At 40.2% G+C, this 71,917-nt stretch overlaps 4 protein-coding genes across 4 annotated transcripts in view; all 4 read left to right on the forward strand.

Annotated features, from left to right (window-relative positions):
- Window positions 1–3,305: 3,305 nt before the first annotated feature.
- LOC139309968 (vomeronasal type-2 receptor 26-like) lies at window positions 3,306–15,738 on the forward strand. The gene is made up of 6 exons (XM_070934149.1): window positions 3,306–3,526; window positions 4,547–4,838; window positions 6,758–7,534; window positions 11,085–11,297; window positions 13,424–13,550; window positions 14,828–15,738. Exons 1-6 carry the CDS (start codon window positions 3,306–3,308, stop codon window positions 15,736–15,738), a joined length of 2,541 nt encoding a protein of 846 aa, XP_070790250.1.
- Window positions 15,739–21,232: 5,494 nt separating this feature from the next.
- Window positions 21,233–35,447, forward strand: LOC139309969 (vomeronasal type-2 receptor 26-like). Its single transcript, XM_070934150.1, has 6 exons — window positions 21,233–21,453; window positions 22,823–23,114; window positions 25,706–26,482; window positions 30,279–30,491; window positions 33,169–33,295; window positions 34,537–35,447. Exons 1-6 carry the CDS (start codon window positions 21,233–21,235, stop codon window positions 35,445–35,447), a joined length of 2,541 nt encoding a protein of 846 aa, XP_070790251.1.
- Window positions 35,448–40,942: 5,495 nt separating this feature from the next.
- LOC139309970 (vomeronasal type-2 receptor 26-like) lies at window positions 40,943–55,000 on the forward strand. The gene is made up of 6 exons (XM_070934151.1): window positions 40,943–41,163; window positions 42,521–42,812; window positions 45,432–46,208; window positions 49,275–49,487; window positions 52,691–52,817; window positions 54,090–55,000. The coding sequence occupies exons 1-6, from the start codon at window positions 40,943–40,945 to the stop codon at window positions 54,998–55,000; spliced, it is 2,541 nt and encodes an 846-aa protein (XP_070790252.1).
- A 10,772-nt stretch (window positions 55,001–65,772) lies between these two features.
- The window catches only part of LOC139309971 (vomeronasal type-2 receptor 26-like), a 14,700-nt gene continuing 8,555 nt past the window's right edge, over window positions 65,773–71,917 (forward strand). Inside the window, exons 1-3 of the mRNA XM_070934152.1 lie at window positions 65,773–66,504; window positions 69,583–69,795; window positions 71,887–71,917. The exon at window positions 71,887–71,917 is cut by the window's right edge and continues 96 nt beyond it. Of these exons, the coding sequence (XP_070790253.1) occupies window positions 65,773–66,504; window positions 69,583–69,795; window positions 71,887–71,917 (976 nt within the window). The remainder of the gene's footprint in view (window positions 66,505–69,582; window positions 69,796–71,886) is intronic.

Consider the following 71,917-nt stretch of genomic DNA (forward strand, 5'->3'; position numbering starts at 1 on the left):
AAAAGGATGCAAATTACCAGCTGTCTGCAAGGAATATAAACCCTTCCATTCCCCATCATCCAGTCAGAGCTGAAGAAGCTTCTTAGATGAAAAGTGAAACGTCTTCAAAGAATAAACAAAAAAGTCCAGTTGCCTCCTGAAAAAACATCTTTGGGACAGCCATGACCTGGATAATTGAGAATCCTTATAACTATAAACATGGTGGTTATTTGAAGAAGCAAAGAACAATGAAGAGATCCTTCTGTCCTTCATAGCTTGGGCACAGGAATCACTTATCCCTTCATTCTGCTCAGATGTTGCAGCTCTTCCTGCTGATCTTATAGCATGGAAAGTAGGCTAAAGAACCTCATACACAAACCTTTGTAATTTTGTAGGTGGCCAACACGGGGGAAATCTGGGAGAAGAGGTCATTCTTAGTCCCTTCAAGAACAATGAAGAGGTCCTTCTGTCCTTCACAACTGTAGTTGGGAACCTTGACCTCCCCAGATCTAAGCAGGTCCAGCCCAGCATCCCAAGCCATTCTGGGTTTCAAATAATTGTCATGAAAGTTGTAACTCAGGTCAGGTGTACATTGGGGAGGAACTGGAGATTGTGGTCAATCTCTTGGATGGCAACTAGAAATGAGAAGACTTTCCCATTGCAGATGGAGGCTCTCCTAGTAAAGTCTAATATAAACTAAATTAGAAAAAGAAAACAGAAAACGGAGAAATATTTTAAACTCTCTGAAGTTACATTTTGACTTTCTATCCTATCTAATCATTAAAACCATAAATTGCTGGTTCATTTTTGAGGAGATTTTACAGAAAAAGTCCATAAGTGTATTGCAGTTACCAATAAATCTAGATTTTGCCCTTTCATGATTGAAAGAAGTCAGTTTGTTCATCTCAGCAAGTTCTGTTAATTTCAACGATCATTCCTGCATGTTGGGTATTGCTGAATCTTACAACTCTGTCCTATAGTAATCTTGCCATAGTAATCATATATTGAAATAATCTTCCATGGAATTTTTGTGTTTACCCCTCAATTCTCAAAGAAAATATTCTGGCTTCAATTGAATATTTATCATTAAAATTCAATGTATGATTTGAATCCAATTTTTAAAGCTTTTTTTTTACATGTCTATCAAGGATAATATGTTTCTTCATGTTATTTATAATTCCAAATCTACAAAGTTTCCCAATAAAGAGCACCTGAAATCATCCCTGGGAATCTCTTTTAATTGAGCAAACTTTCTTTGTGTTGTCACCGTCTCATCCCCTCCAAGGTTCCTGAGACACTGAGAGATTTAATTGCTGGGTTATAATTCACAAGTTAGCATATGTTTTGTGTGTGTGTGTTTGGGGGAAAAGGGGATGGAAAGTAGAACATTGGTATGGTTGACAAAATTGAGAAACTTTCCTTGAAACATCATCCTTTCCCACATTTTCACCAGAGAATCAAAATGACTCTCATGTTCCTCAGGTATTAAGTACTCACTCATTTTCTTCCTTTATTAGATTTGTGTCCCATTTTTTTCAGGAGCTCAAGATAGTGGACAAAGTCCTCATTCCTGTTTTCCCTCCGGCCAATCACTATTTCAGATAAAAGGTTGAATAAATGTGACAATGTTGCCTACAGATTTTCCATGGTGGACTTGAACTTTGGACTTTGATCCAGCTTTGTGAAATCAACTGCTGGGTGGGGCTCCTCTGGAAATGATTATTCCCTTTCCCTCAATCCTCTCTCTACAAGACTAATCAGTCACCTTTTCAATTTATCCTCACGCCAGTGTCAAAAACGACTCTAAAGAGAAGGGAGAAAGGCAGAAGGACCCTCCCTCTGCCATAGGTGCCATGTTACTCATAGCTAAGCTTTTGCAATGAGACACGGAGTCCTGATCAGCTGCTGTTTGAGAACTAAGGGAAAAGCTCAGTCTGAAGTTCTTCCCACAATTTCCTCTTCCTGAACCTCTGGTTTCCTTTCTGGGTTCAGCTACTAATGTCAATTATAGTGGGATGGCTGCTATGTTCTCGGGATCCCTCCTGGTACTACAACTCTGAAGTGGTGATGTTGTATGTGGTTCCTTCCTCCAGGTTGTTTGTTGTGATGCTTAGCCAAAATTTCCCACAAAGCCCAACCAGAATGATAGTCCTTCTCCCTGCTCCCAGGGTATTGCTAACTGACTCTTTCATGGTAGTGAATTGTTATTCCAAGGAATCTTTTGAATCTGTAAAGAGGAAATGTCTTTTTTAAGACTAGGACTTATCTTGATTTGATTGATGAGCTCTTTTTCTTGGTTTTTTGGGCTGCTACTGCACACTGTTGACTCATATTTAAGTGATTGTCCACTAGGACTGCAAAATCTTTGTAGTTACTGGCATTAAACCAAGTTTCACATAATCTATACCTATACAGTTATTTTTTTTATCTTGCCTTACTTTTATCTATGTTGAATTTTATTTTGTTAAATAGGGCCCAAGTCTGTCAAGAACCTTTTGGATCTTGAGCTGGTCTTCTGGGGTGTTGGCTATTCCTGCCAGCTTAGTGTCATGTGCAAATTTGATGAGTTTCCCTTCAATTCCCTTGTGTAGATTGTTTATGGAGATATTAAAGAGTATTGGGTCTAAAATGGAATCTTGGGGTACCCCACTGCTTACTTCCCTCCATGTGGATATATTTCTGTTGAGTACGATTTGTCACCAATCACAAACCCATATCATCAGCATATAATAGTCACCAACACCAAAGATGGAGGATGAGCTTGTCCAGTGGTATCTGTTAGTATTGAAAACATGGAAGAGAAGTTACCATGTATCTCCTCAGACATCAGGTGCTTTTCAACTGGGATTTAACTTTCTTCCTCCAGTGTTAATTTCCAAATATGTCCCAGTTGGAAGAGACAGAAGCACTGAAGAATAGTGTCCCCATGGATGTGTTTGATCTTTCACAAATATTTTTTCTCCAGCCCCAAAGAAGATCAGGATTCCCAGAGGAGAAGTTGCTTCTCACTGTAATTATCTTCATCCCAGACTTTGGAACCTCTTTTTCTATTTCTCCAGTGACTGCCTTTGATGTAAACATCACAGTGAAACAAAATGGAAGGAATCTTGCATTGGAAAAGGATAAAACCCTCTAGATATGTTGAGTGTTTTGCATAAGATTTAGGACAGGATGTGCTTTAAATGTATATTTCTCTCTTTTCCATGTCAAGCTTGGTTTGTTTCTATCTGAATTAGAAAAGCCACTGGCATTTCCATCTTATGAAAGTGCACTGAATTTTTCTAACTCATTGTTTAGAAATACTGGCTGATTCATCACGAGCAGGAATGGACTTCCTGCTTTTGTTTATGATGCTGCTGCTTGTATTCACCCAGCGAAATTCTGGGAGGCTTAGAACCAAATGCCCCCCAACTTTGAAGCAACAAGACAGAGGAAATCCATGGAACTATTATGGGCCAGGAGACCACATCATTAGTGTGGTTGAAACTGCAACAAAACCTTTGCTTGAAACATTGCAGTTCAACGGGGCTCGTTATATTTCTTCTCTGTAAGTCATTCAGTGCAATGGAGTTGCATTTTCCTCCATTTGCATTTCTAACACTCTTCTTCCTTTCTTCCTATTTCACTAAATTGTAGAAGATGTGTAAATTTTTGAATTTGATTTATCCTCTTTTGCCTTACCTGAAATAGACTGTAAAATGGAAAGATAGGGCAGATGAAACACTAAGAGCACTTGAGGACGAAGGACACAGAAGTCCAGATCATCTTCTCCTCCCCTTTCAGTCCTGAGTTCAACTCTTGAATAGTGATGTTTATTTCATGTAATCATTGAAAGTGTTGTAGTTGCCTGCCAGTCCATGTTAAATGCTGCTCTTTATAGGAATAACGGGATGTGGTGGCTCAGTGGCTAAGATGCTGAGCTTGTCGAGGTTCGGTGGTTCGAATCCCTAGTGCCGCGTAATGGATGAGCTCCCATTACTTGTCCCAACTTCTGCCAACCTAGCAGTTCAAAAGCACGTAAAAAATGCAAGTAGAAAAAAGAGGGACCATCTTTGGTGGGAAGGTAAAAGCGTTCTGTGCTCCGTGTTTAATCATGCTGGCCACATGACCATGGAGACGTCTTTGGACAGAGTGGGGAACAACTAGTACATATGTGTGAGGGGAACCTTTACCTTTACCTTTTATAGGAATAAGAATGATTTGTTTTCATAATTACTTTGCTGGCTGACTTATTCCTCCCTCATGTTACTTCTTTACAATATATTTATACAGTATATTATATCTACTTTAATGATTAAATGATTCTGAATCCTGATTGTTTAAAAAATAAAAATAAGTGCTCCTACAAATAATGATGTATTTGTGACTAGTAACCCTGATGGACGACTACCTCTATCCCATCTTCCCAATGCCAATAAAACTTAAATGATGATGGGTGACAATGACCTGTTTCTGTTTTAGGATCAATATTCCTTTAATACTCAATAGGCTTGTGGAGACAAAGAATAAATGAATAAATACATATTTTATATATATTGATGATAATAACATGGAAATATTTGTACAGGATTAAAGATACTAATCTCCAAGAAATGCTACCCTTCATTCTTGCCATTCAAGTGGTCAACAAAAATACCCAACTCCTGCAAAACTTCACACTTGGCTACAACATCCATGACAACTATTTGAGCACTCTCCACACTTCAGATGCCTTAATGGACATGCTCTCTACTGGAGAAGCCAATGTTCCTAACTATAGCTGTGGAGCAAGGGACAACCTGCTGGCTGTTATTGATGGAGCTTTCAGGGAAGTCTCCTTGCAGATGTCTACATTAGTAGGAACCTACAAAGTCCCTCAGGTTTGTGTGTGTGTGTGTGTTTCTCAATCTGGTAAAGTGAACGGGGTTGGTGATCAATAGACCTAGCCATAAGTAATCAAAGCAGCCATATCCACTCATTGTCAAAAGTCTCCATTGTTTTGGAGGCTTTTGCTGCATACTTGTGAAGGTGAAGAAAGCCTCCTTGGAGACAGAGCCTTCTTTCTTTGATGCACTTTCTGATGCACCCAACCTCCTACTTGCATCTGCTCATTGGCTGGAATGTCAGATATCCCATTCTGATCCTGATGCTGGGTCTGACTGGTACTTGGGTCAGGCTCTGCTCCCATTGAAAAGACTGTATAGCAGGAAGACACTTGATCATAGGTGCATAGCATAGATTAACTCTAAGGTCAACAATACCCCAATCAAAAAACTGCCAAAGAGCCAAGAGTAAACAGCCCAACCAAAGAATCTCTAAGACCAAGCCCACCAACACTGACAGGCAAGCATCCAGAATATAAATTGACAGCAAAAAGCACTCCTTACTAGCACTGATGATGTTATCTATTTTGGGTAATGAAATGCCTGCAAGCTACTCAGAGAGCACCAAGGGTCCCTCACCAAAGAAGCTACTTGAATAAGCAGTGAAAAGTTTCAAATCAAAAATGAAGTCCAATTGCCATCACTTAACTTCCAGCCAACTCTACAGGATGACTGAGAATATTCATTGAGCTATGTAGTAGGTCCCTTTATTGGAATGAAATAGTTTGCTTGAAATATACACATGTGACTGATTGCATTAAATTGTAGAGTATTACCGAAATATTATTTGCATTTTTATTCTTATTCTTTTTAACTTAATTTTTATCCTGTATTCCACATTTACGTGCAGTCTTCTTAATGTTCTGTGTTTAAGGGTTTAGAATAGAACAGAATAGAATTTTTTATTGGCCAAGTGTGATTGGACACACAAGGAATTTGGCTTGGTGCATATGCTCTCAATGTACATAAAAGAAAAGACGTTCATCAAAAATTATAAGGTACAACACTTAATGATAGTCATAGGGTACAAATAAGCAATCAGGAAACAATATCAATATAAATCATAAGGATACAAGCAACAAAGTTACAATCATACAGTCATAAGTGGAAGGAGATGGGTGGTGGGAACGGTGGGAAGATTAATAGTAGTACAGACTTGTAAATAGTTTGACAGTGTTGAGGGAATTATTTGTTTAGCAGAGTGATGGCGTTCAGGAAAAAACTGTTCTTGTGTCTAGTTGTTCTGGTGTGCAGTGCTCTATAGTGTCGTTTTAAGGGTAGGAGTTGAAACAGTTTAGGTCCAGGATGTGAGGGGTCTGTAAATATTTTCACAGCCCTCTTTTTGACTCGTGCAGTATACAGGTCCTCAGTGGAAGGCAGGTTGGTAGTAATTGTTTATATCAGGGGTGTTAAACTCAAGACCCAAGGGCCAGATTCGGCCCATGGGGTGGTTAGATCTGGCCCGTGGGGCCACCCTGGAAACAGTGAAGGACTGGCCCACAGTGCCTCTGCCAGTGAAAACAGAGCTTCCGTGGGATACTGGCGACACTCCCAAGCTCCGTTTTCAATGGCAGAGGGTTGCAGGAGGTCGTTGCCACCGAAATGGAGCCCGGAAACCCGTTTTCGCTGGCAGAGCACTGGGACCACCACAGAAGCCCCCAACACAAGTGACGTCGAGCTGGACACACCCACCCTGGCCATGTCCCCTGCCCCCCCCAAGGTCAAACACAAACCTGATGCATCCCTCAATGAAATCAAGTTTGACACCCCTGGTTTATATCTTAATATGGCCTAATAGTTAATCAAGAATAAACTACTCTAATATTTTCATGAGAACCAAGTTGGACTTCTTAAGAGCTAATACTTTGGATGATCTGACTGTAAATATAACACAGAATTCTTAATTGCTTTTTCAGATCACTTGTAGATTTGTTTCAGAGGCTCTGAGTGATAAAACTCAATTCCCTTATTTCTTCCGGATGGCCCCCAAAAATGGGGTCCAGTACCCAGCAATTGTCCAACTGCTCCTCCATTTCAGATGGACCTTGATTGGTCTCTTTGCTTCCGATACAGAGCAAGGAGAAAATTTCATGAGGACCTTTACCCCTACCCTTGTCAGGAATGGAATTTGTGTTGTTATATCACAACAATTGTCTATGACTACACTTGCAGCACCACTTAAGAATGCCATCTCTAAGTGGAGGCAAGTCAATGTCTTTGTTTTCTTTACAGACTATAGTAGCATGATGGATGGAATTCACCAAGTCCATTTTACACTTAAAGGTTTGTCACAACCCATTGAAGGCAAAGTCTGGATCATCACACTCTTTGGAGACTTGCCAATGAAAAGTCACAGACTTTATGAATATGTCCATAGTATTTGGAACTTTGTTATTCAGGAAAGAGAGTATGAAGATTCCTTCGAACCATTTATATTTGTGGAACCCTTGCATAAGTGTTTTCACTGTTCTTTTTCAAAGCACGTCTTTTCTGTCAAAGGCCGGAGAAGATGCATCCAGAAAGCACCACTGGAGACCCAAGATAAAAGCAACAGGTTAAAAATTGACCACCGTGCTTACAGTGTCATTAAGACTCTGGCCCATGCCTTGAATGCTGCGTATTCCTCCAGATCCAAGAGGAGAAGGAAGGAGGGTGAAGAGAAGTTGGGCCTTCCAAAGATGCAGCCATGGCAGGTATGGGATCCTGACAAGGATTCATGAAACTTAGTTTCTTTAGAGAAGAAATCCAAAGGGAAATTAGGGGGAACTTTCTGCACCTCCTTGTGTGGCCAACAGGCAATGGTTGGCAATCTGTTCACTTTGTGAGTAATGTTTCTAAGACTGGACACCATGACAGATATAATTTGATATTAAATACTGCTAATTTTAAAAAAGGGTGCATTCATTTTGAAATCAATTAATGTATATATGGGTTTATGATTAGTATCTTAGCATTTTACATTCAGGAATTTTAGGGAGGCCCTGAGATCATCTAGTCCAACCTCTCCTCTCTGCGGGAATTTTAGCTGAAGCTTCTTTAAGTGATGGCTGCTCGTTTTTGCATTAAGATAATCAGTGAAAGCGAGTCTGAACTTCTCTGGTTCACATTTTAGCTATAAAACTGCTCTTCCTTTCACGGTATGTTCCCTTCGTTTCAGTCAGAATCTCTTCTTTTGCAACTGAATTAATCTTTTATGTCCATCATCTGGACTTAACAGTGAACAGATCTAAAGTTTCTTTGTAATATAAAGTAGTGGCCAAAATTGTGGAAACGTTTTGGGAAAACCTTTTTTTTTTTTTTTTCTTTTGAGTTTCAAGATAATCCTATTCCACTGTTGGAATGGCCTGGGAATAGCCCAGAACTTAACCCAACTGAAAATCTATGGAGCCGACTAAAGAAACTTGTTAGTCAGAAGCGACCCAGCAATAAAATCCAGTTAATAGAAGCAATCATTCGATCTTGGTTTCACATTATAACAGCTGCAGAACTAAAAGACTTGGTTCACTCCATGGGAAGATGTTGTAAGGCTGTAATTCATGCTAAAGGTTACCCAACTAAATATTAACTGATGTGATAATTTTTGTATATCTCGCTTTTTCTATGGTGATAATTTTTGCATATCGCATTTTTTCTGTTTCACTTTCCTTCTTTATACTGTAACACCTATTCTAACAGCAAATCCTTCCTAAAAGTTATTACATTACATTCTTGATTGAATTATCTTTCCATTGATATATAATTTTATGGTACTGCTCCAAAATAAAGTGGTGTTATTAGCTAGTTTTAGAAAATACACTTTTTTCCAAAAGGTTTCCACAATTTTGGCCACTACTGTATTTCAGTTTTGTGCTGTAAGGGAGGACTGTATCCTTCCTTCTCCAACTAAGATATTGTGTTACTTGGAAAACATGCTCCCAGATTGTTTAGCTGCCATAGACCAACATGACTCTTCCACTTGTTGCCTTTCTGAAGGCTAAGAGCAACCTTCCTAAGCCAATCTGGTTTTTATACAAAGTCTTCTCCAAGAGTAGTGCCTCCAAAGTGACCTGATACTTGAGCTGGGGTCACTGCAAATCAGAAGGTTCCTGAGATCCTTATGGATGCATTTGACTCCTTTCCATGAGCATCACACTGATAACTGACATTTGGTTTTTAATCAACTATCATTTTCTCAAACATTCTTATCAAGTTTGGTTATCTCTCATCCTTCTTCCCCTGAATCATTACTGATAATATCACGAAATTAATTATATATTATCATGAAGTTATTAAAATATTACTACTGCCAACTTATTATAATCAATGCCCAGTACACTGTATATACACATAAAGGTAAAATTTCCTCCTGTCCAGTCGTGTCTGACTCCAGAAGGTGGTCCACATCTCTTAGCCAAGGGAGCAAGCATTGTCCACAGACATTTTCATGGTCATGTGGCCAGTATAACTATAAGCTGGGACACATGGAATGTTGTTACCTTCCCACTGAAGTGGTACCTATTTGCCTACTCGCATTTGCATGCTTTCAAACTGCTAGGTGGGTAGGAGCTGAGGCAAGTGACAGGAACTCACCCTGTTGTGTGGTGCTCAGGTCTTGAACCCAGGCTGTCAGCTTTCCAGCTGATAAATTCAGTATATTTAATGCTGAGCCACTCCACACCCATGTACACATATACCCAGTGGTGGGATTCAGCCGGTTCTCTCCAGATCGGGCAAACCAGTAGCGGCAACTGCAGGAGGCTCCGCCCACCCACCCGGATGTAATGCGCGAGCACTGTGCACGCACAGAAGGCCATGCACATGTGCAGAGGTGGCACATGCGAGTGAAGCAAGTGCGTGCGTGCTCACATTTGTGAACCGGTAGGGAAGGTAAGTGAATCCCACTTTTGCATATACCTATACCTATACAAATATATACAGTTACAGTATACTATACCAGAGGTGGGTTTCAGCAGGTTTTGACCAGTTCTAGAGAACTGGTCGTGGAAATTTTGAGTAGTTCAGAGAACCGGTAGTAAAAATTCTGTCTGGCCCCACCCCCATCTATTCTCTGCCTCCCAGCTGATGGGGAGGAAATGGAGATTTTGCAGTAACCTCCCCCTGGAGCGGGGTGGGAATTGAGATTTTACAGTATCCTTCCCCTGCCATGCCCACCAAGCCTTGGAACATTGTACATCTTAAGAAGGTTCTTGGTTGATACCTAGGATGCTGGCAGCAACCCGTATCAACCAATCACACCAGTCAATGATATTTGTGATGCATTTTTGAATGTTCAGTTGACTGAGTTTCATGTTTAACGAATAAAGTATACAATAAATAATAATAATAAAAATAAAAAGAATAAAAAGAATAACAGAGTAGGAAGGAAACTTGGAGATCTTCTAGTCCAACCAGTTTTGGTCAGGCAGAAAATGTTACACCATTTCAGACAAATGGTTGTCCAATCTCTTTTTAAAAACCTCCAGTATTGGAGCATTCACAACTTCTGGCGGCAAGTTGTTCCACTGATAAATTGTTCTGTCAGGAAACTCCTCCTTAGTTCTAGGTTGGCTCTCTCCTTGATTATTTTCCATCCATTGCTTTTTGTCCTGCCTTCAGGTGCTTTGGAGAATAGCCCTCTTCTTTATGGCAGCCCCTTAGATATTGGGATACTGCTATCATGACACTCCAGTCCTTCTTTTCACTAGACTAGGGATACCAATTCCTGCAACCATTCTTCACATTAGCCTCCGGTCCCCTAATCATCTTTGTTGCTCTTCTCTGCACTCTTTCTAGCATCTCAACATCTGTTTTATATTGTAGTGACCAAAACTGGATGTAATATTCCAAATTATAGAATAATAGATGACCAAGTTCTAACTGGTCATCTATTCTTCATTGGTCATCTATTCTTCAGAAGAGCAACCAGGATGATTAGGGGACTGGAAACTAAAACATATGAAGAACCTATGAAGGCATGGCTAGTCTAGTGAAGAGAAGGTCCAGGGGAGACATGATAGTAGTGTTCCAATATTTGAGGGGCTGCCACAGAGGAAGAGGATCAAGCTATTAGCGTAGAATATATGATTGACAAGTTTTGCTGAAACCTTTTCACTCCGTTATGCAGGTAATGGTAACATTTTTTGTCAAAATTAAAAATATTTGGAAATTAGGCACACATAGAAGAAAGGTTTAAATGTGGAAAAACCATGTTGGTTTAGATAGCAAGGTTTTTGCTTTTCAAATTGGTAGCTGTTTCCATTCCAGCTTCATCCCTTTCTGCAGAAGAATGAATTTTGCAATCTTTCTGAGATGAAACTGTACTTGGATCAACATGGAGATCTGGCAGCAGATATGAACATCTTGAGTTGGGTGATTATCCCCGAAGAGGATTGCATAGAAGAGCAACTGGGGAGTTTTGAAAGGCAGAGACTTATTATCAACCAATATTTTTTTTTACTGATAAAGTGGCTCAATAAGGTGGGTGAAACATTGGCATCTTTTCTCTCTTTTCCAAAGCTTTTAGTGCCCATTTCAAGTGGGCTAAGCCTAGTCAGAAATTCATTAAGAATTTTATGTGTGGACTAAAACATTTATCATTTTTCTGGATAGGGAGGCTTCATAAATACTTCAATCAGATTCTGTAATATGGGACACTGCTTTAAGCTGATTCAGCTACATCCAGATTGAGCTACTGAGTGATTATTATTTAGGATAAAATTGATGAGAGAGGCCCTCAAGCGCTAGGTATTATGGGGTTGATGGCCTCAAGTTTGTTTGTTCCTTGTCCAGAAACAGCAAAGCAAAAGACAATTCTGTTAACTAATGCTTGGGTTCCAGTTTGGAGTGAACCTGGTAAAAAAAAAAAAAGAGTCAAGACTGAATGGAGGTCTTGCTTGATCCAGTGAGAAATAACCAGGGGTGGGCTTCAAAAATGTCAGCAACGGGTTCTCTGCCCAGTTGCTGGGTGGGTGTGGCCTAGACGGCCTCCTGCACCATGACAGGGGGCGTTTTCGCCTTCCCCAGGCTAAGGAGGCTTTCCTCAAGCCTCTGGGAGGGCAAAAACTGCCTCCCCTGGGCTCCAGAGGCCCTCAGAAATAGACCCATTTCTGGCCTTTCAGAACTTCAGGGAACTCCAGGGAGGCCTGTTTTTCCTCCTCCTCAAGCTTCCATGCCAGCCCTGCACTTACCTCTCATCCAAAATGGGCTGCGTGGAGACTCCTTGGAGGGGCGGTGTGGGGTGGGCGTGGCCAGCTAGGGGTGGGGTTTGGAGGTTCTCCAAACCAGCTATAACATAGGCTGCAGGTTCTCCCAAACCCAGGAGAACCCGTAGCAGCCTATCCCTGGAAATAACCCTTGGCATTACAATTCAGCTTGTCCTGGTTGGAGATGGTGTCTCCTGAAAGGAAAGCCCATAGTCTGGGAGGTTTTTAAACAGGCCAGAGCTGACCAGAATTATCCATGCTTCTCTTTCATTCAACTGGGATAGAGCAACAGGCCTTCTGCTCCTAGGAAGGAGGTCTAAGGCTTTCAGTGAAATCATAAAAACTGTTTTGATGTGAGATAATGCCTGACTGACAAAATTGAATTACTGAAACAAGACTTTGATCTAAAGAAAAACCCTTCCTCATATTGGAAGTAACAATATTTGGATTAGATTTGGCTTTTCATTTGTAAGAGGACACTTCATCTGAAAACCCCTTGAATGCATTTGTACATTTTGATTGTTAGCTACCTTAAAGTCTCTCTGGGCCAAAAGAAGGCTCCTAATTTGACTAATAATAAATTTGGGTATTTCCTTCCACATCAGTTGGTGTTACCTACTTACAGTTCTTCAAAAGAAAGGACTTTTCTTGAATACCGAGCTGGGCCTTGAGAGGTCTGTAGATATTTTCTCAGCTCTCTTTCCAACCCGTGCAGTATAACAGGTCCTCAGTGGAAGGCAGGATGGTTGCAATTGTTTTTTCGGCAGCCCTAAATATTTGTTGAAGTCTGTACTTGTCCTGTTTCATTGCTATACCAAACCAGATAGTTACAGAAGTAAAAATTACAGACTCAGTAATTCCTCTGTAGAATGGCATCAGCAGCTCCTTGGGCATTCTGAGTTTCTGAGTTGATGCAGGAAAAACATTTACTTAATGCTAAATCTTTTCTCAATTCTATCCCTTCAAACTTTATTAAGTAGAAAAGTCCTTTACTGTAGTGTGATATTCCAGAAGGAAAGACAAGGGACTAAGAGAAGAATCTGGCAGTAGTCCTATCTCCTACAATGTTTGGAACTAGTTAGAAATTTCATGGCAACTAACCTTCTTTTCTTGTTGGTTTGAAAGGGTTTGCTGTTTATCTGAGTGACTTCTTCAATATGAGCAAGTTGGTTAGGGGGACCCCATATATGTCCTCTAGGATGGTTTCATATTATTCTCTAATTTCACCTAATCTGAATAAGCCCGCTGGGTCAGGCGATGGAAAATTTCTATCGTTACTTAGAAATTTTATATGTATCTAAGTGAAGCCTAGCGACTACTTGGCTGATGTTCATGTCGACCTCCATTTTCTGACATATTTTCTGACACATTTTCTTTGTTTTTTCTTGTTTAACTGCTTAGTCTCTGCCACAGTCCAAATGTGGGGAAAAATGTCATCCTGGATTTGTCAAGCGTGCTCGAGAAGGAGAGCCAGTTTGTTGCTATGACTGTGTTCCTTGTCCGGAGGGGACCATCTCCACACAGGAAGGTGGGTCACACCAAAGGAAAGGGCAGGTGTCATGGAAGTGGATTCATCGAAACTATTTTCATGAAAGTGCAAGTTAAAAGACTGATGGAAGCTCAATTGGTCTTCTTGTCTATTTTCAAACTGCATATCTAAAGGAAAGAATAGCAAAAAGACCCTGAACAAGAGGCTGGGAAGAGATAGGAGAGCGTGACTGACTGTGTAACCTTTACTAGTCCCAGAGAAATTATGTCTTATGCTTTTCAGTTTGAATGTGTTCTGCCACATTTGCCTTTCTGGGGGACACCTGAGTTCTTTGAAACTTGAGGAATTGTTATAGGTCCACCTCCTGGAAGGATTATTGTAAAATTGGTCTCTGGTTGAAGTTCACTGAGAAGCTGAAAAGATGTGAGCAGTTATAGATAATAATAGAATTCTCTATTGGCCAAGTGTGATTGGACACACAAGGAATTTGTCTTTGGTGCATATGCTCTCAGTGTACATAAAAAGACAAGATACACTCGACAAGAATCACAAGGCACAACACCCAGTGACTGTCATACAGTGCAATAAGCAATCAAATCATACTAGGAAACAATCAATATCAATATAAATTGCAAGGATACAAGCAACAAAGTTACAGTCATACAGTCACAAGTGGGAGGAGATGGGAGACAGGAACAATGAAAAGACCAATAGCAATAGTAATGCAGCCTTAGTGAATAGTTTGACAGTGTTGAGGGAATTATTTGTTTAGCAGAGTAATGGCGTTTGGGAAAACACTGTTCTTGTGCCTAGTTGTCTTGGTGTGCCATGCTCTATAGCGTCGTTTTCAGTGTAGGAGTTGAAACAATTTATGGATGCATGTCATTACATCCTTATTACCAAGGTTGCCAGTAACCATTCAAGATTATTTGCAAGACTAGCTTTCTCTGCCAGCCAACTAGATTTCACAAAGTTGACATCCTGTGAGTCAAGTACATCAAGTTGTTCCATCTGGCAGGACTCAAGAATTTTCCTGGAAATATTGATTCATTTGTTAACAATTAATAATGTAGATTCCTACTAAGATTCTGCACTTTACACAGGAAACCAATTGGGCCCCCACTCAGTTTCATAGAATTATAGCTTTTTTTTTTTTTTTTTTAAGAAAATGGTATTACTCTTAGTTTCTTTCTCTGGAGATTTTAGGAAATGCAATTTGGAAAATACCCCTAGTAAAAGTTGTTGTCTGAAGAATGTGTTTCTTGAAAAGTGAAAGGATAGAATATTAAAATAATATTGCTTTTTGTTTTTCTCAGATACAGAAAAATGCACCAATTGTCCAGATGACAAATACCCAAATGAGGATCAAGTCGATTGTATCCCTAAATTTATAACATTCCTGTCTTATGAAGAACATCTGGGCACTATCCTGGCCTCTTTTGCCTTACTCCTCTTCCTAACCACAAGTCTTTTTTTAATCATATTCATTAAATACCGAGAAACTCCCATTGTCAAAGCCAACAACCGAGACCTCTCTTACATCCTCCTGGTCTCCCTCCTGCTTTGCTTCTTGTCACCTTTTCTCTTCATTGGTCAACCAAGGAAAGCCACTTGCCTTCTCCGACAAACAGTTTTCAGCATCATCTTCTCGGTTGCCATTTCTTCTCTCTTGGCCAAAACAATCACCGTGATGCTGGCTTTCTTGGCCACAAAACCAGGAAACCGAATGAAGAAATGGTTGGGAAAGAGTTTGGCCAACTCCATCATCCTTTCTTCTTCTACTGGCCAAATTATCATCTGCTCCATCTGGCTTGGAGTTTCTCCACCATTTCCTGACTCTGACTTCCACTCCCAGCCTGGAGAGATCATTTTGCAATGCAATGAAGGGGCCGTTGTCATGTTCTACATCACCCTCAGCTATTTGGGCTTCCTGGCTTCCATCTGTTTCATGGTGGCTTTCCTGGCCAGAAATCTCCCTGGGGCCTTCAATGAAGCCAAGCTGATCACCTTCAGCATGCTGGTCTTCTGCAGTGTCTGGGTGACCTTTGTGCCCACTTACCTGAGCACCAAAGGGAAATACATGGTGGCTGTTCAGGTCTTCTCCATCCTGACCTCCAATGCTGGTCTGCTGAGCTGCATCTTCATCCCCAAGTGCTACATTATCATTCTGAGGCCAGACCTGAATACAAAGGAACAGCTTACAACTAGAAGAAATGTAGAAATGTGAATCATGGAACACAGTAACATAAACGGACATGAAAGTGAACTAAAGCTTGCTAATAGTGAATATTTGTGCTTACATAAAATTAAATATGCATATCTACAATTATCATCGTACCTTCCTTTTCGGAAATGTATAAACATGAGTATTGCTGGTCCAGAATGACGTGCTGTGGATAGTTACAGGGACATCTCATTCCACCCATATTTCCATTGCTCCTGTTCTAGTTTATTTCCATGACTAGCTTTCTCGATCGCCTTGTTAGATTTCACAACAGAGAAATCCTCTGACTCCAGTATATTACATGGTGGCTGTTCAGGTGTTCTCCATCTTGTCCTCCAATGCTGCTCTGCTGGGCTGCATCTTCATCCCCAAGTGCTACATTATCATTCTGAGGCCAGATCTGAACACAAAGGAGCATCTTACAACCAGAAGAAATGTAGAAATCTAAGACAGAGAAATTTTAAGTCTTTACTTTTTCCAATAGTCACCACCAAGAAAATGGTCCAAACTGTTCTCCATACATAAGTAAACTAATGATTTTGCTTAATATGTTTAAAGAGTCTTTGGAAGATCATGTCCCAGCTGGATAAAGTAAAATTCAAAGATGTCCATTGAGCAGAATATCTGCCAATGCCCTTAGCCTACTTGAGGCCTGAGATGTCACACCCAGGTTTTCTAATCATGATACTTGTGCAATGGGAATCTTGTTACCATGCCAGAAATATATCGTTGGTGGAGGAGGCTCTAAAAATTCCATTATTTTGGTTGTGATTTTTAGGTTCAAGAGCCTTTCAATCTCCTGGGGGAGAGTCCAAATCATTCTAAATGAGCCGCGGTGGTGCAGTGGTTACAGTGCAGTACTGCAGACTACTTCTGCTGATCACTGGCTGCCGGCAGTTTGGCAGATCAGATCTCACCAGGCTCAAGGTTGACTCACCCTTCCATCCTTCCGAGGTCGGTTAAATGGGGACCCAGATTGTTGGGGGCAATATGCTGACTCTGTAAAGCACTTAGAGAGGGCTGTAGTCTAAGTGCTAATGCTATTGCTATTCTTCATGTGCTCTGTGGCCATCTTGTCCAGCCTTCCTCTGAAAATTGATTTTTCAAATAAGAAAAACGAAATGCTTTATCTACAATCTGTAAAACAGAAATGGGAAAGGCCTGAATGTCACTGAATTCTGCTCTTCCAAAACAGAGCTGACATGAAAAAATAATGAAAAATAATGAAAATATGACATTAACAGTATGCAATAGCGTGAACTGCTCTTTCATAGAAAAAGAAAAGTAAAAGTATTATAAACATCAGGACCAGGTTCAGCAGTCCATTTGCATTTCAAAGACAACAGCCACTCTTTTGAAGATAGCAAAGTTCACATTTTGGACAGAGAGGACCACTAGTTTGGAAGAGGGGTCAAAGAGGCCATCTATGTCCAAATTGAACAGCCCTCTCTCAACAGAGGGTGGCATGACATCATCTACTTGTATCTCCAGTCTCCAACACAGTCCTTTCAGCAGTTCCAAGAAGGCTCCACACCCATTTGCACTACTCAGGTGACTCTGAGGATACAGATGAACCTCCAAGTGCTTCAACGACCCTCTAAAAGGATGCAAATTACCAGCTGTCTGCAAGGAATGTAAACCCTTCCATTCCCCATCATCCAGTCAGAGCTGAAGAAGCTTCTTGGATGAAAAGCGAAACGTCTTCAAAGAATAAACAAAAAAGTCCAGTTGCCTCCTGAAAAAACACCTTTGGGACAACCATGACCTGGATAATTGAGAATATAAACATGGTGGTTATTATGAAGAAGCAAATGATTTCTCCTCTTGCAAATAGAAACTTGGGCACAGGGATCGCTTATTCCTTCATTCTGCTCAGATGTTGCAGCTCTTCCTGCTGATCTTATAGCATGGAAAGTAGGCTAAAGAACCTCATACACAAACCTTTGTAATTTTGTAGGTGGCCAACATGGGGGAAATCTGGGAGGAGAGGTCATTCTTAGTCCCTTCAAGAACAATGAAGAGGTCCTTCTGTCCTTCACAACTGTAGTTGGGAACCTTGACCTCCCCAGCAGTGAGCAGGTCCAGCCCAGCATCCCAAGCCATTCTGGGTTTCAAATAATTGTCATGAAAGTTGTAACTCAGGTCAGGTGTACATTGGGGAGGAACTGGAGATTGTGGTCGATCTCTTGGATGGCAATTAGAAATGAGAAGACTTTCCCATTGCAGATGGACGCTCTCCTAGTAAAGTCTAATGTAAACTAAATTAGAACAAAGAAAACAGAAAAGGGAGAAATATTTTAAACTCTCTGAAGTTACATTTTGACTTTCTATCCTGTCTAATCATTAAAACCATAAATTGCTGGTACATTTTTGTGGAGATTTTACAGAAAAAGTCCATAAGTGTGTTGCAGTTACCAATAAGTCTAGATTTTGCCCTTTCACTAATGAAAGAAGTCAGTTTGTTCATCTCAGCAAGTTCTGTTAATTTCAACAATCATTCCTGCATGTTAGTGCAGAATCTTACAACTCTGTCCTATAGTAATCTTGCCATAGTAATCATATATTGAAATAATCTTCCATGGAATTTTTGTGCTTATCCCTCAATTCTCAAAGAAAATATTCTGGCTTCAATTGAATATTTATCATTAAAATTTTCTGTATCAATGTATGATTTGAATCCAATTTTTAAAGCTTTTTTTTTACATGTCTATCAAGGATAATATGTTTCTTCATGTTATTTATAATTCCAAATCTACAAAGTTTCCCAATAAAAAGCACCTGAAATCATCCCTGGGAATCTGTTTTAATTGAGCAAACTTTCTTTGTGTTGTCACCATCTCATCCCATCCAGGGTTCCTGAGATACTGAGAGATTTAATTGCTGAGTTATAATTCAAAAGTTAGCATATGTTTTGTGTGTGTGTGTTTGGGGGAAAAGGGGAGGGAAAGCAGAGCATTGGTATGGTTGACAAAATTGAGAAACTTTCCTTGAAACATCATCCTTTCCCACATTTTCACCAGAGAATCAAAATGACTCTCATGTTCCTCAGGTATTAAGTACTCACTCATTTTCTTCCTTTATTAGATTTGTATCCCATTTTTTTCAGGAGCTCAAGATAGTGGACAAATACTCATTCCTGTTTTTCCTCCAGCCAATCACTATTTCAGATAAAAGATTGAATAAGTGTGATGATGTTGCCTACAGATTTTCCATGGTGAACTTGAACTTTGGACTTTGATCCAGCTTTGTGAAATCAACTGCTGGGGCTCCTCTGGAGATGATTATTCCCCTTTCCCTCAATCCTCTCTCTACAAGACTAATCAGTCACCTTTTCAACTTATCCTCATGCCAGTGTCAAAAAACAACTCTAAAGAGAAGGGAGAAAGGCAGAAGGACGCTCCCTGTGCCACAGGTGCCACATTACTCATAGCTGAGCTTTTCCAATGAGACACAAAGGCCCATTCATTCTTGACATGGGTCTTGATCAGCTGCTGCTTGAGGACATCAACCTGTGCTCTGTTCCTGGTACAGATGTGTCCCAAATATTTCTCCGTAGGAGCCTCTTCCTGAGCTTCTGGTTTCCTTTCTGGGTTCAGCTACTAATGTCAATTATAGTGGGATGGCTGCTATGTTCTCAGGATCCCTCCTGGTACCACAACTCTGAAGTGGTGATGTTGTACATCAAAACTTGTGGTTCTTTCCTCCAGGTTGTTTGTTGTGATGCTTAGCCAAAATTTCCCACAAAGCCCAACCAGAATGATAGTCCTTCTCCCCACTCCCAGGGTACTGCTAACCCACTCTTTCATGGTAGTGAATTGTTATTCCAAGGAATCTTTTGAATCTGTAAAGAGGAAATGTCTTTTTTAAGACTAGGACTTATCTTGATTTGATTTATGAGCTCTTTTTCTTGGTTTTTTGGGCTGCTGCTGCACACTGTTGACTCATATTTAAGTGATTGTCCACTAGGACTGCATAATCTTTGTAGTTACTGGCATTAAACCAAGTTTCACCTAGTCTATACCTACACAGTTATTTTTTTAAAAAATATACTTTATTGGTTTTGTGATTAAAAACATCAAATCTCTACTAAAATCAGAAGTGCAGTGTTTGTACATATTTACAAGATATACATCAGGTATATTTCACATTTAAATTGCAAAAGATAAGCGTACCCTGACATCATAATTTTATCCTATTATTTAACCATTCGTACCACTTTCCCCATACTACATGGTGTTTTGATTTCTCGTTGTTATTTAACTCGTTCGTTAGTTTTGACATTTCTGCGCACTCTAAAATTTTATTTATTAAAATTTCCTCTGATGGTATAGTTTTATCTTTCCAAAATTTCACATAAACTAATCTGGCCGCTGTTGTAATATGAATGATAAGTTGGATTTTATCTTTAGTAAGTCCATTCCTAATTATTCCCAAGAGAAATATTTCAGGGGATAGATCTAATTCCTCATCAATTATTTCCCGTAACCAAATTCAAATTCTAGACCAAAAACTTTTTGTCATTGAGCAGGTCCACCACATATGATAGAAGGTGCCAACCTCCTTACCACACTTCCAACAAGTTGCTGAAGCAACAGTTATTTTTTTATCTTGCTTACTTTTATCTATGTTGAATTTTATTTTGTTAAATAGGGCCCAAGTCTGTCAAGAACCTTTTGGATCTTGAGCTGGTCTTCTGGGGTTTTGGCTATTCCTGCCAGCTTAGTGTCATGTGCAAATTTGATGAGTTTCCTTTCAATTCCCTTGTGTAGATTGTTTATGGAGATATTGAAGAGTATTGGGTCTAAAATGGAACCTTGGGGTACCCCACTGCTTACTTCCCTCCATGTGGATATATTTCTGTTGAGTACGATTTGTCACCAATCACAAACCCATATCATCAGCATATAATAGTCACCAACACCAAAGATGGAGGATGAGCTTGTCCAGTGGTATCTGTTAGTATTGAAAACATGGAAGAGAATTTACCATGTATCTTCTCAGACATCAGGTGCTTTTCAACTGGGATTTAACTTTATTCCTCCAGTGTTAATTTCCAAACATGTTCCAATAGGAAGAGACAGAACTACTGAAGAATAGTGTCCCCATGGGTGTGTTTGATTTTTCACCAATATTTTTTCTCCAGTCCCAAAGAAGATCAGGATTCCCAGAGGAGAAGTTGCTTCTCACTGTAATTATCTTCATCCCAGTCTTGAGAACCTCTTTTACTACTTCTCCAGTGACTGCCTTTGATGTAAACATCAGAGTGAAACAAAATGGAAGGAATCTTGCATTGGAAAAAGATAAAACCCCCTAGATACAGTATGTTGAGTGTTTTGCAGGTGATGTGCTTTAAATGTATATTTCTCTCTTTTCCATGTCAAGCTTGGTTTGTCTCTGTCTGAATTAGAAAAGCCACTGGCATTTCCATTTTATGAAAGTGCACTGAATTTTTCTAACTCATTGTTTAGAAATACTGGCTGATTCAGCACGAGCAGGAATGGACTTCCTGCTTCTGTTTACGATGCTGCTGCTTGTATTAACCCAGCAAAACTCTGGGAGGCTCAGAATCAAATGCCCCCCAACTTTGATGCAACAAGACAGAGGAAATCCATGGAACTATTATGGGCCAGGAGACCACATCATTAGTGTGGTTGAAACTGCAACAAAACCTTTGCTTGAACCATTGCAGTTCAACGGGGCTCGTTATATTTCTTCTCTGTAAGTCATTCAGTGCAATGGAGTTGCATTTTCCCCCATTTGCATTTCTAACACTCTTCTTCCTTTCTTCCTATTTCACCAAATTGTAGAAGATGTGTAAATTTTTGAATTTGATTTATCCTCTTTTGCCTTATCCTGAAAAGAGCCTGTAGTACAGTGGACTAAGCACTGTTATTAACAGATTAACATCTGCTGCTTGCAATTACTGCAAGTTAAAAACTCACCAGGCTCAAGGTTGACTCAGTCTTCCATCCTTTCAAAGGTAGGTGAAATGAGGACCCAGATTGTGGGGGCAATAAGCTGACTTTGTATAAATATACAAAAGTATGAAGGCTATTGCTTAATGCATTGTAAGCCACCCTGAGTCTCCAGAGAAGGGCGGCATATAAATTAAAGCAAAAAAAAGAAAGAAAGAAAGAAATAGACTGTAAAATGGAAAGATAGGGCAGATGAAACACTAAGAGAAGTTGAGGAAGAAGGACACAGAAGTCCAGATCATCTTCTCCTCCCCTTTCAGTCCTGAGTTCAACTCTTGAATACTGATGTTTATTTCATGTAATCATTGAAAGTGTTGTAGTTCCCTGTCAGTCCATGTTAAATGCTGCTCCTTATAGGAATAAGGGGACGTGGTGGCTCAGCGGCTAAGACGCTGAGCTTGTCGATCAGAAAGGCCGGTAGTTCGGTAGTTCGAATCCCTAGTGCCGTGTAATGGAGTGAGCTCCCGTTACTTGTCCCAGCTTCTGCCAACCTAGCAGTTCGAAAGCACATAAAAAATGCAAGTAGAAAAAAGAGGGACCACCTTTGGTGGGAAGGTAACAGCGTTCTGTGCTCCTTCAGCGTTTAATCATGGTGGCCACATAACCACGGAGATGTCTTTGGACAGTGCTGGCTCTTTGGCTTTGAAACGGAGATAAGCACCGCCTCCTAGAGTCGGGAACAACTAGTAGATATGTGCGAGGGGAACCTTTACCTTTACCTTTTATAGGAATAAGAATGATTTGTTTTCATAATTGCTTTGCTGGCTGACTTATACTTCCCTCATGTTGCTTCTACACAACATATTTATAGAGTATATTATACCTACTTTAATGATTAAATGATTCTGAATCCTGATTGTTTGACAAATAAAAATAAGTGCTCCTACAAATAATGATATATCTGTGACTAGTAACCCTGATGGAGGACTACCTCCATCCCATCTTCTCAACGCCAACAAACCTTAAATGATGATGGGTGACAATGACCTGTTTCTGTTTTAGGATCAATACTGCTTTAATACTCAATAAGCTTGTGGAGACAAAGAATAAATTAATAAATACATATTATATATATATATATTGATGATAATAACATGGAAATATTTGTACAGGATTAAAGATACTAATCTCCAAGAAATGCTACTCTTCATTCTTGCCATTCAAGCGGTCAACAAAAATATCCAACTCCTGCAAAACCTCACACTTGGCTACAACATCCATGACAACTATTTGAGCGCTCTCCACACTTCAGATGCCTTAATGGACATGCTCTCTACTGGAGAAGCCAATGTTCCTAACTATAGCTGTGGAGCAAGGGACAACCTGCTGGCTGTTATTGATGGAGCTTTCAGGGAAGTCTCCATGCAGATGTCTACATTAGTAGGAACCTACAAAGTCCCTCAGGTTTGTGTGTGTGTGTGTGTGTGTGTGTGTGTGTGTGTTTCTCGATCTGGTAAAGTGAATGGGGTTGGTGAACAATAGATCTAGCCATAAGTAATCAAAGCAGCCATATCCACTCATGACATCATCTCCATTGCTTTGGAGGCTTCTGCTGCATACTTGTGAAGGTGAAGAAAGCCTCCTTGGAGACAGACTCCTTCTTTCTTTGATGCACTTTCTGATGCACCCAACCTCCTACTTGCAGCTGCTCATTGGCTGGAATGTCAGGGATCCCATTCTGATCCTGATGCTGGGTCTGACTGGTACTTGGGTCAGGCTCTGCTCCCATTGAAAAGACTGTATAGCGGGAAGACACTTGATCATAGGTCAAGATGAAGAACACCTACTGGGATGGGAATTAATTCAAAGCCTAAAGGCATTGATTCCCCATTAAAAAATCTTTAGATTCCTTAAAGGCGAGCTTCTGATGGACAAGAGTGCCATGGGAAATACATCTAATCATCTCCAGCCAATTATTTCTACTAGTTTGGACAGGTGATTTTTTTTTATTGTTCCTGCCATGCTCTTTGCCAAAGAGGATTTGATTTTTATCCTATCTTTATTATTCTTTATAAAGAACTCAAAGTGTTGAACATGCTTAATACTTCTTCTTCCTCCTATTTTCCCCACAACATCAATCCTCTGGGCTGTGAGAGTGTGACTGGCTCGAAGTCACCCAGCTGATTTTTCATGCCTAAAGTGGGACTAGAATTAGAAGTTCCCAAATAAGCAATCAGTAGAGCTCTTCTATGTTTCTTGACTTTGAAGAAGAATCATCCACTTTCTTGGTATCTTTTAGACAGAGCAGGACTGTGGATGGAGAAGAGAGGATGGTTCTTCTCTTCTAGCACTCCCTTGCCTGATAAGGTGGTCAACATGGCCATGCAGAAATAAATATCCCCCACAATTTTTATTCCATACTAAAATTCACTAATTAAATAAATGAATCCCAGATCAGAATTGATTTATGGTCTCCAAGGTGAAAAGGCCCATACCTGGTGCTATTATATTAGTTGCTCATAGATGATGATGTTGATAATGATGATGATATTGTTGTTGTTGTTGTTGTTGTTGTTGTTGTTGATGATGATGATGATGATGATGATGATGATGATGATGATGATGATATGGAGATATAATAGAAAACAAAACCACAAATAGGGCCAATTCTTAACATTCAACAGGGTTCAAGGGTACTTAATAGGTATTAGAAGACAAGCATCACTAGAGTTAAGTGCCACCAACCTAGCCATCAATAGACACATAGACATCTATAGACAATGCAAAAGAGATAATCAACTAGCCCAAAATGAAACAAAAAAACTTAAACACCTTTCCACCAGCAATCAGCACCCAGATCAGCATAGATTAACTCTAAGGTCAACAATACCCCAATCAAAAAACTGTCAAAGAACCAACAGTAAACAGCCCAATCAAAGACTCTCTAAGACCAAGCCCACCAACACTGACAGGCAAGCTTCCAGAATATAAATTGACAGCAAAAAGCACTCCTTACTAGCACTGATGATGTTATCTAGTTTGGGTAATGAAATGCCTGCAAGAAAACAAGCAAGCTCAGAGAGAACCAAGGGTCCCTCACCAAAGAAGCTACTTGAATAAGTAGTGAAAAGTTTCAAATCAAAAATGAAGTCCAATTGCCCTCACTTAACTTCCAGCCAACTCTACAGGATGACTGAGAATATTCATTGAACTATGTAGTAGGTCCCTTTATTGGAATGAAATAGTTTAAAAATAAATAATTTTATTTCTATACCGCCATTCTCCTGAAGGACTCGGGGTGGTGTACAGCCTATTAAAAGTACAAAGACAGACATCAATTAAAAATAATTAAAATTATTAAATAATTTTGACTCAGATTTAAAACCCCCAAAATTTAAAACACCCAATTTAAAATCATTACATTGATAGCCCAGCCTGGTGGAACAGCATGGTCTTGAGGGCACAGCAAAATACACGGAGGTCGGAGATCTTACGCATTTCCAGGGGCAGTTCATTCCAAAGGGCAGGGGCTCCCACAAAGAAGGCCCTCCCCCTGGGTGTCGCCAGCTGACATAACTTGGCCGATGGCACCCTGAGGAGACCCTCTCTGTGGGAGCGGAATGGCTGGTGGGCCAGTCCACTTTTGCTTAAAATATACACATGTGACTGATTGGATTAAATTGTAGAGTATGACAGAAATATTATTTGCATTTTTATTCTTATTCTTTTTAACTTAATTTTTATCCTGTATTCCATATTTACGTGCAGTCTTCTTAATGCTCTGTGTTTAAGGGTCAGCCCAAGTGAAGCCGCCAGCACAAGTGACGTTGAGCTGGCCACACCCACCCTGGCCACACCCCCTTCCCCCCCAAGGTCAAACACAACCCTGATGCGGCCCTCAATGAAATCAATATTATATCTTAATATGGCCTAATAGTTAATCAAGAATAAACTACTCTAATATTTTCATGAGAACCAAGTTGGATTTCTTAAGAGCTAATACTTTGGATGATCTGACTGTAAATATAACACAGAATTCTTAATTGCTTTTTCAGATCACTTGTAGATTTGTTTCAGAGGCTCTGAGTGATAAAACTCAATTCCCTTATTTCTTCCGGATGGCCCCCAAAAATGGGGTCCAGTACCCAGCAATTGTCCAACTGCTCCTCCATTTCAGATGGACCTTGATTGGTCTCTTTGCTTCCGATACAGAGCAAGGAGAAAATTTCATGAGGACCTTTACCCCTACCCTTCTCAAGAATGGAATTTGTGTTGTTATATCACAACAATTGTCTATGACTACACTTGCAGCACCACTTAAGAATGCCATCTCTAAGTGGAGGCAAGTCAATGTCTTTGTTTTCTTTACAGACTATAGTAGCATGATGGATGGAATTCACCAAGTCCATTTTACACTTAAAGGTTTGTCACAACCCATTGAAGGGAAAGTCTGGATCATCACACTCTTTGGAGACTTGCCAATGAAAAGTCACAGACTTTATGAATATGTCCATAGTATTTGGAACTTTGTTATTCAGGAAAGAGGGTATGAAGATTCCTTCGAACCATTTATATTTGTGGAACCCTTGCATAAGTGTTTTCACTGTTCTTTTTCGAAGCATGTCTTTTCTGTCAAAGGCCGGAGAAGATGCATCCAGAAAGCACCACTGGAGACCCAAGATAAAAGCAACAGGTTAAAAATTGACCACCGTGCTTACAGTGTCATTAAGACTCTGGCCCATGCCTTGAATGCTGCATATTCCTCCAGATCCAAGAAGAGAAGAAAGGAGGGCGAAGAGAAGTTGGGCCTTCCAAAGATGCAGCCATGGCAGGTATGGGATCCTGACAAGGATTCATGAAACTTAGTTCCTTTGGAGAAGAAATCCAAAAGAAAATTAGGGGAACTTTCTGCACCTCCTTGTGTAGTCAACAGGCAATTGTTGGCAATCTGTTCACTTTGTGAGTAATGTTTCTAAGACTGGACACCATGACAGATATAATTTGATATTAAATGCTGCTAATTTTAAAAAAGGGTGCATTCATTTTGAAATCAATTCATGTATATATGGGTTTATGATTAGTATCTTAGCATTTTACATTCATGAATTTTAGGGAGGCCCTGAGATCATCTAGTCCAACCATTCCTCTTCCATCATCTGGACTTAACAGTGAACAGACCTAAAGTTTCTTTGTAACATACAGTAGTGGCCAAAATTGTGGAAACCTTTTTGGAAAAGTGTATTTTTGAGGTTTGATGGTTAATAACACCAATTTTTATTTATTTATTTATTTTTTTTTGAGTTTCAAGATAATCCTATTCCACTGCTGGAATGGCCTGGGAATAGCCCAGACCTTAACCCAGTTGAAAATCTATGGAGCCGACTAAAGAAACTTGTTAGTCAGAAGCAACCCAGCAATAAAACCCAGTTAATAGAAGAAATCATTCAATCTTGGTTTCACATTATAAAAGCTTTAGAACTAAAAGACTTGGTTCACTCCATGGGAAGACATTGTAAGGCTGTAATTCATGCTAAAGGTTACCCAACTAAGTATTAACTGACATGGTTTTAATTTTTGTATATCTCGTTTTTTCTATGGTGATAATTTTTGCATATCTCATTTTTTCTACGTGTTTCACTTTCCTTCTTTATACTGTAACACCTATTCTAACAGCAAATCCTTCCTAAAAGTTATTGCATTAAATTTTTGATTAAATTATCTTTCCATTGATATATAATTTTATGGTACTGCTCCAAAATAAAGTGGTGTTATTAGCTAGTTTTAGAAAATACACTTTTTTCCAAAAGGTTTCCACAATTTTGGCCACTACTGTATTTCAGTTTTGTGCTGTAAGGGAGGACTGTATCCTTCCTTCTCCAACTAAGATATTGTGTTACTTGGAAAACATGCTCCCAGATTGTTTAGCTGCCATAGACCAACATGACTCTTCTACTTGTTGCCTTTCTGAAGGCTAAGAGCAACCTTCCTAAGCCAATCTGGTTTTTATACAAAGTCTTCTCCCAGTGGAGTGCCTCCAAAGTGACCTGATACTTGAGCTGGGGTCACCGCAAATCAGAAGGTTTCTGAGATCCTTATGGATGTATTTGACTCCTTTCTATGAGCATCACACTGATAACTGACATTTGGTTTCTAATCAACTATCATTTTCTCAAATATTCTTATCAAGTTTGGTTATCTCTCATCCTTCTTCCCCTGAATCATTACTGATAATATCACAAAATTAATTATATATTATCATGAAGTTATTAAAATATTACTACTGCCAATTTATTATAATCAATGCCCAGTATACTGTACACACTGTATATACACATAAAGGTAAAATTTCCCCCTGTCCAGTCGTGTCTGACTCCAGAAGGTGGTGCACATCTCTTAGCCAAGGGAGCAAGCATTGTCCACAGACATTTTCATGGTCATGTGGCCAGTATAACTATAAGCTGGGATGCATGGAATGTTGTTACCTTCCCACCAAAGTGGTACCTATTTGCCTACTCACATTTGCATGCTTTCAAGCTGCTAGGTGAGTAGGAGCTGAGGCAAGTGACAGGAACTCACCCTGTTGTGTGCTGCTCAGGTCTTGAACCCAGGCTGTCAGCTTTCCAGCTGACAAATTCAGTATATTTAATGCTGAGCCACTCCACACCCACGTACACATATACCCAGTGGTGGAATTCAGCTGGTTCTCTCCGGATCAGGTGAACTGGTAGCAGCAACTGCAGGAGGCTCCGCCCACCCTCCCGGATGTAATGCGCGAGCACTGTACATGCACAGAAGGCCATGCGCATGTGCAGAGTGGTGCATGCGAGTGAAAGGAGTGCGTGCACACTCACATTTGCAAACCGGTAGGGAAGTTAAGTGAATCCCACCTCTGCATATACCTATACCTATACAAATACATATACTTACAGTATACTATACTTATACAGGAGATAGTAGAAATGAAACCTTTTTTTTTATTAAAAAGTTTTATAGAAAATACAAACATTTTCACCCCCCACCCTTCCCCCCTCAACCCCTCCCTCCCCTTTCCCACCCCCCCTTTCCCTCCTTCCCCCCCACCCCCCTCCCTAGATTTCCCAGAACAAGCACAGGGTATAGCATTCACAAATCAAAAGCTAGAATATTCTAACAAATTGTTACATTTCATATGGATGTGAGGGCGATCTGGCTGCGACATCTGTCACCCCATTGATCGCCAGGGTTGATTCGGCTGATCTGGCTGGCTAGACGGGTGTCCCCTTCCTCCCTCACTGCTCCATGTGCATCCCTCCCGAAGCTGCGCACTCGGTGGAAGAGGACGACCATCCCAGATAGAAGGAGTGTACCGATCTTCAGTCAAGGGTATACGATAGCTGCGCTCCCCTGCTAGAACTCCAAACAAGCTCAAGTAGAAATGAAACCTTAATGAGATATAGATCCAATCATTTTGTTCATACATGAAATAATATACTTTATCAAGTCCCACTTTCTAAAAATCAGATACTTTTCTGCTGAATTTTCATTATGCACCTCTCTCTATGATGAAATCATGAATATATTTCTGGAAGCTTGGTACTTTTTAAAAGAGATCAAAATATGAATTTGTACAGCCCAGAGAGAACAGAAGGGGGAAAGGGGACATGATTGAAATTTTTAAATGTATTAAGGCAGTGATGGCTAACCTTTTCGCCATCGTGTGCCAGGAGGGGGGGGCGGGGGAGGGTCGCACGTGCATGTGCCCACGCGCATGTGTGCGCAACCCCCTCTCCCTCCCCCCCCGCTCCTGGCACATGAGCTGGTAGCGGTGACAATATGACACTGAACCGGTTCTGCCACCACCCCCACCCGCCACCCCCCACCCCCTGCGTTATTCTTACTTTTTATTTGGCCCCACCCCCAATCTATTGCTGCCTCCTGAGTCCCAGCTGATGGCTAGAGGGAAAAAAACTGTTTAAACTCTTGCCGTGGGGCTTCAAAGGGCCACCCTACAGCTGATCAGTGTTAAAAGAAAACAAATGAGTAGACTGGTGCCTGCAAAAATAAATGGGTAGACCAGTGCCTGCAAAAATACATGAGTAGATCAGTGCCTGCAAAAATACATGAGTAGATCAGTGCCAGCAAAAAATAAATGGGTAGATCGGTACAGCTTTGCAAGCAGTTAAAAGCCTGGTAAACAAGTACCTTTGCTAAATCCTAAATAATTGTCAGATGACCATCAAGTCATGCCCACAAAATAAGCCACACCCACAGAACCGGTAGTAAAAAAATTTAGAACCCACCCCTGACCTGAAGGCCAGACAAGGAATAATGGAAAGAAACTGATCAAGGAGAGATTCAACCTAGAAATAAGGAGAAATTTTCTGACAGTGAAAACAATCAACCAAACAGTAGTAACACTTGTTTCCCAACTAAGAATATTTGCAAATTAGACAAGGGTAGAATATATGATTGACAAGTTTTGCTGAAACCTTTTCACTCTGTTATGCAGGTAAAGGTAACACCTTTTGTCAAAATTAAGAATATTTGGAAATTAGACAAGCGTAGAAGAAAGGTTTAAATGTGAAAAGACCATGTTGGTTTAGATAGCAAGGTTTTTGCTTTTAAAATTGCTAGCTGTTTCCATTCCAGCTTCATCCCTTTCTGCAAAAGAATGAATTTTGCAATCTTTCTGAGATGAAACTGTACTTGGACCAACATGGAGATTTGGCAGCAGATATGAACATCCTGAGTTGGGTGATTATCCCTGAAGAGGATTGCATAGAAGTGCATCTGGGTAATTTTCAAAGGCAGAGACTTATTGTCAACGAATATTTTTTTTTACTGCTAAAGTGGCTCAATAAGGTGGGTGAAACATTGGCGTCTTTTCTCTCTTTTCCAAAGCTTTTAGTGTCCATTTCAAGTGGGCTAAGCCTAGTCAGAAATTCATTAAGAATTTTATGTGTGGACTAAAACATTTATCATTTTCTTAGATGGATAGGGAGGCTTCAAAAATACTTCAATCAAGGTGTTTTTCAGATTCTGTAATATGGGACACTGCTTTAAACTGATTCAGCTACATCCAGATTGAGCTACTGAGTGATTAATATTTAGGATAAAATTGATGAGAGAGGCCCTCAAGTGCTGGTATTATGGGGTTGATGGCCTGTTTGTTCTTTGTCCAGAAACAGCAAAGCAAAAGACAATTCTGTTGACTAATGCTTGGGTTCCAGTTTGGAGTGAACCTGGTAAAAAAAAAAGAGTCAAGATTGAATGGAGGTCCTGCTTGATCCAGTAGGAAATAACCAGGGTGGGCTTCAAAAATGTCAGCAATGGGTTCTCTACCCTGTTGCTGGGTGGGTGTGGCCTAGTCGGCCTCCTGCACCATGACAGGGGGCGTTTTTGCCTTCCCCAGGCTAAGGAGGCTTTCCTCAAGCCTCTGGGAGGGTGAAAACTGCCTCTCTTGGGCTCCAGAGGCCCTCCAGAAACAGACCCATTTCTGGCCTTCCAGAACTTCAGGGAACTCCAGGGAGGCCTGTTATTTCCCCCTCCTCAAGCCTCCATGCCGACCCTGCACTTACCTCTCATCCAAAATGGACTGCGTGGAGACTCCTTGGAGGGGCGGGGCGGGATGGGCGTGGCCAGCCAGGGGTGGGATTTGGAGGTTCTCCAAACCAGCTATAACGTAGGCTACAGGTTCTCCCAAACCCAGGAGAACCTGTAGCAACCTACCCCTGGAAATAACCCTTGGCATTACAATTCAGCTTGTCCTGGTTGGAGACAGAGTCTCCTGAAAGGGAAGCCCATAATCTGGGAGGTTTATAAACAGGCCAGAGCTGACCAGAATTATCCATGCTTCTCTTTCATTCAACTGGGATAGAGAAACAGGCCTTCTGCTCCTAGGAAGGAGGTCTAAGGCTTTCAGTGAAATCATAAAAACTGTTTTGATGTGAGATAATGTCCTGACTGAGAAAATTGAATTACTGAAACAAGACTTTGATCTAAAGAAAAACCTTTCCTCATATTGGAAGTAACAATATTTGAATTAGATTTGGCTTTTCGCTTGTAAGAGGACACTTCGTCTGAAAACCCCTTGAATGCAATTGTACATTTGGATTGTTAGCTACCTTAAGGTCTCTCTGGGCAAAAAGAAGGCTCCTAATTTGATTAATAATAAATTTGGGTATTTCTTTCCACACCAGTTGGTGTTACCTACTTACAGTTCTTCAAAAGAAAGGACTTTTCTTGAATACCGAGCTGGGCCTTTTCCCACAGAACTCATACCCATGTCCCATGTGCTTCAGCAAAAGGTGGCTAACTTACTCTTCTTGAGGGACACATTCTCATCTCCATCTCATCTCAATTCAATTCTAGAAAATAGGCAGTAATCTTAATCTCATTTCAATAGCAAGACAGCCTTATCAACGGAGAATATAAATATAGAAATACAGTAGAGTAGAGTAGAGTAGAGTAGAGTAGAGTAGAGTAGAGTAGAGTAGAGTAGAATAGAATAGAATAGAATAGAATAGAATAGAATAGAATAGAATAGAATATTCTTTATTGCCCAAGTTTGATTGAATGCATACAGAATTTGTCTCCAGTACATAAATGTCAGTGAACATAAAAAAACCAAAGTGATAAATCATAAGGTACCAATATGAGAAGGTAATAGAAAAGATGATAAGGGTGACAGTAATACAGCCCTACTTCATGGTTAAATATTCTTACACATAAAACAGTGCTCTGGGAATTAGATGTTTAGAAGAGTGATGATATGGTGGAGGAAATTGTCTATATCTGGTTGTTTTGGCATGCAATGCCCTGTAGTGGCCTCCTGAAGGGAGGAGTTGAAACAGTTTATGTCCCGGATATGAGAGGTCTGTAGATATTTTCTCAGCTCTCTTTCCAACCCGTGCAGTATAACAGGTCCTCAGTGGAAGGCAGGCTGGTTGCAATTGTTTTTTCGGCAGCCCTAAATATTTGTTGAAGTCTGTACCTGTCCTGTTTCATTGCTATACCAAACCAGATAGTTATAGAAGTAAAAATTACAGACTCAGTAATTCCTCTGTAGAATGCTATCAGCAGCTCCTTGGGCATTCTGAGTTTCTGAGTTGATACAGGAAAAACATTTACTTAATGCTAAATCTTTTCTCAATTCTATCCCTTCAAACTTTATTAAGTAGAAAAGTCCTTCTGGCAGTAGTCCTATCTCCTACAATGTTTGGAACTAGTTAGAAATTTCATGGCAACTAACCTTCTTTTCTTGTTGGTTTGAAAGGGTTTGCTGTTCATCTGAGTGACTTCTTCAATATGAGCAAGTTGGTTAGGGGAACCCCATATATGTCCTCTAGGATGGTTTCATATTATTCTCTAATTTCACCTAATCTGAATAAGCCCGCTGGGTCAGGCGATGGAAAATTTCTATCGTTATTTAGAAATTTTAAATGTACCTAAGTGAAGCCTAGTGACTACTTGGCTGATGTTCATGTCGACCTCCATTTTCTGACACATTTTCTTTGGTTTTCCTTGTTTAACTGCTTAGTCTCTGCCACAGTCCAAATGTGGCGGAAAATGTCATCCTGGATTTGTCAAGCGGGCTCGAGAAGGAGAGCCAGTTTGCTGCTATGACTGTGTTCCTTGTCCGGAGGGGACCATCTCCACACAGGAAGGTGGGTCACACCAAAGGAAAGGGCAGGTGTCATGCAAGTGGATTCATCCAAAATATTTTCATGAAAGTGCAAGTTAAAAGACTGATGGAAGCTCAATTGGTCTTCTTGTCTATTTTCAAACTGCATATCTAAAGGAAAGAATAGCAAAAAGACCCTGAACAAGAGGCTGGGAAGAGATAGGAGAGCGTGACTGACTGTGTAACCTTTACTAGTCCCAGAGAAAATATGTCTTATGCTTTTCAATTTGAATATGTTCTGCCACATTTGCCTTTCTGGGGACACCTGAGTTCTTTGAAACTTGAGGAATTGTTATAGGTCCACCTCCTGGAAGGATTATTGTGAAATGGGTCTCTGGTTGAAGTTCACTGAGAAGCTGAAAAGATGTGAACAGTTATAGATAATAATAGAATTCTCTATTGGCCAAGTGTGATTGGACACACAAGGAATTTGTCTTTGGTGCATATGCTCTCAGTGTACATTAAAAGACAAGATACACTCGACAAGAATCACAAGGCACAACACCCAGTGACTGTCATACAGTGCAATAAGCAATCAAATCATACTCAATATAAATTGCAAGGATACAAGCAACAAAGTTACAGTCATACAGTCACAAGTGGGAGGAGATGGGAGACAGGAACAATGAAAAGACCAATAGCAATAGTAATGCAGCCTTAGTGAATAGTTTGACAGTGTTGAGGGAATTATTTGTTTAGCAGAGTAATGGCGTTTGGGAAAACACTGTTCTTGTGCCTAGTTGTCTTGGTGTGCCATGCTCTATAGCGTCGTTTTCAGTGTAGGAGTTGAAACAATTTATGGATGCATGTCATTACATCCTTATTACCAAAGTTCCCAGTAACCATTCCAGATTATTTGCCAGCCAACTAGATTTCACAAAGTTATCAACCTGTGAGTCAAGTACATCAAGATGTTCCATCTGGTAGGACCCAAGAATTTTCCTGGAAAGATTGATTCATTTTTTACAACTAATAATGTAGATTCCTACTAAGATTCTGCACTCTACACAGGAAACCAATTGGGCCCCCACTCAGTTTCATAGAATTATAGCTTTTTTTTTTTTTTTTTTAAGAAAATGGTATTACTCTTAGTTTCTTTCTCTGGAGATTTTAGGAAATGCAATTTGGAAAATACCCCTAGTAAAAGTTGTTGTCTGAAGAATGTGTTTCTTGAAAAGTGAAAGGATAGAATATTAAAATAATATTGCTTTTTGTTTTTCTCAGATACAGAAAAATGCACCAATTGTCCAGATGACAAATATCCAAATGAGGATCAAGTCAATTGTATCCCTAAATTTATAACATTCCTGTCTTATGAAGAACATCTGGGCACTATCCTGGCCTCTTTTGCCTTACTCCTTTTCCTAACCACAAGTCTTGTTTTAATCATATTCATTAAATACCGAGAAACTCCCATTGTCAAAGCCAACAACCGGGATCTCTCTTACATCCTCTTGGTCTCCCTCCTGCTTTGCTTCTTGTCTCCTCTTCTCTTCATTGGTCAACCAAGGAAAGCCACTTGCCTTCTCCGACAAACAGTTTTCAGCATCACCTTCTCGGTTGCCATTTCCTCTCTCTTGGCCAAAACAATCACCGTGATGCTAGCTTTCTTGGCCACAAAACCAGGAAACCGAGTGAAGAAATGGTTGGGAAAGAGTTTGGCCAACTCCATCGTCCTTTCTTCTTCTACTGTCCAAATTATTATCTGCTCCATCTGGCTTGGAGTTTCTCCACCATTCCCTGACTCTGACTTCCACTCCCAGCCTGGAGAGATCATTTTGCAATGCAATGAAGGGGCCGTTGTCATGTTCTACATCACCCTCAGCTATTTGGGCTTCCTGGCTTCCATCTGTTTCATGGTGGCTTTCCTGGCCAGAAATCTCCCTGGGGCCTTCAATGAAGCCAAGCTGATCACCTTCAGCATGCTGGTCTTCTGCAGTGTCTGGGTGACCTTTGTGCCCACTTACCTGAGCACCAAAGGGAAATACATGGTGGCTGTTCAGGTCTTCTCCATCCTGACCTCCAATGCTGGTCTGCTGAGCTGCATCTTCATCCCCAAGTGCTACATTATCATTCTGAGGCCAGACCTGAATACAAAGGAACAGCTTACAACTAGAAGAAATGTAGAAATGTGAATCATGGAACACAGTAACATAAACGGACATGAAAGTGAACTAAAGCTTGCTAATAGTGAATATTTGTGCTTACATAAAATTAAATATGCATATCTACAATTATCATCGTACCTTCCTTTTCGGAAATGTATAAACATGAGTATTGCTGGTCCAGAATGACGTGCTGTGGATAGTTACAGGGACATCTCATTCCACCCATATTTCCATTGCTCCTGTTCTAGTTTATTTCCATGACTAGCTTTCTCGATCGCCTTGTTAGATTTCACAACAGAGAAATCCTCTGACTCCAGTATATTACATGGTGGCTGTTCAGGTGTTCTCCATCTTGTCCTCCAATGCTGCTCTGCTGGGCTGCATCTTCATCCCCAAGTGCTACATTATCATTCTGAGGCCAGATCTGAACACAAAGGAGCATCTTACAACCAGAAGAAATGTAGAAATCTAAGACAGAGAAATTTTAAGTCTTTACTTTTTCCAATAGTCACCACCAAGAAAATGGTCCAAACTGTTCTCCATACATAAGTAAACTAATGATTTTGCTTAATATGTTTAAAGAGTCTTTGGAAGATCATGTCCCAGCTGGATAAAGTAAAATTCAAAGATGTCCATTGAGCAGAATATCTGCCAATGCCCTTAGCCTACTTGAGGCCTGATATGTCACACCCAGGTTTTCTAATCATGATACTTGTGCAATGGGAATCTTGTTACCATGCCAGAAATATATCGTTGGTGGAGGAGGCTCTAAAAATTCCATTATTTTGGTTGTGATTTTTAGGTTCAAGAGCCTTTCAATCTCCTGGGGGAGAGTCCAAATCATTCTAAATGAGCCGCGGTGGTGCAGTGGTTACAGTGCAGTACTGCAGACTACTTCTGCTGATCACTGGCTGCCGGCAGTTTGGCAGATCAGATCTCACCAGGCTCAAGGTTGACTCACCCTTCCATCCTTCCGAGGTCGGTTAAATGGGGACCCAGATTGTTGGGGGCAATATGCTGACTCTGTAAAGCACTTAGAGAGGGCTGTAGTCTAAGTGCTAATGCTATTGCTATTCTTCATGTGCTCTGTGGCCATCTTGTCCAGCCTTCCTCTGAAAATTGATTTTTCAAATAAGAAAAACGAAATGCTTTATCTACAATCTGTAAAACAGAAATGGGAAAGGCCTGAATGTCACTGAATTCTGCTCTTCCAAAACAGAGCTGACATGAAAAAATAATGAAAAATAATGAAAATATGACATTAACAGTATGCAATAGCGTGAACTGCTCTTTCATAGAAAAGGAAAAGTAAAAGTATTATAAACATCAGGACCAGGTTCAGCAGTCCATTTGCATTTCAAAGACAACAGCCACTCTTTTGAAGATAACAAAGTTCACATTTTGGACAGAGAGGACCACTAGTTTGGAAGAGGGGTCAAAGAGGCCATCTATGTCCAAATTGAACAGCCCTCTCTCAACAGAGGGTGGCATGACATCATCTACTTGTATCTCCAGTCTCCAACACAGTCCTTTCAGCAGTTCCAAGAAGGCTCCACACCCATTTGCACTACTCAGGTGACTCTGAGGATACAGATGAACCTCCAAGTGCTTCAACGACCCTCTAAAAGGATGCAAATTACCAGCTGTCTGCAAGGAATGTAAACCCTTCCATTCCCCATCATCCAGTCAGAGCTGAAGAAGCTTCTTGGATGAAAAGCGAAACGTCTTCAAAGAATAAACAAAAAAGTCCAGTTGCCTCCTGAAAAAACACCTTTGGGACAACCATGACCTGGATAATTGAGAATATAAACATGGTGGTTATTATGAAGAAGCAAATGATTTCTCCTCTTGCAAATAGAAATTTGGGCACAGGGATCGCTTATTCCTTCATTCTGCTCAGATGTTGCAGCTCTTCCTGCTGATCTTATAGCATGGAAAGTAGGCTAAAGAACCTCATACACAAACCTTTGTAATTTTGTAGGTGGCCAACATGGGGGAAATCTGGGAGGAGAGGTCATTCTTAGTCCCTTCAAGAACAATGAAGAGGTCCTTCTGTCCTTCACAACTGTAGTTGGGAACCTTGACCTCCCCAGCAGTGAGCAGGTCCAGCCCAGCATCCCAAGCCATTCTGGGTTTCAAATAATTGTCATGAAAGTTGTAACTCAGGTCAGGTGTACATTGGGGAGGAACTGGAGATTGTGGTCGATCTCTTGGATGGCAATTAGAAATGAGAAGACTTTCCCATTGCAGATGGACGCTCTCCTAGTAAAGTCTAATGTAAACTAAATTAGAACAAAGAAAACAGAAAAGGGAGAAATATTTTAAACTCTCTGAAGTTACATTTTGACTTTCTATCCTGTCTAATCATTAAAACCATAAATTGCTGGTACATTTTTTGTGGAGATTTTACAGAAAAAGTCCATAAGTGTGTTGCAGTTACCAATAAGTCTAGATTTTGCCCTTTCACTAATGAAAGAAGTCAGTTTGTTCATCTCAGCAAGTTCTGTTAATTTCAACAATCATTCCTGCATGTTAGTGCAGAATCTTACAACTCTGTCCTATAGTAATCTTGCCATAGTAATCATATATTGAAATAATCTTCCATGGAACTTTTGTGCTTATCCCTCAATTCTCAAAGAAAATATTCTGGCTTCAATTGAATATTTATCATTAAAATTTTCTGTATCAATGTATGATTTGAATCCAATTTTTAAAGCTTTTTTTTTACATGTCTATCAAGGATAATATGTTTCTTCATGTTATTTATAATTCCAAATCTACAAAGTTTCCCAATAAAAAGCACCTGAAATCATCCCTGGGAATCTGTTTTAATTGAGCAAACTTTCTTTGTGTTGTCACCATCTCATCCCATCCAGGGTTCCTGAGATACTGAGAGATTTAATTGCTGAGTTATAATTCAAAAGTTAGCATATGTTTTGTGTGTGTGTGTTTGGGGGAAAAGGGGAGGGAAAGCAGAGCATTGGTATGGTTGACAAAATTGAGAAACTTTCCTTGAAACATCATCCTTTCCCTCATTTTCACCAGAGAATCAAAATGACTCTCATGTTCCTCAGGTATTAAGTACTCATTCATTTTCTTCCTTTATTAGATTTGTATCCCATTTTTTTCAGGAGCTCAAGATAGTGGACAAATACTCATTCCTGTTTTTCCTCCAGCCAATCACTATTTCAGATAAAAGATTGAATAAGTGTGATGATGTTGCCTACAGATTTTCCATGGTGAACTTGAACTTTGGACTTTGATCCAGCTTTGTGAAATCAACTGCTGGGGCTCCTCTGGAGATGATTATTCCCCTTTCCCTCAATCCTCTCTCTACAAGACTAATCAGTCACCTTTTCAACTTATCCTCATGCCAGTGTCAAAAAACAACTCTAAAGAGAAGGGAGAAAGGCAGAAGGACGCTCCCTGTGTCACAGGTGCCACATTACTCATAGCTGAGCTTTTCCAATGAGACACAAAGGCCCATTCATTCTTGACATGGGTCTTGATCAGCTGCTGCTTGAGGACATCAACCTGTGCTCTGTTCCTGGTACAGATGTGTCCCAAATATTTCTCCGTAGGAGCCTCTTCCTGAGCTTCTGGTTTCCTTTCTGGGTTCAGCTACTAATGTCAATTATAGTGGGATGGCTGCTATGTTCTCAGGATCCCTCCTGGTACCACAACTCTGAAGTGGTGATGTTGTACATCAAAACTTGTGGTTCTTTCCTCCAGGTTGTTTGTTGTGATGCTTAGCCAAAATTTCCCACAAAGCCCAACCAGAATGATAGTCCTTCTCCCCACTCCCAAGGTACTGCTAACCCACTCTTTCATGGTAGTGAATTGTTATTCCAAGGAATCTTTTGAATCTGTAAAGAGGAAATGTCTTTTTTAAGACTAGGACTTATCTTGATTTGATTTATGAGCTCTTTTTCTTGGTTTTTTGGGCTGCTGCTGCACACTGTTGACTCATATTTAAGTGATTGTCCACTAGGACTGCATAATCTTTGTAGTTACTGGCATTAAACCAAGTTTCACCTAGTCTATACCTACAAAGTTATTTTTTTAAAAAATATACTTTATTGGTTTTGTGATTAAAAACATCAAATCTCTACTAAAATCAGAAGTGCAGTGTTTGTACATATTTACAAGATATACATCAGGTATATTTCACATTTAAATTGCAAAAGATAAGCGTACCCTGACATCATAATTTTATCCTATTATTTAACCATTCGTACCACTTTCCCCATACTACATGGTGTTTTGATTTCTCGTTGTTATTTAACTCGTTCGTTAGTTTTGACATTTCTGCGCACTCTAAAATTTTATTTATTAAAATTTCCTCTGATGGTATAGTTTTATCTTTCCAAAATTTCACATAAACTAATCTGGCCGCTGTTGTAATATGAATGATAAGTTGGATTTTATCTTTAGTAAGTCCATTCCTAATTATTCCCAAGAGAAATATTTCAGGGGATAGATCTAATTCCTCATCAATTATTTCCCGTAACCAAATTCAAATTCTAGACCAAAAACTTTTTGTCATTGAGCAGGTCCACCACATATGATAGAAAGTGCCAACCTCCTTACCACACTTCCAACAAGTTGCTGAAGCAACAGTTATTTTTTTATCTTGCTTACTTTTATCTATGTTGAATTTTATTTTGTTAAATAGAGCCCAAGTCTGTCAAGAACCTTTTGGATCTTGAGCTGGTCTTCTGGGGTTTTGGCTATTCCTGCCAGCTTAGTGTCATGTGCAAATCTGATGAGTTTCCTTTCAATTCCCTTGTGTAGATTGTTTATGGAGATATTGAAGAGTATTGGGTCTAAAATGGAACCTTGGGGTACCCCACTGCTTACTTCCCTCCATGTGGATATATTTATGTTGAGTACGATTTGTCACCAATCAAAAACCCATATCATCAGCATATAATAGTCACCAACACCAAAGATGGAGGATGAGCTTGTCCAGTGGTATCTGTTAGTATTGAAAACATGGAAGAGAATTTACCATGTATCTTCTCAGACATCAGGTGCTTTTCAACTGGGATTTAACTTTATTCCTCCAGTGTTAATTTCCAAACATGTTCCAATAGGAAGAGACAGAACTACTGAAGAATAGTGTCCCCATGGGTGTGTTTGATTTTTCACCAATATTTTTTCTCCAGTCCCAAAGAAGATCAGGATTCCCAGAGGAGAAGTTGCTTCTCACTGTAATTATCTTCATCCCAGTCTTGGGAACCTCTTTTACTACTTCTCCAGTGACTGCCTTTGATGTAAACATCAGAGTGAAACAAAATGGAAGGAATCTTGCATTGGAAAAGGATAAAACCCCCTAGATACAGTATGTTGAGTGTTTTGCAGGTGATGTGCTTTAAATGTATATTTCTCTCTTTTCCATGTCAAGCTTGGTTTGTCTCTGTCTGAATTAGAAAAGCCACTGGCATTTCCATTTTATGAAAGTGCACTGAATTTTTCTAACTCATTGTTTAGAAATACTGGTTGATTCAGCACGAGCAGGAATGGACTTCCTGCTTCTGTTTACGATGCTGCTGCTTGTATTAACCCAGCAAAACTCTGGGAGGCTCAGAATCAAATGCCCCCCAACTTTGACGCAACAAGACAGAGGAAATCCATGGAACTATTATGGGCCAGGAGACCACATCATTAGTGTGGTTGAAACTGCAACAAAACCTTTGCTTGAACCATTGCAGTTCAACGGGGCTCGTTATATTTCTTCTCTGTAAGTCATTCAGTGCAATGGAGTTGCATTTTCCCCCATTTGCATTTCTAACACTCTTCTTCCTTTCTTCCTATTTCACCAAATTGTAGAAGATGTGTAAATTTTTGAATTTGATTTATCCTTTTTTGCCTTATCCTGAAAAGAGCCTGTAGTACAGTGGACTAAGCAGTGTTATTAACAGATTAACATCTGCTGCTTGCAATTACTGCAAGTTCAAATCTCACCAGGCTCAAGGTTGACTCAGTCTTCCATCCTTTCAAAGGTAGGTGAAATGAGGACCCAGATTGTGGGGGCAATAAGCTGACTTTGTATAAATATACAAAAGTATGAAGGCTATTGCTTAATGCATTGTAAGCCACCCTGAGTCTCCGGGGAAGGGCGGCATATAAATTAAAGCAAAAAAAAAATATAGACTGTAAAATGGAAAGATAGGGCAGATGAAACACTAAGAGAACTTGAGGAAGAAGGACACAGAAGTCCAGATCATCTTCTCCTCCCCTTTCAGTCCTGAGTTCAACTCTTGAATACTGATGTTTATTTCATGTAATCATTGAAAGTGTTGTAGTTGCCTGCAAGTCCATGTTAAATGCTGCTCCTTATAGGAATAAGGGGACGTGATGGCTCAGCAGCTAAGACACTGAGCTTGTCGATCAGAAAGGCCGGTAGTTCGGTAGTTCAAATCCCTAGTGCCGTGTAATGGAGTGAGCTCCCGTTACTTGTCCCAGCTTCTGCCAACCTAGCAGTTCGAAAGCACATAAAAAATGCAAGTAGAAAAAAGAGGGACCACCTTTGGTGGGAAGGTAACAGCGTTCTGTGCGCCTTCAGCATTTAATCGTGGTGGCCACATAACCACGGAGATGTCTTTGGACAGTGCTGGCTCTTTGGTTTTGAAACGGAGATAAGCACTGCCTCCTAGAGTCGGGAATGACTAGTAGATATGTGCGAGGGGAACCTTTACCTTTACCTTTTATAGGAATAAGAATGATTTGTTTTCATAATTGCTTTGCTGGCTGACTTATACTTCCCTCATGTTGCTTCTTTACAACATATTTATAGAATATATTATACCTACTTTAATGATTAAATGATTCTGAATCCTGATTGTTTGACAAATAAAAATAAGTGCTCCTACAAATAATGATGTATCTGTGACTAATAACCCTGATGGAGGACTACCTCCATCCCATCTTCTCAACGCCAACAAACCTTAAATGATGATGGGTGACAATGACCTGTTTCTGTTTTAGGATCAATACTGCTTTAATACTCAATAAGCTTGTGGAGACAAAGAATAAATTAATAAATACATATTATATATATATATATTGATGATAATAACATGGAAATATTTGTACAGGATTAAAGATACTAATCTCCAAGAAATGCTACTCTTCATTCTTGCCATTCAAGCGGTCAACAAAAATATCCAACTCCTGCAAAACCTCACACTTGGCTACAACATCCATGACAACTATATGAGCACTCTCCACACTTCAGATGCCTTAATGGACATGCTCTCTACTGGAGAAGCCAATGTTCCTAACTATAGCTGTGGAGCAAGGGACAACCTGCTGGCTATTATTGATGGAGCTTTCAGGGAAGTCTCCATGCAGATGTCTACATTAGTAGGAACCTACAAAGTCCCTCAGGTTTGTGTGTGTGTGTGTGTGTGTGTGTGTGTGTGTGTGTGTGTGTGTGTTTCTCGATCTGGTAAAGTGAATGGGGTTGGTGAACAATAGATCTAGACATAATTAATCAAAGCAGCCATATCCACTTATGACATCGTCTCCATTGCTTTGGAGGCTTCTGCTGCATACTTGTGAAGGTGAAGAAAGCCTCCTTGGAGACAGACTCCTTCTTTCTTTGATGCACTTTCTGATGCACCCAACCTCCTACTTGCAGCTGCTCATTGGCTGGAATGTCAGGGATCCCATTCTGATCCTGATGCTGGGTCTGACTGGTACTTGGGTCAGGCTCTGCTCCCATTGAAAAGACTATATAGCGGGAAGACACTTGATCATAGGTCAAGATGAAGAACACCTACTGGGATGGGAATTAATTCAAAGCCTAAAGGCATTGATTCCCCATTAAAAAATCTCACAGGGAGACCTTTTTTTAGATTCCTTAAAGGCGAGCTTCTGATGGACAAGAGTGCCATGGGAAATACATCTAATCATCTCCAGCCAATTATTTCTACTAGTTTGGACAGGTGATTTTTTTTTATTGTTCCTGCCATGCTCTCTGCCAAAGAGGATTTGATTTTTATCCTATCTTTATTATTCTTTATAAAGAACTCAAAGTGTTGAACATGCTTAATACTTCTTCTTCCTCCTATTTTCCCCACAACATCAATCCTCTGGGCTGTGAGAGTGTGACTGGCTCGAAGTCACCCAGCTGATTTTTCATGCCTAAGGTGGGACTAGAACTAGAAGTTCCCAAATAAGCAATCAGTAGAGCTCTTCTATGTTTCTTGACTTTGAAGAAGAATCATCCACTTTCTTGGTATCTTTTAGACAGAGCAGGACTGTGGATGGAGAAGAGAGGATGGTTCTTCTCTTCCAGCACTCCCTTGCCTGATAAGGTGGTCAACATGGCCATGCAGAAATAAATATCCCCCACAATTTTTATTCCATACTAAAATTCACTAATTAAATAAATGAATCCCAGATCAGAATTGATTTATGGTCTCCAAGGTGAAAAGGCCCATACCTGGTGCTATTATATTAGTTGCTCATAGATGATGATGATGATAATGATGATGATATTGTTATTGTTGTTGATGATGATGATGATGATGATGATGATGATGATGATGATGATGATGATGATATGGAGATATAATAGAAAACAAAACCACAAATAGGGCCAATTCTTAACATTCAACAGGGTTCAAGGGTACTTAATAGGTATTAGAAGACAAGCATCACTAGAGTTAAGTGCCACCAACCTAGCCATCAATAGACACATAGACATCTATAGACAATGCAAAAGAGATAATCAACCAGCCCAAAATGAAACAAAAAAACTTAAACACCTTTCCACCAGCAATCAGCACCCAGATCAGCATAGATTAACTCTAAGGTCAACAATACCCCAATCAAGAAACTGTCAAAGAACCAACAGTAAACAGCCCAACCAAAGACTCTCTAAGACCAAGCCCACCAACACTGACAGGCAAGCCTCCAGAATATAAATTGACAGCAAAAAGCACTCCTTACTAGCACTGATGATGTTATCTAGTTTGGGTAATGAAATGCCTGCAAGCTACTCAGAGAGCACCAACGACCCCTCACCAAAGAAGCTACTTGAATAAGCAGAGAAAAGTTTCAAATCAAAAATGAAGTCCAATTGCCATCACTTAACTTCCAGCCAACTCTACAGGATGACTGAGAATATTCATTGAGCTATGTAGTAGGTCCCTTTATTGGAATGAAATAGTTTAATAAATAATAAATAAATAAATAAATAAATAATTTTATTTCTATACTGCCATTCTCCCGAAGGACTCAGGGTGGTGTACAGCCTATTAAAAGTACAAAGACAGACATCAATTAAAAATAATTAAAATTATTAAATAATTTCGACTCAGATTTAAAACCCCAAAAATTCAAAACACCCAATTTAAAATCATTACATTGATAGCCCGGCCTGGCGAAACAGCATGGTCTTGAGGGCACAGTGAAATACACGGAGGTCAGAGATCTTACGCATTTCCAGGGGCAGTTCATTCCACAGGGCAGGGGCTCCCACAGAGAAGGCCCTCCCCCTGGGTGTCGCCAGCTGACATAACTTGGCCGATGGCACCCTGAGGAGACCCTCTCTGTGGGAGCGTACTGGCCAGTGGGCCAGTCCACTTTTGCTTGAAATATACACATGTGACTGATTGGATTAAATTGTAGAGTATGACAGAAATATTATTTGCATTTTTATTCTTATTCTTTTTAACTTAATTTTTATCCTGTATTCCATATTTATGTGCAGTCTTCTTAATGCTCTGTGTTTAAGGGTCGTTCCAAGTGAAGCCGCCAGCACAAGTGACATTGAGCTGGCCACACCCACCCTGGCCACGCCCCCTTCCCCCCCAAGGTCAAACACAACCCTGATGCGGCCCTCAATGAAATCAATATTATATCTTAATATGGCCTAATAGTTAATCAAGAATAAACTACTCTAATATTTTCATGAGAACCAAGTTGGATTTCTTAAGAGCTAATATTTTGGATGATCTGACTGTAAATATAACACAGAATTCTTAATTGCTTTTTCAGATCACTTGTAGATTTGTTTCAGAGGCTCTGAGTGATAAAACTCAATTCCCTTATTTCTTCCGGATGGCCCCGAAAAATGGGGTCCAGTACCCAGCAATTGTCCAACTGCTCCTCCATTTCAGATGGACCTTGATTGGTCTCTTTGCTTCCGATACAGAGCAAGGAGAAAATTTCATGAGGACCTTTACCCCTACCCTTGTCAGGAATGGAATTTGTGTTGTTATATCACAACAATTGTCTATGACTAGACTTGCAGCACCACTTAAGAATGCCATCTCTAAGTGGAGGCAACTCAATGTCTTCATTTTCTTTACAGACTATAGTAGCATGATGGATGGAATTCACCAAGTCCATTTTACACTTGAAGGTTTGTCACAACCCATTGAAGGCAAAGTCTGGATCATCACACTCTTTGGAGACTTGCCAATGAAAAGTCACAGACTTTATGAATATGTCCATAGTATTTGGAACTTTGTTATTCAGGAAAGAGGGTATGAAGATTCCTTCGAACCATTTATATTTGTGGAACCCTTGCATAAGTGTTTTCACTGTTCTTTTTCGAAGCACGTCTTTTCTGTCAAAGGCCGGAGAAGATGCATCCAGAAAGCACCACTGGAGACCCAAGATAAAAGCAACAGGTTAAAAATTGACCACCGTGCTTACAGTGTCATTAAGACTCTGGCCCATGCCTTGAATGCTGCATATTCCTCCAGATCCAAGAGGAGAAGGAAGGAGGGCGAAGAGAAGTTGGGCCTTCCAAAGATGCAGCCATGGCAGGTATGGGATCCTGACAAGGATTCATGAAACGTAGTTTCTTTAGAGAAGAAATCCAAAGGGAAATTAGGGGGAACTTTCTGCACCTCCTTGTGTGGCCAACAGGCAATTGTTGGCAATCTGTTCACTTTGTGAGTAATGTTTCTAAGACTGGATACTATGACAGATATAATTTAACATTAAATACTGCTAATTTTAAAAAAGGGTGTCTGGTTTTTATACAAAGTCTTCTCCAAGCATAGTGCCTCCAAAGTGACCTGATACTTGAGCTGGGGTCACCGCAAACCAGAAGGTTCCTGAGATCCTTATGGATGCATTTGACTCTTTTCCATGAGCATCACACTGATAACTGACATTTGGTTTCTAATCAACTATCATTTTCTCAAATATTCTTACCAAGTTTGGTATCTCTCATCCTTCTTCCCCTGAATCATTACTGATAATATCACAAAATTAATTATATGATTATCATGACGTTATTAAAATATTACTACTGCCAACTTATTATAATCAATGCCCAGTACAGTGTATATACACATAAAGGTAAAAATTTTCCCTGTCCAGTCATGTCTGACTCCAGAAGGTGGTGCACATCTCTTAGCCAAGGGAGCAAGCATTGTCCACAGACATTTTCATGGTCATGTGGCCAGTATAACTGTAAGCTGGGACACATGGAATGTTGTTACCTTCCCACTGAAGTGGTACCTATTTGCCTACTCGCATTTGCATGCTTTCAAACTGCTAGGTGGGTAGGAGCTGAGGCAAGTGACAGGAACTCACCCTGTTGTGTGGTGCTCAGGTCTTGAACCCAGGCTGTCAGCTTTCCAGCTGATAAATTCAGTATATTTAATGCTGAGCCACTCCACACCCATGTACACATATACCCAGTGGTGGGATTCAGCCGGTTCTCTCCGGATTAGGTGAATTGGTAGCAGCAACCCTCTGCCCACCCTCCCGGATGTAATGCACAAGCACTTTACATGCACAGAAGGCCATGCACATGTGCAGAGTGGTGCATGCAAGAGAAGGGAGTGCATGCACACTCACAATTGCGAACCAGTAGGGAAGTTAAGTGAATCCCACCTCTGCATATACCTATACCTATACAAATACATACACTTACGGTAGACTATACTTATACAGGAAATAGTAGAAATGAAACCTTAATGAGATATAGATCTAATAATTTTGTTCATACATGAGATAATATACTTTATCAAGACCCACTTTCTGAAAATCAGATACTTTTCTGCTGAATTTTCATTATGCACCTCTCTCTATGATGAAATCATGAATATATTTCTGGAAGCTTGGTACTTTTCAAAAGAGATCAAAATATGAGTTTGTACAGCCAAGAGAGAACAGAAGGGGAAAAGGGGACATGATTGAATTTTTTAAATGTATTAAGATGTGAATAAGGTTATAGAAGGTAGTATTTTCAATTTTAAGCAAAATTAAGGACTCGGAGGCATAACCTCGAACTGACAGAAGGGGAGTTCAAATAATGTTAGAAAGTATGACTTTACAGAAAGACTAGTGGAAGTTTGGAACCAACTTCCAAAATAAAAATAATACCCCTAATTAAAAAATAAATTAATTAATTAAAAAGAATACAAAAAAATAAATAAATCAAAGGCCAGATCCTTTGTCCATGAGGCCTTTTTCTGCCATCAGTTGCCTATGTTTCTATGTAAGCAGGGATGTCTTAAGACTAATTATAAATCTTGCAATACAAAATGATGATTTATCAAGTTTATCTATAATAATAAAAAAAACCCAAAATAACAGAGTAGGAAGAGAACTTGGAGATCTTCTAGTCCAATCAGTTTTGGTCAGGCAGAAAACTCTACACTATTTCAGACAAAAGTTGCCCAATCTCTTTTAAAAAACCTCCAGTGTTGAAGAATCAGCAACTTCTGGAGGAAAGTTGTTCCATTCAGAAATTGTTCTGTCAGGAAATTCCTTAGTTCTAGGTTGGATCTCTCCTTGATTAGTTTCCATCCATTGCTTTTTGTCCTGCTTTGAGGTCAGTGGTGGGTTTCACTAAACTTTTGCTACCGGTTTGCTCGCGTACACGCACTTGCTTCGCTCATGCACGCCACTTCTGCACATGCAGAGAAGCTACTGCGCACGCGCAGAACATATTTATGATGTCCAGGTGGGTGGGCGGAGCCTCCTCCCGCTTCCGCTACCAGTTCGCCTGAACCAGGGCGAACTGGTAGCAACCCACCACTGCTTCATGTGCTTTGGAGAATAGGTTCACTCCCTCTTCTTTTTGTCAGCCCCTTAGATATCGGAATACTTCTGTCATGACACTCCAATCCTTCTTTTCACTAGACTAGGGATACCCAATTCCTGCAACCATTCTTCACATGTTTTAGCATCCATTCCCCTAATCCTCTTTGTTGCTCTTCTCTGCACTCTTTCTGGCATTTCAACATCTGTTTTATATTGTAGTGACCAAAACTGGATGTAATATTTTAAATTATAGAAGAAAAGATGATCAAGTTCTAATTGATCATCTATTCTTCATTGGTCATCTATTCTTCAGAAGAGCAACCAGGAAGATTAGGGGACTGGAGACTAAAACATATGAAGAACCTATGAAGGCATGGCTAGTCTAGTGAGGAGAAGGACCAGGGGAGACATGACAAATATTGGAGCAGTCTTCCAATATTTGAGGGGCTGCCACAGAGAGGAGGGGGTCAAGCTATTTTCCAAGGCACCTGAAGTCCAGACAAGGAATAATGGAAGGAAACTGATCAAGGAGAAATTCAACCTAGAAATCAGGAGAAATTTTCTGACAGTGAGAACAATCAACCAAAACAGTAGTAACACTTGTTTTCCAACTAAGAATATTTGCAAATTAGACAAGTGTAGAATATATGATTGACAAGTTTTGCTGAAACATTTTCACTCTGTTATGCAGGTAATGATAACACCTTTTGTCAAAATTAAGAATATTTGGAAATTAGGCACACATAGAAGAAAGGTTTAAATGTAGAAAAACCATGTTGGTTTAGATAGCAAGTTTTTTGCTTTTCAAATTGGTAGCTGTTTCCATTCCAGCTTCATCCCTTTCTGCAGAAGAATGAATTTTGCAATCTTTCTGAGATGGAACTATACTTGGACCAACATGGAGATCTGGCAGCAGATATGAGCATCCTGAGTTGGGTGATTATCCCTGAAGAGGATTGCATAGAAGTGCATCTGGGTAATTTTCAAAGGCAGAGACTTATTATCAACGAATATTTTTTTTTATTGATAAAGTGGCTCAATAAGGTGGGTGAAACATTGGCATCTTTTCTCTCTTTTCCAAAGCTTTTAGTGTCCATTTCAAGTGGGCTAAGCCTAGTCAAAAATTCATTAAGAATTTTATGTGTGGACTAAAACATTTATCATTTTTCTGGATAGGGAGGCTTCATAAATACTTCAATCAAGGTGTTTTTCAGATTCTGTAATATGGGACACTGCTTTAAGCTGATTCAGCTACATCCAGATTGAGCTACTGAGTGATAAAATTGATGAGAGAGGCCCTCAAGTGCTAGGTATTATGGGGTTGATGGCCTCACGTCTGTTTGTTCTTTGTCCAGAAACAGCAAAGCAAAAGACAATTCTGTTAACTAATGCTTGGGTTCCAGTTTGGAGTGAACCTGGTAAAAAAAAAAAGGGTCAAGATTGAATGGAGGTCCTGCTTGATCCAGTGGGAAATAACCAGGGGTGGGCTTCAAAAATGTCAGCAATGGGTTCTCTGCCCGGTTGCTGGGTGGGTGTGGCCTAGACGGCCTCCTGCACCATGACAGGGGGCGTTTTTGCCTTCCCCAAGCTAAGGAGGCTTTCCTCAAGCCTCTGGGAGGGCAAAAACTGCCTCCCCTGGGCTCCAGAGGCCCTCCAGAGGCCAGAAACAAGCCCATTTCTAGCCTTCCAGAACTTCAGGGAACTCCAGGGAGGCCTGTTTTTCCTGCTCCTCAAGCCTCCATGCTGGCCCTGCACTTACCTCTCATCCAAAATGGGCTGCGTGGAGACTCCTTGGAGGGGCGGTGTGGGGTGGGCGTGGCCAGCCAGGGGTGGGATTTGGAGGTTCTCCAAACCAGCTATAACATAGGCTACGGGTTCTCCCAAACCCAGGAGAACCTGCAGCAGCCTATCCCTGGAAATAACCCTTGGCATTACAATTCAGCTTGTCCTGGTTGGAGACAGTGTCTCCTGAAAGGGAAGCCCATAGTCTGGGAGGTTTTTAAACAGGCCAGAGCTGACCAGAGTTATACATGCTTCTCTTTCATTCAACTGGGATAGAGCAACAGGAGGTCTAAGGCTTTCATTGAAATCAAAAACTGTTTTGATGTGAGATAATGCCTGACTGAGAAAATTGAATTACTGAAGCAAGACTTTGATCTAAAGAAAAACCGTTCCTCATATTGAAAGTAACAATATTTGGATTAGATTTGGCTTTTCGCTTGTAAAATGACACTTCTTCTGAAAACCCCTTGAATGCAATTGTACATTTTGATTGTTAGCTACCTTAAAGTCTCTCTGGGCAAAAAGAAGGCTTCTAATTTGACTAATAATAAATTTGGGTATTTCTTTCCACACCAGTTGGTGTTACCTACTTACAGTTCTTCAAAAGAAAGGACTTTTCTTGAATACCGAGCTGGGCCTTTTCCCACAGAACTCATACCTATATTCCATGTGCTTCAGCAAAAGGTGGCTAACTTACTGTTCCTGAGGGACACATTCTCATCTCCATCTCACCTCAGTACAATTCTAGAAAATAGGCAGTAATCTTTAGTCTCATTTCAATAGCAAGACAGCTTTATGAACAGAGAATATAAATATAGAAAACCAAAGAACAGCTCATTTAATTTTGATAACTGTAATTTCTATATCTTTTCCTTTGTGTGTTAACAGGGAGATTGTTTGAACTACTTTCAAAGGGGAACAGCTGTTGAATTTTTATCTAGTCTAGACAAAACCTTTCTAAATCCTATTGGGCATAATTTTGTTTTCTCATCACAGTCTATTTGTGTTGTAATAAATGTAATAGGATAAAAAAAATAGTAGATGTTTTAGAATGAAATTTATTCTAAAATTTAATCTGAGATCATCATACTTTAAAATCATGGATATATGAAAAATGAAGGAATGCATATTAATATAGCCATGAGAACAAACCCACTGATTCAGTAGAGTAGAGTAGAGTAGAGTAGAGTAGAGTAGAGTAGAGTAGAGTAGAGTAGAGTAGAATAGAATAGAATAGAATAGAATAGAATAGAATAGAATAGAATAGAATAGAATAGAATAGAATAGAATATTCTTTATTGCCCAAGTGTGATTGAATGCATATGGAATTTGTCTCCAGTACATAAATGCCATAAAAAAACAAAGTGATAAATCATAAGGTACCAATATGAGAAGGTAATAGAAAAGATGATAAGGGTGACAGTAATACAGCCCTACTTCATGGTTAAATATTCTTACACATGACAATGCTCTGAGAATTAGATGTTTAAATTTGTTTTAAATTGATTGGGGTTTTAAATCTGTCTGGGCCAAACTATTTAATTCGATTTTATCTCTGCTTTTTAAATTTTGTATGTATGTATTTTATTGTTGGCTGTTCACCGCCCTGAGTCCTTCGGGAGTAGGGCGGTATATAAATCAAATAAAAGTAAAAGTAAAGTAAAGTAAAGAAGAGTGATGACATGGGGGGGGGAGAAACTGCCTATGTCTGGTTGTTTTGGCATGCAATGCCCTGTAGTGGCCTCCTGAAGGGAGGAGTTGAAACAGTTTATGTCCCGGATATGAGAGGTCCGTAGATATTTTCTCAGCTCTCTTTCCAACCCGTGCAGTATAACAGGTCCTCAGTGGAAGGCAGGCTGGTTGCAATTGTTTTTTCGGCAGCCCTAAATATTTGTTGAAGTCTGTACCTGTCCTGTTTCATTGCTATACCAAACCAGATAGTTATAGAAGTAAAAATTACAGACTCAGTAATTCCTCTGTAGAATGCTATCAGCAGCTCCTTGGGCATTCTGAGTTTCTGAGTTGATGCAGGAAAAACATTTACTTAATGCTAAATCTTTTCTCAATTCTATCCCTTCAAACTTTATTAAGTAGAAAAGTCCTTCTGGCAGTAGTCCTATCTCCTACAATGTTTGGAACTAGTTAGAAATTTCATGGCAACTAACCTTCTTTTCTTGTTGCTTTGAAAGGGTTTGCTGTTCATCTGAGTGACTTCTTCAATATGAGCAAATTGGTTAGGGGGACCCCATATATGTCCTCTAGGATGGTTTCATATTATTCTCTAATTTCACCTAATCTGAATAAGCCCACTGGGTCAGGCGATGGAAAATTTCTATCGTTATTTAGAAATTTTAAATGTACCTAAGTGAAGCCTAGAGACTACTTGGCTGATGTTCACGTCGACCTCCATTTTCTGACACATTTTCTGATACATTTTCTTTGGTTTTCCTTGTTTAACTGCTTAGTCTCTGCCACAGTCCAAATGTGGGGGAAAATGTCATCCTGGATTTGTCAAGCGGGCTCGAGAAGGAGAGCCAGTTTGCTGCTATGACTGTGTTCCTTGTCCAGAGGGGACCATCTCCACACAGGAAGGTGGGTCACACCAAAGGAAAGGGCAGGTGTCATGGAAGTGGATTCATCCAAAATATTTTCATGAAAATGCAAGTTAAAAGACTGATGGAAGCTCAATTGGTCTTCTTGTCTATTTTCAAACTGCATATCTAAAGGAAAGAATAGCAAAAAGACCCTGAACAAGGGGCTGGGAAGAGATAGCAGAGCGTGACTGACTGTGTAACCTTTACTAGTCCCAGAGAAAATATGTCTTATGCTTTTCAATTTGAATATGTTCTGCCACATTTGCCTTTCTGGGGACACCTGAGTTCTTTGAAACTTGAGGAATTGTTATAGGTTCACCTCCTGGAAGGATTATTGTAAAATGGGTCTCTGGTTGAAGTTCACTGAGAAGCTGAAAAGATGTGAACAGTTATAGATAATAATAGAATTCTCTATTGGCCAAGTGTGATTGGACACACAAGGAATTTGTCTTTGGTGCATATGCTCTCAGTGTACATAAAAAGACAAGATACACTCGACAAGAATCACAAGGCACAACACCCAGTGACAGTCATACAGTGCAATAAGCAATCAAATCATACTAGGAAACAATCAATATCAATATAAATTGCAAGGATACAAGCAACAAAGTTACAGTCATACAGTCACAAGTGGGAGGAGATGGGAGACAGGAACAATGAAAAGACCAATAGCAATAGTAATGCAGCCTTAGTGAATAGTTTGACAGTGTTGAGGGAATTATTTGTTTAGCAGAGTAATGGCGTTTGGGAAAACACTGTTCTTGTGCCTAGTTGTCTTTGTGTGCCATGCTCCATAGCGTCGTTTTCAGTGTAGGAGTTGAAACAATTTATGGATGCATGTCATTACATCCTTATTACCAAAGTCCCAGTAACCATTCCAGATTATTTGCAAGACTAGCTTTCTCTGCCAGCCAACTAGATTTCATAAAGTTGACATCCTGTGAGTCAAGTACATCAAGATGTTCCATCTGGCAGGACTCAAGAATTTTCCTGGAAAGATTGATTCATTTTTTACAACTAATAATGTAGATTCCTACTAAGATTCTGCACTCTACACAGGAAACCAATTGGGCCCCAACTCAGTTTCATAGAATTATAGCTTCTTCTTTTTTTTTTAACAAAATGATATTACTCTTAGTTTCTTTCTCTGGAGATTTTAGGAAATGCAATTTGGAAAATACCCCTAGTAAAAGTTGTTGTCTGAAGAATGTGTTTCTTGAAAAGTGAAAGGATAGAATATTAAAATAATATTGCTTTTTGTTTTTCTCAGATACAGAAAAATGCACCAATTGTCCAGATGACAAATACCCAAATGAGGATCAAGTCGATTGTATCCCTAAATTTATAACATTCCTGTCTTATGAAGAACATCTGGGCACTATCCTGGCCTCTTTTGCCTTACTCCTCTTCCTAACCACAAGTCTTGTTTTAATCATATTCATTAAATACCGAGAAACTCCCATTGTCAAAGCCAACAACCGAGACCTCTCTTACATCCTCCTGGTCTCCCTCCTGCTTTGCTTCTTGTCACCTTTTCTCTTCATTGGTCAACCAAGGAAAGCCACTTGCCTTCTCCGACAAACAGTTTTCAGCATCATCTTCTCGGTTGCCATTTCTTCTCTCTTGGCCAAAACAATCACCGTGATGCTGGCTTTCTTGGCCACAAAACCAGGAAACCGAATGAAGAAATGGTTGGGAAAGAGTTTGGCCAACTCCATCATCCTTTCTTCTTCTACTGGCCAAATTATCATCTGCTCCATCTGGCTTGGAGTTTCTCCACCATTTCCTGACTCTGACTTCCACTCCCAGCCTGGAGAGATCATTTTGCAATGCAATGAAGGGGCTGTTGTCATGTTCTACATCACCCTCAGCTATTTGGGCTTTCTGGCTTCCATCTGTTTCATGGTGGCTTTCCTGGCCAGAAATCTCCCTGGGGCCTTCAATGAAGCCAAGCTGATCACCTTCAGCATGCTGGTCTTCTGCAGTGTCTGGGTGACCTTTGTGCCTTCCTACCTGAGCACCAAAGGGAAATACATGGTGGCTGTGCAGGTCTTCTCCATCCTGACCTCCAATGCTGGTCTGCTGAGCTGCATCTTCATCCCCAAGTGCTACATTATCATTTTGAGGCCAGACTTGAATACAAAGGAACAGCTTACAACCAGAAGAAATGTAGAAATGTGAAACATGGAACATAGTAACATAGACAGACAGGAAAGTGAACTAAAGCTTGCTAATAGTGAATATTTGTGCTTACATAAAATTAAATATGCATATCTACAATTATCATCGTATCTTCCTTTTCGGAAATGTATAAATATGAGTATTAAAAAAAGGTTAAATCATGACAAGTGGACCAAAATTTGTTAAACTGAGATATTTTGTGTGGGGATGGTGTGATCTCAGTGGTTGGCAAACCACGCTGAGTAAACAACGTCAGCACAAAGTCCTAATCTCATCAGGAATGTAAAGACAGGATGTCTGGCAGAGACCTTATCTCAGATATGCAAGGCATGGGGACCCGGCACGTAGGCAATTGTTTGTCACAGGAAGAACATGAGGGAAACACAAGGGGTCCATATGGAATTCACGAGCCTTCTTTAGCCAATCAGTACAAGTAAATGTTGATTAATATTTTGCCATGATAGTTGTAAAATGACAATAAAAGGGAGCCTTTTGAATGGGGTCAGTGTGCCTTCCACAAGGTGCCTTCCCACTGAAGGGCCTTCCCGTGAACCATCTTCCTGCCTACGTGTCTTTCTTCATCGAAACAACAATTTTGTTATTCATCCAAGTAACTTCATCAGTCAAAATGAATTTTGTTAGGCAGAGAGTCAGAAAATCATTGGAATGTACTAACTCTTGTAGGGGTTTCTCCCCAAAATGTATTTAACAGATTAACAGAGTTGGAAGGATCCTTATCAGTGGTGGGTTGTTACTGGTTGGGCCCGGTTCTACCAAATAGTTAGTAACTTTAGAAACTAGTTTTCTGAACTGATAGTAACGGCAGCCTGAACTGGTCCACTGGTCGCTCCCCGCTCACCCACCCGACCTGTCCATCAGATGGTAAGCTGACCGAAACAAAGAAGCCTCTTAGCCACCTGGCTGCAGGGTGCCGAAAAGTCCTTCAGCCGGTGAGAAGAAAGCTGCACATGCGCAAAGATGGGGGTAGTGACCGAAGGTCTTTCTGGTGCTGTGCGCCAATGGCTGGGTGGAAAAGAAGCCTCTCAGCTTCCAAGTTCAGCAGGAGCCTTGGTAGTACATTGGTCTAAAGCACCCTGTTATTAGGAACAGCATATAAGGAAAACTTGTATAAGATGTTTTACAGGTGGCATTTACCCCCAGCGAGAATAGCCAGAATGTACAAGAATAAATCGGAGAAATGTTGGAAGTGTCATCAGACCCCGGGCTCATATTACCATATGTGGTGGACATGTGCAAAAGCTAAAAGATATTGGACTAAAATCCACAGGTGGTTGGAAAAAATGACAAAGAAACATATTGACTTTAAACCAGAGATATTTTTATTGGGGATTTTACCAGAAATATACAATAGAGAAATGAGATATTTAATTGTGAGTGTTTTAACGGCAGCTAGAATTGTATTTGCTAGAAACTGGAAAGGAGAGAAGATACCCATGGATGACGACGTTATCAAGAAAATTTTGGAGTGTGCTGAAATGAGTAAATTGACATTTGAAATTAGGGAACAAGAAGATAAACAATATTATTTGATATGGGATTTATTTTATCAATGGTTAGACAAGAAAGAATGGAAGTGAAATATGAAATGAAATGGATAAGATAATAAAATATATAAAGGGTTTTTTTTCCCCCTTATAGAGGATAATTTACTGTTAAATAATTGGTAAAGGAGAATAATAATGTAATAAACTGTTAAATAAGAAAATGTGGGATAGAGGATTAAGCACAAAAGATTCATAACCGATCAATACACTTTCTGTAATTGTAATGGATGACAATTGTTTTATGTTTTAAGTTTTGTTTAAAAATAAAAAAAAATTCAAAAAAAAAAAAAGACCAGCTGCCTGCAATTACTGCAGGTTCGAATCTCGCCAGGCTCAAGGTTGACTCAGCCTTCCATCCTTTCTAAGATAGGTAAATTGAGGACCCAGTTGTGGGGGCAATAAGCTGACTTTGTATAAATATACAAAAGGATCAAGGCTATTGCTTAGCACATTGTAAGCCGCCCTGAGTCTCTGGAGAAGGGCGGCATATAAATCAAATAAATAAATAAATAAATAAAAAAAAGACTCAGTCCCTTCACAGGGTCACTTTTCTCTGCACCCGAGAAAGATCAAAAGGCGTGGAACAGCCTTTAATGACAAAGTCACCTAGATGAGGTAAAAGAAAATGAACCACTGAGGAAAGGAGCCCCCCAAAGCTTCCGCCATTGCAGCCACCCCCCCTCCCCGCAGCTTGGAGCTCCAAGTGGAAGAGGTCCTCGGCTGTTGCCAAGAAGCAGCAGCTCTGGGTGCGCCACACCCGCTTCTTTCTCTTTGAGAGCCGCTTTGTAAACAAGGTGCAAAAAGGCTCTCAAAGAGAATGAAGCAGGCATGGCCCACCCAGAGCTGCCGCTTCTTCGCAACAGTCGAGGGCTGAAGAGTTCGCTCAGGAGTGACGCCGGCGAGGAAGGCGGCCGGGTCAGAGGGATGCATAGCCCGAGCTCTCTGGAACAGGTAAACAAGTGTGGGGAGGCAAAGGGGAGCGGACTCAGAGCCCCGTGTGTTGCACCCCCTCCCAGCCTTCACCCACATCTCTGTGCTACTAGTATCACTGCTGTTGGAGCCATGACAGGGACTGTGGCAGCCCAGTAGCAGCCATGAGCCGTGCTTTCCTCTAAGCGCTGTGGACTGCAGAGGGAAATATGTGCTTCTCTCTGCACAGAGCTTTCCAGATGAGACTTGGAGAAAAGTGCAGGTCATGGCTGCTAAATTTCGCTGTGCTGCTCCAAATGCTTTCCCATAAAGAGCAACGAAGGAGAGAAACAGCCGCTGACCTGGAGAACACGTGGACTGGAGCAGCTCTGGGTGCTCTCCACTGGCTGTTTCTTCCCCTTTGCTAACACGAAGGGGAAAATGTAGCAGCCATGACCTGCACTTTCCTCCAAGTCTCATCCAGAAAGTTCTGTGCAGAGAGAAGCACTTGTTTCCCTCTGGCGCCCACAGCACTTAGAGGAAAGCACGGCTCATGGCTGCTAAACCACCTCTGGTTTCTTCCCCTTTGCTCATGCAGCATAGCAAAATGTGGCAGCCATGAGCTGCACCTCTCAGTCAAATCTGGGAAGATCTGGGAACCCTCTGGGCTCCTGGCTGGCCATCCATGCTGTGTTGCCATCTCCCCTTACCTGTGATGTCCATGGTACTTTCCTGCCCTCACTATGTGTAAGAAGAACTCCTCCCTCAGAGTAGAGTTTGTGCACATATTGGAGACTGCCTCTGTTGGACTGGTTGAGAGGGCTCTGCCTGCCTTTGTCTCCTCCAGTACACCCTCCCTGCCAGTAGTGGGGGCTAAACCGATTCAGACCGGTTTACAAGAACTGGTAGTAAAACCGGTGGGAGGCCCCGCCCACTGCCCCGGATGTTGTCATCAGCGATCTGCGCATGCACAGAAGCTTCTGCACATGCGCAGTAGCAAGGCGCGCACAATCCTGTTGCGAACCGGTAGTAAAGGTAAGTAGAACCCATCCCTGCTCCCTGCCCATGCCAGGAAGGGATGCAGACCAGGTGTTGATTCTATTTACCTTTACTACCAGTTCACAATGGGATCGTGTGAGTGAAGCGAGTGCACGTGCCTTGCTTCTGCGCATGCACAGAAGCTTCTGCATATGCGCAGATCACTGATGATGACATCTGGGGTGATGGGTGGGGCCTCCCGCCAGTTTTACTACCGGTTCTTGTAAACTGGTCTGAACCGGGGGCAACCCATCACTGATGCAGACTTCCTGCAGCCCCTTGGCCTTCCAGAACCCCTTCCTCACCAAATATTCTCCCTTTCCCCTGCCTTCATGAGGACTTCAAATTCCTCTCCTGGTCAAGGTCGGGACTTTACTTCCACCTCTGTGTGGCACACCTTTTTGCAGTTTAGCAAGTTGGAGGCCATTTGGCTGGGCTCGCATGAAAGAAGCCAGGCACAATAAGGTCTGCAGCCTTGGCCAGTTTTGTGTGGTTGTCAGAAAGGCCACAGGTGTAGCTAAGTGAGAGATTTTGGCAAGTTTTTTTGGAAGTGGTTTGTGGGTTGTCACTTTCCTAGGGCTTGGAGACCTTCAAGACCTCCAGGGGAGGACTAGAACTCCTGGTCTCTCATTGCCTTAACTACTACAATAGAGTGGCTCTGGTCGTATCCATACAACCCACTTAAAGCTTTCATTTCCCCAATGGCTGTATTCACACTTTAACTTTTAACCATGGACTGTTTTCTATGGTTGAAAGTATTAAGAATTAAAAGAAACTTGAAGTCCATTCATTGAACAGAGTCAACCTGTACAATACTTTGTAATGAAAGTCAGCTGGGGACACTTTTCTTCCTACAAGGACCATATTCATATGACATATACTTCATCAGGCCAGAAAAAATGTTCTCATAGTCACCCTGAGGTCAAAAACAGGTCTAGATGCAACTTTCAGAGAGCCTGTAACAAACCATGGAAGACAACACCCACCCATTCTGTCTTCCCTGGGGTCTTGCCTGGGACAAATCCAGAAACCAGAGGTCCACATTTCTCACCAAGAAGGGGCTTCCTTCCCACTGGGCACAACCAGGCTGCAGTGAGGAATTGATTATTTATTTATTTTATTTTATTTTGTTTTGTCAAGCATGTATTAGATAAAAGACTTAAGTATAAACATGATTATTAATACATGAAATGGATATGAATAAAAGGGGACATTAGGACAAGGAGAGTGGAAATGGCAGAAAACATCATGGATGAGAACAGCCTGGTTACGCATCAACCTGACCTTCAAAAGCAGCAGAGCCATCAAGGATCTAGTGATGAGACACTGAGAGTAGAAGCCAAGGACTATTCGTGCTGCTGCTTTCCTCTCAGTGGCAGGAGCAGCCGGGGGGGCAGTGGCGGCAGGCTTCAATCCCTCCCCTGGAGGCCTGGGGCCATGGCAGAAGTCTGCTTGTGTGGGGAGACAGGGAAGTCCCAGCTCACTCATCCTTCCTGCCACCACGCCCTTTCCCCCACCGGCGGCAGTTCTCGTGCTGCCGCTTCCCTCTCAGTGGCAGGAGCAGCCGGGGATGTGGAGAGGGCAACAGCAGGCTGTGGCAGCAGGCCATTCATGCCAGCTAAGAGGCAGCAGAGGCTACTCCTGCCAGCCTCACACTCCGGACAGTGTCCAGCCAGCCATATCCCATGTGGATCCCAGGCAGTGCAGCTTCAGAGCCTTTCCTCGCAGCGGCGGTGGCGGTGACAAGGCAAGCAGGTGGGCAGGTGCAGGGGAGCGACTGGCAGCAGTGCTCCTGACTGGCAAGGGGTGGATGTCCCGGGGCTTCATGCGGCAATGACAGCATGGCCGGTGCACATCCATGCTAAGAGCATGCCAGGAAATGAACTTCAGCTGGACGCTGCTGCACTTGTGAAGGTCAGCTTATTGTCATGCGTGCATGTGCACCAGTAACCAGCAGACTAGCTGGCCAGTGCGCATGCGTGCTCCGGAAACCCGGAAGAGGAATGGGCAACACCACACATGCCAGGCGACATGGCTCTGTGTGCCACTTCTGGCACGCATGCCATAGGTTCACCATCACGGCCCTATCCTAGCCCCTTCTCTCCCTCAGGCTTTCTAGCCCCTTCTCTCCCTCAGGATTGCCCCACAGAAGTCCTATGCTATCCCGTTCTCTCCAGGGTTATTTTCAAGTTGGGAGGGGGAGTAGAACAGCTAACAGGAGTAAGTAGCCGCCCTGAGTCTTCGGAGAGGGGCGGCATATAAATTTAATTAATAATAATTAATAATTAATAATAATAATAACTAATTAGCATCAGAGCGTGTTATATGGTCATTTTGAAAAATCCTTTCTTAGTGAGCACCTAGAAGCCAAGAGGTGCCACATACGTGGCAAATTTCAAGTTCGTAGGCTTTACAGTTCTGGAGATTTCGTGATTACAGCGTGAGTGGTTTTCACTTTTATACACACACACACACACACACACACACACACACTTCTAAATATAAAGGTTCTCAGTGTGTTTTCATCAATATGGAAAGACTATACAGAGAATATCAAGGAAGAAAAATAAAAATTTCAATCCACTCTGTATCGTTCTTCCTTTTTACCCAAAGATATAAACCACCTGCTACCAGTTTCCTGTCTCTTTGTCAGCTCTTATCCAAAAATGAATGCTTCTAGATGAGTTGGGAAATGAAAGGTCCCTTCAGGCACAAGCAATTTTCAAACCAGTTCCAATTTATGATTAATGGAAAATAAATAGAAAAGAAAAACTCAAACAGTCCCTTCTCTGAAAATATTAGGCCAGGTTCAAGGGGTCTGACTGCTTCCTTGTCATAAGAAGACAAGCAACAGTAGAGTTACATTTCATGAAACTAGACAGTACACCTCATAATTCTGGATGACCTTCCCAAACAGTCTCTGGAGACAAGATAACATATTGAAACATAGCAGACTGTTGAGCTATCATCCTCCAGCATCACTTTCTGGACATGTTCTGACAACAACCATTGTTGTTGTCAGGACATGTCCAGCAACGCCCCCAGGCATGTATCTGTGCCTTTTCACTAACATGCTTTTCTAGCAAACCTCTGCACATGAAGCCCTGGGAGAATTGTTGGGTCCCCAGAGGAGGAGTTGCTTCTCACTGTAATTACCACCATCATAGTCTTTCAGAACATTTCTGCTACTTCTCCGGTTGACTGTCTTTGATGTAAACATCAGAGTGAGGCAACATGGAAGGGATTTGGCATCAGAAAAGGATAAATGCTTCAGGTCATGCTCTGTGTAGTATACGTTTTGGGTACAGGAAGGGCTTTTGAATATACCTTCCCCCACGCCCCCATTCCAGGTGAAGCTTGATATATCTCTATCTGAAACAGGAAACTCTATCTGGCATTTCCATCTTGCGAGAATGCTTTGAATTCTAACTCTTCTTGTTCTTCTTTAGAAGAAGGAAAGGAACTCATTCAACCTTATGAATGATGGACCTCCTGCTTCTGATGCTGCTGGTGCCCCAGCCAGTATGTGGGACGCTTAGAATGAAGTGTCCGCTGAATTTGGCACATCAAGAAGCAAAAAAGCCATGGAGCTATTACAGCCCAGGAGACCATCTTGTTAGTATAGTGAGCACTGCAGCAAGAGTATTGCATACAATATTGCCTTTCAACATGGCTCCTGCTAGCAAGTCTCACTCGTAAGTCTTTCAGCCTGACAGAATTGCATTCCCTCCATTTGCACTTCTAAAAATCTTCTCCTTGTCCTATTTCACTTATTCCTACATTGCAGAACCTGTCTAATTTCCTGAGTCATTTTGATTTCCACGGCTTCCCTTTTTTGCCATATTTTTCTGGAAGCGACATAAATGCAAAGATCATGCAGAAAAAAACAACAACCCTGAAATAAGTCCACATTATTTTCCACTCTCCATCCAATCCTGAGTCCATCACTTCAATATGGACTTTTTTTAAAAAAATAAAAGTAATATTGAAAGAGTTTCAGTTCCCATTTTCATATTTTTTATAAATGCTCTTTAACATTCAACACTGGATCCTTATACTAATATAAGGATGACTTGTTTTTAAAGTTGCGTTATTTATAAAACATCCTCTTTCTGTTATAGTTCCACTTTAATTATTCAATGATTTTGAATTCTAGTAATGAGTAGATGAAATTGGTACTGCTACAAAAATAGTGTATTTGTGATTCTTAACCCTGATAGAGGGTTAAGGTAAGAAAATATCCATTCCAACATTCATAAAAAATAAATGATTACTATAATTTGCCTCTTATTTTGAATCAACATAGGCTTAAGACTGAGTAAAAATTGTTGCTTTTGCTGATGATGATGACAACATCAACATTATTTCACAGTGTTTTATCTACTAATAAGTGGGATATCATATTAGTCATTTTTGCCATTCAAGTGGTAAATAAGAATACCCATCTCTTACACAATCTCACTCTTGGCTACAACATCCATGACAACTATGATAACACACATTTGTTACTCTATCTTATAAAGTCAATGGAGTGTTGGTGGGTGTGCGATTGAGCCAACAATATATGGAATTCAAGAGTTTTTTCACCATGTCTATTGTAGATGTTGTGACTATGGATTGGGACATTCAGCAGGGATGGAGCAAGAATCCAAAGAGACCTGATCATCTTTTATGCTTTGGGAATCTTCTGCTGCACACTTATGTAGGTGAGGAGAGGATCTGTGTCCAATCAAAGGATCTTCTGTGTAGTAGGAAGGTGCAACAGTGATGGGAATATCATATTTCTACATCAGCCAAATATTTCCAATGTGAACAAATCCCAGAATATTGTTGATAAAACATATAGTATATGTCTTATGGAATCATAGTGACCATTGGCATTAATTAACCATTTTATTTAAAAAATTACAAGCATATTAGCCAACATGTTAACTATTTTTTTTTTTTACTGTAAGGTATTCATGATGAAATTCATCATAAAAGAGTTGAAGAGCAATAGAGCTCCTGGAAAGGATATTCTACCAGTTGAACTAGTCAAAAAATAATAATAATAATCCCAATTTGTGGGGCTTTCTATTGGCAGGTTGATTTAAATATATATAAATAATATCTGACCTATCCAATTGGGTGGAAGATCGCAATTTATTTTCAATACATAAAAAGGGAATCAAATGTTACCTAGCAATTATTACCCATTGGTCTAATACATATTGTGGCTAACATAAATGCTAAGGTCTTGAGTAGAGTTGTGATTGGGTAAATGACAAGTAGAAGAAAAAATAGGATTTAGACAGAGTTGATTCACTATTGACTTTGTCTTGAACCATCTAATTACAAAATATGTCAGTCAGAGGCAACAACAATATGCTGCCTTAATCGATTTTAGGGCAACATTTGACACAGTAGGAAGAGAATTATCAGAGAGGAAATTGACTGCCCTTAAAACATAACTCAGACTGTTGGTCATGGTCAAAGCCTTTCTACAAGTACTCAATGTAGCCATGAATAGTAGGATACTTACCAAGGGATAAGAGTTGTGTGCATAATTTAACCCACTGTTATATATTATATTATTATATTATATTATATTATATTATATTATATTATATTATATTATATTATATTATATTATATTATATTATATTATATTATATTATATTATATTATATTATTATACTATACTATACTATACTATACTATACTATACTATACTATACTATACTATAGAATAGAATAGAATAGAATAGAATAGAATAGAATAGAATAGTATAGAATAGAATAGAATAGAATAGAATAGAATAGAATAGAATAGAATAGAATAGAATAACAGAGTTGGAAGGAACCTTGGAAGTCTTCTAGTCCAGCTCACTGCTTAGGCAGGAAACCCTACACCACTTCAGACAAATGGTTATCCAACATCTTAAAAACTTCCAGTGTTGGAGCATTCACAACTTCTGGAGGCAAGTTGTTCCACTGATTAATTGTTCTAACTCTCAGGAAATTTCTCCTTAGTTCTAAGTTGCTTCTCTCCTTGATTAGTTTCCACCTATTGCTTCTTGTCCTACCTTCAGGTGCTTTGAAGAATAGCTTGACTCCCTCTTTTTTGTGGCAGCCCCTGAGATATTGGAACACTGCTCCCCTAGTCCTTCTTTTCATTAAACTAGACATACCCAGTTCCTGCAACCGTTCTTCATATGTTTTAGCCTCCAGTCCCCTAATCATCTTTGTTACTCTTCTCTGCATTCTTTCTAGAGTTTCAACATCTTTTTTATATTGTGGCAACCAAAACTGAATGCAGTATTCCAAGTGTGACCTTACCAAGGGATTATAAAGTGGTATTAACACTTCACGTGATCTTGATTCTATCCCTCTGTTTATGCAGCCCAGAACTGTGTTGGCTTTTTTAGCAGCTGCTGCACAAAGCTGGCTCATATTTAAATGGTTGTCCACTAGGCCTTCAAGATCCCTCTCACAGTTACAAATATTGAGCAAGGTATCACATATACTGTACCTGTGCATTTTGTTTTTTTTTGTCTAAATGTAGAACCTTACTTTTTTCACCATTGAATTTCATTTTGTCAGATAGCGCCCAATGTTCAAGTCTGTCAAGATCCTTCTGTATCTTAAGCCTATCTTTTGGAGTGTTGGCTATTCCTGCCAACTTGGTGTCATCTGCAAATTTGATAGTTCCCCATCTATCCCCTCATCCAAGTCATTGATTAGATTAACTGAACTAATAAATTAACCTGAAGGCTCTAAATTCGTATTGTAATGTTTTGTTGTAAACTGACAATATATGATTATCCTGCTTGCAATTTGTATTGCATAGGCTGATCCTACTCATAATTTTCTGATTCTGGTATCTTGATGTAACCTAATTTATTTTTATTTATTTTATTTTATTTCCAATTTCTATACCGCCCTTCTCCCTGAGGACTCAGGGCGGTGTACAGCCAGAATTAAAAACATGCAATACAAATATTAAAAACAATTAAAAGATGTATAAATTTGGCCGAATTAAAAATCATTACCAATTAAAACATTTAAAAATTTCTTCTTAAGCCAGCCCGGCTTGCTGAAAAAAAATAGTCAATCAACAATAAACCATTCTAATTTGCTCAATGGAACCAAGTTGGATTTATTAAAAGTTCATATAGGGCTCCAAATATAACTCAGGGTTCTTCATTGTTTTTTTTTCAGATTAGTTATGCCCCTTCAGATGTTATGAGTGATAAAAAGCATTTCCCTTTTTTCCACTGGATGCGCCCTAAAGAAGGGATCCAGCACCCAGGAATTATCCAACTGCTCCTCCATTTCAGATGGACTTTGATTGGTCTCTTTGCTTCAGACACAGAGAATGGGGAGAATTTCATGAGGATTTTTACTCCTTTGCTTGACAGGAATGGAATTTGTGTGGTTCTATTACAACGGTTGTCAACGACTGGAAATACAGCACCCCTCAGGGATGCAATCTTCAAGTGGACACAAGTCAATACCTTTGTTCACTTCATGGAATATGATTCCCCTATGAACAGAGTTCTTCCTTTCCATTTATTACTTATGCGTTTGCCAGGATCTATCCAAGGAAAAGTCTGGATCTTAACACCCTTGAGAACGTATTCATTAAAAAGGCATAGACTTCTCAAATACGTGAATAGTATTTGGACCTTTGCTTTCTGGGCAAAAGAAAGGCCAAACGACAATGCCTTTGAACCTTTTCTTTTTGTTAATCCCCAGTTTGAAGTCAAGTCTTTTTCCTGTTCATTTTCAAAGCACGTCTTTTCTGTCAAAGGCCGGAGAAGATGCACCCAGAAAGAGCCACTAAAGTCCAAACAGAGAATGAATAGGATTCAAATCAGAAATAACTACTATATATACAGTATTATTATGACTTTAACACATGCCTTGAATGCTGCATATTCCTCCAGATTCAGGAAAAGAAGGAAGGAGGACAAAGAGAGTTTGGGGGCCCCAAGACTGCAGCCATGGCAGGTATGGGATCTTAACAAGAATCCATCAAACTTAGTTCCTTTGGAGAAGGAATTCAAAGTGGAAGTAGAGGAACCATATCAACCTGATGCTTCAAAAGGCCAACATACTTTGCCAAACCAATTATTTGGGATGTAATGTTTCAAAGAGCACTATACCATGGCAAATATTTTGATTAACACTGCTAATTTAAAAGGGATTCATGTGTGGAAAATAAATTCCTGTATATAGGGGTTTGTAATTAATATCATGGACTTTTACCTTTATAAATTTGAAGAAGATCCTGGGAGTATCTATCTCAAACCCTCCTCTTTGCAGGAATCCCATTTAAAGTTTTTCTGATTTATGTCTGCTTGATCTTTGGATTATGATACTGATAATTATTTAATTTCTCTGGTTCAGTGGCACAACTGCTCCTCTTTTCACAGTGTTTTTCCTCTTATTCAGCCAGAATGTTTTCTCTTGCAACTGTGTCCCATCCTGTGAAAAAAACAATCAAAAGATCTTGAGTTTCTGTGTGCCATCTTTCAGTTATTGGAACAGTACTGTATCCTCACTTATCCAACTAAAAATTGTGGAATAGAATAGAATAGAATAGAATAGAATAGAATAGAATAGAATAGAATAGAATAGAATAGAATAGAATAGAATAGAATAGAATAGAATAGAATAGAATTCTTTATTGGCCAAGTGTGATTGGACACACAAGGAATTTGTCTTGGTGCATATGCTCTCAGTGTACATAAAAGAAAAGATACGTTCATCAAGAATCATAAGGTACAACACTTAATGATAGTCATAGGGTACAAATATGCAGTCAGGAAACAATCAATATCAATATAAATCGTAAGGATACAAGCAACAAAGTTACTGTCATACAGTCAAAAGTGGAAGGAGATGGGTGATGGGAATGATGAGAAGATTAATAATAGTGCAGACTTAGTAAATAGTTTGACAGTGTTGAGGGAATTATTTGTTTAGCAGAGTGATGGCGTTCAGGGGAAACTGTTCTTGTGTCTAGTTGTTCTGGTGTGCAGTGCTCTATGGCACTCGTTTTGAGGGTAGGAGTTGAAACAGTTTATGTCCAGGATGCGAGGTGTCTGTAAATATTTTCACAGCCCTCTTTTTTGACTCGTGCAATATTCTATTCTATTCTATTCTATTCTATTCTATTCTATTCTATTCTATTCTATTCTATTCTATTCTATTCTATTCTATTTAGCAGAGTGATGGCATGCAGGAAAAAATTGTCCTTGTGTCTAGTTGTTCTGGTGTACATAATGATATCTATAATATCATTTTGAGGGTAGAAGTTGAAACAATTTATGTCCAGGATGTGAGGAGTCTGTAAATATTTTCACAGCCCTCTTTTTGACTCGTACAGTATACCGGTCCTCAATGGAAGGCAGGTTGGTAGCAATTGTTTTTTCTGCAGTTCTAATTATCTGTTGACATCTATGTCCATCTTGTTGGGTTGCAGAACCAAACCAGATAGTTATAGAGGTGCAGATGACAGACTTAATAATTTCTCTGTAGAATTGTATCAGCAGCTCCTTGGGCAGTCTGAGCTTTCTGAGTTGGCGCAGACAGAACATTCTTTGTTGTGTTTTTTTTTATAACAGTTTTTATGTTAGGTATCCATTTTAAGTCTTGAGATATGATAGAACCTGGAAACTTGAATGCCTCTGTTGTTTATATTGTGTTGTTTAGTATTGTAAGAAGTGGTAGTATAGGAAGGTTTCTCCTAAAATCTACCATCATTTCTATGGTTTTGAGTGTGTTTAGTTCAAGATTGTTCTAGTTGCACCACAACGCTAGTTGTTCAACCTCCCATCTGTATGCACATTCGTCATTGTCTCGAATGAGACTAATCACTGTTGTATCATCATTTGATATTGATATCATCAACATTGTTGATTAAAATTGATATCATCAAAACATTAATATCATCATCAATGTTGTATCATTTGGAAAAGATGCTTCTAGATTTATTATTTTCGGCTCCCATAGCACAATATGGTTTTTCTCCTTTCCTCAGGGTTAAGAATTTGTTGTTGTTAGTTGTGAAGTTGTCTCTGACCCATCACAACCCCATGGACAAGGTTCCTCCAGACCTTCCTGTCCTTACCATCCTCTGGAGTCAATTTAAGCTCATGCCAACTGCTTCAGTGACTCCATCCAGCCACTTCATTCTCTGTCGTTTCCTTCTTCCTTTGCCCTCAGTCATTCCCAGCATTAGGCTCTTCTCCAGTGAGTCCTTCCTTCTCATTAGGTGGCCAAAGTATTTGAGTTTCATCTTCAGGATCTGGCCTTCTAAAGAGCAGTCAGGCTTGATCTCTTCTAGGACTGACCCGTTTGATTGCCTTGCAGTCCAAGGAACTCGCAGGAGTCTTCTCCAGCACCATAGTTCAAAGGCCTCCATTCTTTGGTGCTCAGCCTTTCTTATGGTTCACAGCCATACATTGCAACTGGGAAAACCATAGCCTTGACTATACATACTTTTGTTGGCAGGGTGATGTCTCTGCTTTTTAGTATGCTGTCTAGATTTGCCATAGCTTTTCTTCCCAGGAGCAAGCATCTTTTAATTTCTTGGCCGCAGTCCCCATCTGTGATGATCTTGGTTTCTGTTTTGTCAGAGCTCTCTGCTATGACCTGTCTGTCTTGGGTGGCCCTGCATGGCATGACACATAGCTACATTGAGCTATGCAAGCCCCTTTGCCATGACAAGGCAATAATCCATGAAGGGTGGGGTAATATTAGCTCCTTTGATTTCTTCCTTGGCTTCTTTGTCATTATTTAAACATGATCCAGGTTTTATGCAATATCTTCTCTAATAGTGGCGATTGAAAGAGACCTGGCACTTGAGTTGGGGTCTTCCCAAACAGAACACTCACTTCCTGAGACACTTATGGATGCAAATTTTGCTGATTCTTTTTCATCTGCTTTCAAGATAGTGGTAACACTAATTAGGCATATTTGCAGGTTAGAAAAATGTGGAAGAAAGATTCAAATGTGGAAAGACTGTATAGGGTAAAAAACTGGGGCTTCTGCTTTTAAAATCCATGGATTTTTCTCTTCTAGTTCCATGCATTTCTGAAGAAGAATGAGTTTTGGAATATTTCCCAGTTTAAACTGTACTTGGACCAAAATGGAGATGTTACTGGAGATCTGTGCATTGTGAGCTTGCTAATTTTCTCCAAGAAGGATCCCATCCAAGTGCAACTAGGAAGTTTTGAAAGACAGAGACTTACTATCAACCGAAATGCTCTGTCACGGTTAAAATTGCTCAACAAGGTAGGGGAACATTGTTGTGTTTTCTCTTTTGTCCAAAGTTTAGGACCCATTTCAAGGGGGCAAAGCCTAATCACCATGATGGATGACTTTTACTAAGAATTGAATATGTTTTCTTAGACTTTGGGGAGGCTTCAATACCATTCAGAATGATGTTTTTTTCAGATGCTATCATCTGGAAGACCGTTCAGCCATGTTCAACATTGGATGCTAGATGATTCTTCTTTAGGGAGCGGACTGTGGCCCTTTTGTGTTGCCTCTAAAATTTAGTAACTCCATCAAACTGGTGAGACACCCCCAAAATGTCAATAGCCTCAGATTACCTTGTTCCTTTTCCTTAAATAGCAAAGAAAGAGTTCTTTTGACTGGTGCCTGAATTCAGGTTTGGACAGAATCAAATGAAATTAAATCATAATGGATGGAAGTCCTTTTTGTCCCAAATATGGAAACATGCTTCATCTTAACCTGGTTGGAGAAAGTGTCCCCTGAAAGGGCAGGATCACAATCTATTATGTTTTTAAACAGCCCAGACATTGCCAAAGCTTTGCTTCTCTTTCACCCCACTGTTCTGACTTAGGCTTCCCCAGCAGCACGGGAAGCAAAATCTTTCCTCTCCCACAGTCTTTCAAGATAGTTCACAATTACCGACCTTTATCAGGCTTGGAGAGTGTCCAGGCTGATATCTTTCAGATGCTGCAATACTTGGCAAGAATGCAGTAATGAACTGATTGTCTCCTGCAAAGTCCACTCCCCTTTTGCTCCTCTTTTATTCCCTCTGGGAGGGGCCATTCATCATTCACCTGTTGCCTTACTCCCAAGTCGACCCTTGTTCTTTAGCTGTTCTCTGCATCTGGCAACTCTATGCATGCGCACACTGGAAACAGGTTCCAGCTGTTGGCCTTCCTTACTGATGTCTGACTGCAAAGGCAGCTGATAACTGGCTTAAGGCACTGTCCTCCTCTCTGCTGCCGATGCAGAGCCCTCATCAGAGCCTTCCCCAAACTCCAGGACTGGCCCATGTTCCTCCCCAACCTCCTCACTGTCCGAATCTGCTACCAGATCCACTGGCAGGCCACAACACCCACTGGAAAAGAGCAATAGGCCTTCAACTTTTTTTCTATGTTAGTTGGTGTCACCTAATTTTAGTTCTTCTACCTAAAGCACCTTTTTCGGATATCTAGCAGGACCTTGAAAATATCTCCTACTGACTCAGGACTCTTGTCGCAGATGCTGCACTAAAAGATGCCCAGTAAGAGGGACATGTTCTCATGATCTCACCTTCATCTCACCTCACTACAGTTCACGAAACCAAGCAATCAGTGTTAGTCTTATTTTGTCAGTGTTGCAGCCATATTTATTGAACAAATATACAAAGAACATCTTCTATAAGGTTGAGAGCCCTAATTTCTAAGGAGTTTTTCCTTTATATCATAACTGGGAGATGGTTTTGGAGTACTTTCAAAGGGGGGCAGTTTTACAATGTTTTATGCAGTCAAAAAGAAAATATTCAAATCCTACCAGACAGACATTTCTTTCTTATCACAGTTTTATTTTATTTTAATAAATCTAATAGAAAAAAAGTTTAATAAATTGATTATGATAATTTCCCCTAAAATTTCATACTTTAAAATCATGGATAGATGACGAATGGAAGAATGCATATTAATACGGAGGAGAAGGAGTAACCCACTGGTTGTCACATAATGCTTAACACATTTCTCTGTTTAATTTAATTTTATTTATTTGTATCCTGCCTTTATTATTTTTAGAAATAACTCACAACAGAAAACATATCTAACACACCAAGCTCCTTTTATTTTGAGAGAGAGTGACTGGATTAAAGTCACCAGACTGGCATTTGGGGCTAAAGCATGATTAGAATTTAAGATCTCCCATTTTCTCACCTAGTGCCTGAGCCACTAGACCAAGCTGCCTCTTTTCAATAGCTAGTATCTGTGTGGAATGAATCAGTGATTTCATATTTCCCTAAGTGAAACCCAGAGACTACTTTGCTAATGTTTATGTCTACATCCATTTTTCTTAGATGTGAGTCCTAACACATTTTCTTTGGCATCTCCTTGTTTTCTTGCTTAGTCTCTGCCTCAGTCCAAATGTGTGGAAAATT

This window comes from Pituophis catenifer, unplaced genomic scaffold, assembly GCF_029215685.1.
Source record: "Pituophis catenifer annectens isolate HBS135680 unplaced genomic scaffold, rPitCat1.0.hap2 SCAF_2, whole genome shotgun sequence".
Taxonomy (NCBI): Eukaryota; Metazoa; Chordata; class Lepidosauria; order Squamata; family Colubridae; genus Pituophis; species Pituophis catenifer.

Bases quoted from the DNA above. Each gene is read 5' to 3' on its own strand.
- LOC139309968 (XM_070934149.1), top strand. From the start codon at position 3,306: ATGGACTTCCTGCTTTTGTTTATGATGCTGCTGCTTGTATTCACCCAG. The intron at 4,839-6,757 runs GTTTGTGTGTGT...TTGCTTTTTCAG, and splicing joins GAACCTACAAAGTCCCTCAG to ATCACTTGTAGATTTGTTTC. The intron at 11,298-13,423 runs GTGGGTGAAACA...TTAACTGCTTAG, and splicing joins TGATAAAGTGGCTCAATAAG to TCTCTGCCACAGTCCAAATG.
- LOC139309969 (XM_070934150.1), top strand. From the start codon at position 21,233: ATGGACTTCCTGCTTCTGTTTACGATGCTGCTGCTTGTATTAACCCAG. The intron at 23,115-25,705 runs GTTTGTGTGTGT...TTGCTTTTTCAG, and splicing joins GAACCTACAAAGTCCCTCAG to ATCACTTGTAGATTTGTTTC. The intron at 33,296-34,536 runs GTGGGTCACACC...TGTTTTTCTCAG, and splicing joins GACCATCTCCACACAGGAAG to ATACAGAAAAATGCACCAAT.
- LOC139309970 (XM_070934151.1), top strand. From the start codon at position 40,943: ATGGACTTCCTGCTTCTGTTTACGATGCTGCTGCTTGTATTAACCCAG. The intron at 41,164-42,520 runs GTAAGTCATTCA...ATATTTGTACAG, and splicing joins GCTCGTTATATTTCTTCTCT to GATTAAAGATACTAATCTCC. The intron at 49,488-52,690 runs GTGGGTGAAACA...TTAACTGCTTAG, and splicing joins TGATAAAGTGGCTCAATAAG to TCTCTGCCACAGTCCAAATG.